At 46.8% G+C, this 70,843-nt stretch overlaps 1 protein-coding gene across 6 annotated transcripts; it reads left to right on the top strand.

The window, feature by feature from the left end:
* The first annotated feature begins 25,312 nt into the window (after positions 1-25,312).
* On the top strand, positions 25,313-62,181 carry Smox (spermine oxidase). Of its 6 annotated transcripts, none has more exons than XM_046433460.2 (8): positions 25,313-25,482; positions 48,939-49,172; positions 52,854-53,080; positions 57,511-57,684; positions 57,833-58,592; positions 59,302-59,462; positions 61,151-61,240; positions 61,693-62,181. In XM_046433460.2, exons 2-8 carry the CDS (start codon positions 48,965-48,967, stop codon positions 61,828-61,830), a joined length of 1,758 nt encoding a protein of 585 aa, XP_046289416.1. In that variant the 5' UTR covers positions 25,313-25,482; positions 48,939-48,964; the 3' UTR covers positions 61,831-62,181. The 6 variants fall into 6 exon arrangements, with proteins under 6 accessions (XP_046289416.1, XP_046289420.1, XP_046289419.1 ...); XM_046433461.2 differs by lacking the exon at positions 25,313-25,482 and adding an exon at positions 31,375-31,548; XM_046433462.2 differs by lacking the exon at positions 25,313-25,482 and adding an exon at positions 46,144-46,163.
* The last annotated feature ends 8,662 nt before the right edge of the window (positions 62,182-70,843 follow it).

Raw genomic sequence — 70,843 nt, 5'->3', positions numbered from 1 at the left:
CTCTAGATAAATCTCTTTCTTTGGTGTTGGGAATTGAACCTGGGGCCTCTCGAGTGCTCCACCTTTGAGCTACATCCCCTCTATAAATAAATCTTGACTAATGGGTTTCATTTCTTGATGGCCCTGTTTTAATATATTTTTGGTATATAACTATTTTAAAGAGAAGGGAAGAGGAAGGTCCGTGGGAATACATCTAATCAAGCCAATTGCTAAACATCAAAGATTTAATTTAATATTCCTGGCTCTGAGAGTCCATGCCCACTATGGATATTTAGGGCAGTGTGTGCTACGAGAACAGGGAATTTAGCCAGGCAATGGTTCTGATGGTTAAGGTGAGGCATAGATGATTTTCCATTTTTTGCCTAAGATTTTAAGGGATACCTTGTTTGAATTTATTGGATTAAGACATTTTAGCATCAATTACAGTTACTTCAGAATCTATGTTGTAGAGGTACAAAAACCAATCCATACTATTTAAATTTATTTTTAGTTGTTGATGGACCTTTATTTCATTTATTTGTTTTTATATGTGGTGCTGAGAATCAAATCCAGTGCCTCACACATGCTAGGCAAGTGCTCTACCACTGAGTCATAGATAGCCCCAGCCCTTAATCCACACTCTTTAATATTTTTGTTGTAGAAATTCTTTCAGCAAGATTTGGATTTCCACTTGGATCATCCCCAATTGTGGATCTCTGTCTTTTGTTTTCTTCTCCTATGCCCAGGTATTTGGGAGCGGTGTGTGTGTGGGGGGTGTTATTGACTATGTCCTGGGCAAGGTCCCTTTTATTTTTCACATATTTATGTTTCATTCTGCAGAAAGTCTCAAATCAATATGGTCAGGGTGAGGAGTTATGTTCACTGATAATTATCACCTTGTTAAAAGTAATAGCTCAGCCTAAGCAGGGGGCAGAGGAGCTCTGTAGTGTTGAAACCAGAGTTTTGAGATGAGAATTGTTTCTCTGCTTTTGCTAGCAGGTGGGGTCTGCAAGAGGTTGAGAAGTGCTGCAGCTCTTATTGATGTGCCATGCAGCAGACTCCAGCAGCTGACCATCAATTTATTTTTCTTTCTGGGTTCTTGTCTCCTGAATTGAAGGAATGAAATCCACAGACCAGGTTGAGTAAGTGTAAGAGTAGGATTTATTAAATAATAATAATAATAATAATAATAATAATGATAATCAGGAACAGAACTCTTTGTAGTACAAGTGGGCACCCTATAGTTTTCCCTCCCTCTGAGTGTGCTCATCTAGGGGTTTATATAGCACTTGGATCACTGCTATTGGTCCAAACTTATGCTAATTAGGCTTTGGGAAAGTACTAACACTATTGGTCAATTCTTGAGTCCCAAATTCCATTCAGGTAGGCCCCACTTCCATTTTCTCCTTGCAGGTCAGGAAGCAGGAGGTTGAGGTTGTTGGATGGTCTGTGCTCACAAGTTCTGGGCTGCAGTGCTGTGTAGGGCAGGCTTCTGCAGCAGGCGCCAGTACTGTGCTGAGCCTGGCCATTGAAGGGGGACTGTTTGGTGCGTGTTGGCTCGAATTGCCTCAGGCCCTCCACACCTGCATGGTGGGCTCCGCGGGCCACAGGCTGTGCTTGCTGTCCCTGCTCCAACCCATCATTACACGGCTCCACTGCTCCACCACTGTGCTGCGCTTCTCTGGAGGGGCCAGTGAGCTGTCTGCTTGGCTTGGCAGCTGGGAAGCGGTATCAGTGTGTTGGTAAGTTGTTATTCAGTTGGTCCCAGAGTTTTTGTTAGCCCAGTTAACAGTGATCAAAAAGGGTCATGATGCCCTCTGACCTCTGAAGAGGGGCAAGGATAAAGCATTCAGGTACTTCTCATAGAGATCTAGGCAGTGGGTTGCCATGGGTTTCTGTCCTGTAACCTTGAGGATCAGGATCTTTGCTGTGACAAGGCACAGGTGGCAACAGCATCATCTGGCACTTTGTGAGCCATCTGCTTTTAGGAGACTGGACCTCAGCATGTGGGGACTACTCTTCCTTTACCTGAATGACCACTGTGGGACTTAGGTATTGCACAGGTGTCAGGAGTTCCCCTGGATGCTCTATAGATTAGGGGCCAGCACCTGGTTGAGACACACAAGAAAGGTCAGGTGGTAAGAGTTTTTCCCTGAGCCCAGCATCCGACATAGCTTATGCTGGAATTGAAACACATGGTTCAGTGAGACATGCAGCTAGCACCAGTCTGAGATACACTTCCCAAAGGCTGCATGAAGGAAGACTCCAATCCTGTGCTTTTGTCTCTAAATTCCAATCATTGAGTGTAAGACTTACTCTTTGTTTGGAGCCTAGTGACTGGTGGCTCAAAACAAAAACATTGCTTGGAGCCAGACTCCTTGGGTAAAGAATGAACACATGATTTAGCCTCTGTGTGCTTTAGTTTTTTTATCTGTAAAATGAGGGTATATTAATTTGCTAGGGCTACCATACCAAAATACCACAAATTGGGTTGATTGAACAACAAAAATTTATTTTCTTATTATTGGGGAAAATTAAAAGTCTGACATTGAGTTGTTCACAGAACTGGGTTGTCTGAGGTCTTCCTGGCTTGTAGCTGGCCACCCTCTTCCTTTCTGCAACTTCATGTGGTCTTCCCTCTGTACATGTCTGTGTCCATATTTCCTCTTTTTAAAAATCAATTGTATTTGGAGCCACTCTAACAAACTCATTTTAACTAAATGATGTTTTCAAAGACCCTGTATCTGAAAGCAGACACATTCTGAGTTACTGGGGTTAGGACTTCAACATATGAATTCTGGGGATGGGTGGGAGATGGACACGCACCTTAGCCCCTCTTAGGAGGATGATACTGCAATTTCTTCTTTCACAGACTTATGATGAGAAATAATTAAGTCATGCAAAATGCTCATGTCAGTGATAGAAAATTTTTCTATTATTAAAGATGTAGAAGTGATATGAAAATGAGGCAGCTGTTTTATAGATTCTCAAAGCTCTGGCTTCCTCTGGAAGTCGGCTCCTTTGAGTCCTAACAGTTCTCAGATCCCACGCCCTCCAAACCCCCTTTCCCACTGCCCCCCACCCCTCAAACCTGTCCTGCCACTTGTTTCAGGCTCAAAGACCAGGGTCCTCAGGAATTCTCTTATCCCCACAGGCACCTGACTGGGTGGCCCCCTGAAAGCCTGTGGTTCTCACAGTGTAGTCACCTGGCCAGGTAATGTGGCACACCTCTATAATCCCGGTAACTTTGGAGACTGAGGCAAGAGAATCACAAGTTCAAGGTCAGTTTCAGCAGCTTAATGAGGTGCTAAGCATTTATGAGACCCTGTCTCAAAAAATAAGAAGGGCTGGGGATGGGGCTCAGTGGTTAAGCGCCCCTGGGTTCAACCCCTGGTACAAAAAAAAAGTATAGTCACCTGGAAACTTGTTAGAAAGGTGTATTCTCAGTCCCACCCCAGACCAAGGCAGAAGCACTCAACTTGCAGGTGATTCTAATGCACACTCAAATTTGGGAATGGCTGAGGAAATGAGCAGGTCCTTAGTGAAGGAATCAATTCTGCAAAACTACCACTTGGGGGCAGCATAGGCTGATTAGAAGCATCCCCTAAAGGCAAAAGACTCCCTCTGCTCTTTTGTTACCAGTCTGCAAATAGCCTAAGCCACCCCTGGGAACCTTGAACCCCATCGTGTCCCTGGTCCAGAACTCTTCAGTGTCTCCCTAAGGGCTGAGAGGCCCTGCATCTGCTGAGCGGTGTCTCCTGCCAACTGTGTTGCACACCCCCATTCTCTGTCACTTCACTGGCATCAGACTGACCTGGGTTCAAATTTCAGTGCTGCCTTTTACCGTGGGGGCAAGGTGATTTGAGCAAGACACATTATCCTGAGCCTTGGTTTCCACATCCAGAAAATGGGAGTAATTAACGATGATGAAAATTGGATATTTTGTTATAAAGAGACTTTATCTTGGAGCCTGGCGAGAGTGGGCTCCTGGTATGTTTCCCCTTGTCACTGCCAAGCTCAATTCACTGTTAAAGAGCATAGACCCACCTCCATGCCAGGTGAACCCACCCACTCATCTTGGCAGCTGCTGGAGCATGCATGACTTGCCTGGCTTCTGGCACTCACTCTGGGACCAGAGCCATACAACTCTGCAAAGGGAAGTAATAACAGTGCCCGCCTCATGGCACTGCTGGGAAGGCCTTGTTAGTGCCCTCAGATTTTACTGTTGGGGTGGCCCAGAACTTGCCATCTCTGTGACCCATCTATCAACAAAGAGTGACCATCTCAGAAATATTGGGAAGTGAATAAGGACACTGGACACTCCAGGGGGTCTGGCTTATATGGTGGCTCCCTCCTCTACTACTCCTGACCTCTGTGGGGCCCTCAGGTTGGCTCCTGCTTACCCCCTTTCAGACACCCCAGACACCTGAATTTGTATACAGGATGTAAGAAGACAATGGGTACCCAGCACCTTGACAGGGCAGCTAGTTCTTCAGAGGCTTTCAGAGTCTGAACAATCTTGGGCTGGGAACCTAGAGGCAACAGAATCCCTTAACCTGCAGCCCGCAGGACCAGAAGATCTTGTACTTTCCTAGGAGTGTGGGCAAAGGGCACACTCTGCCTTCTGTGGGTTGATTTACCCTTGATCTTCATATTTTGCAAGGGGCTGATCCTGTCCTGGATGCAGTAGGCATTCATCAATGTGATTTGATGTAAAGAACTCCAAAACACCACCCTCCCCAACCTGAATATCTGCCCTACTGGATTGCATTGCTATGTGTGCCTGAAACTTCAGAGTTAAGCATTGCCCTCTTCCAGTTGCTCTTTAAAAGTGAGCGAATTTTTGCAGTCAGGATCTACTACATAATTTGTAGAGCCCTGTGCGAAGTGAAATGCAAGGTTTCTTGTTCAATGTTAAGAATTTGAAGATAGCAACAGTGGAACATTAAACCAAGTGTGGGGGCCCCCGAGTTGCTGCACAGGTTGCACACTTACAAAGCCGGCTCTGCCTGTCCTGTTGCCTCAGCTCTTGGTGTGATTGAGTTTGTCTCTTGGGTCTTTGCACCAATGAGGAGCCTAGGAAGCTGCTCAAGAAAGACCAAGAACACAAGGACAAAATTTGCCTCTTCACTCAACTAGATCTGTGCAACCCAGAATTCTCGGTCCAGCTGACCTTTCTCACTGGGCTTCTTTTTGGAGTCTCCTGAATATTCCTCTGGGCATTCTAAGTCCCTGGAGCCATGGAAGTTTCTTGGGCTTTTTCTGCCTGACCTGCCTGACAGGCAGGCAGCCCTTCTTAATTAGCCTCTATGGCTGTGTTTGCCAGGCCTGCTCAGGTTGTACTTGGGAAGTGGGCTTGATCTCCTGGGGCCTTTTCTCTTTCCTGGACACCACCGGGCCTTTCCATCTGGGTCCCAGCTGCCCTGCGAGTGTTCCCCAGGCACTTTCTCCGTGCCCAGGGCTTTTCTTTCTACATCCGCTCTTGGATCTTCTCTGCTTGAGGAAGTGCCCCCAGAAGGCTAAGCTTTGTGGCTGCCCCAGTGGGCTCCCTACACTCTGGCTTCTGGCTGGAGAAAGCAATGGGAGCAGAGACTGAAAACTGAAGGGAGTGGGAGAGAGATGGGGCTCCCTTTCACCCACTGGGAATCGAGCGCAGAGGTGCTTTACCACCGAGCTACACCCCCAGCTATTTGTTGTTTTCAGATGGGGATCTCACTAAGTTGCTGAGGCTGGCCTCAAATTCCTGGTCCTCCTGCTTCAAGGCATCCGAGTCACTGAGATTACAGGCATAAGCCCCCACACGCAGAGAGGTGGGGCAAGATCCCTTATAGTAAACACTGCCCCTGGCTGTGTCCATGTCCCAGGTTCCAGCTTCTTGCCAGGCAGCTCTCTCCTTACAGCTTTCTCTGCCCCTGAGTTCTGACCTTTCCTGCTAACAGCTCCCTCCCCTTGGCTGCCAGACCAGGGGTTGTCACAGAATCCAGCTGCCATGGTGATTATGCAGCCGAGGCAGTGGCTCAGGGCCCCCCACTTGGCTCAATGTTCTGTCCTCCAATGCAGGGTACTCAATCACATCCCCAGGCCTTTTCATTATTATTATTTTTTTAATTTTTATAAGTTGCTCAGGGCCTTGCTAAATCGCTTAGGCTAGCCTTGAACTTGCAAATCCTCCTGCCTCGGCCTCCCAAGTTGTTGGGATTTCAGAAGTGCGCCAACACACCAGGCCACCTTCAAATTCTTAATAATTTTAAAATAGGAAACCCTGCACTGTCATCTTACAGAGCTTTACAAATTTTGTAGCAGTTCCCAACTGCAATTTGCTAACTTTTTCAAAGATTAACTGGCAGAAGGCAATGCTTTACGCTGAGGTTACCCTGAGGTTTCAGGCGCAAACATCATGAGAGTCTGACAGGGGAGAAGTTTAGGCTGCCGGTGGGGGAGATGTTTGGGGGGCCCCTTATATCCAATCCCTTTATTAAACTCTACCAGAAATATTCTGAATCTGTATCTGTTTCTTTCTGGGTCCCTGATGTAAGGATCTTTGCTCTCTGTTGAGCCCTGATCCCTAGGAATGGCCAGTTCAGGGGCCATACAGGAACTCAGGCCAGGGCCCACTCCCTGGCTCCTTGAAGAACACTCACAGGAGCACTAGCCCCTTATCCTCAGCTAATTTGTACTATGTATAAATTGTATCTTGTTTTCTCCTTTGGCTTCAGGGCCTGATAGAAGCAAGATGGTCTTATCAACCGGAGTGCTATCCCAGACAGGTTCCCTTTGACCAGGTGACTAGGTAACTAGACAAGTAAATAATTAGACAGCGAGGCAACCAGATAGACAATAAAACAACTAGGTAATCAGATAGTCAGACCTTCAGGCAGTGTTCTCTGTGGGGGGATGTCTGCTCTTTTGGGGGATTCCATTTCTACTCCCCCTTTTTCAGTAGTGATTTTCCCATGGGGAGTCTCTCTGCTCCCACCCTCTCAGCTTCCTGCTCAGGGGAGGCACCTAGGACCTAGGCCTAAGCTAGTCAGTCAATCAAGTTTAACTAAAGCTCTTCTTGGGTCTTGAGTAACCAGGATGAGGCTCTGCCTTGCTAGACCTTCATAGAGGTCTGAAGCTGGTGAGGTCTGGAGATTCTGCCACCCTTTTAAATTCAGGACAGGTGCCGAACTGGAAGAAGGTAAGGCTGAGATATAGACAGCTATTGCTTGATCCCTGATCAAGCCATTCCTGAAGCCAGTAGCCTGGAGACAGTTGTATGAAGAAATGACTTTCCTTTTTGCATAAGCCAGTTTATGTAGTGTTTATTCCTTTTAGAAGAAAGAGTCAGAACTCAGAGGAGAGCCACTGCAACTTTGTTCCAGTCGCCTGCTGTTGGATGTGAGAGGCTTCTCCCTGCTCCTAAAAGTCTTCCTGGAATGCAACCCAGAGTGGCAATCAGGATGCTGGGGCTCAAACTTTTGCTTTTAATAAGTTGGGTCTGCTTTTAATAAGTTGGGTCAATGGACACATCCTTCAGCTCACAGGGCAGTGGGCTTCTCAAGGTTAGCTGTGGAGAGACCTAGAGCCCTGCTTTGCCAATGAATGGGACTGAGTGTTCACACCATTCCCTCGGGGCATTTAGGGCAGGGACAGGGTTGCTCAAAGCTGGCTCTCAGCTCTAAGGACTTATTGCTCCAGGGAGATGAGCCAGGGCTCTCCTGCTGCCCTCTTCGTCAGCAATCCCTGTTCCCATCAGGGTCTGAGCCAGGTGCTGCAGAGGCTGAGATGTCTTCTCCACTCCTGACCTCTCCTTCCTTCTCTGTGCTCCTCCCTTCACCCCTGCCTGAAAGCAGTGTGCAGTGGGCAGCTGAGCACATGACTTTAACAAGGGTTTTATCAGGAAATTCCATCTGCACTCCTAACTCAGCCTTTAACCATTGGGAACTGCCTGTCTCAACTGCTTAGCCCTAGAGTTCTCAAAATTGGGCTCCAGAATCCTGGCAGCAGCATCACTTGGAAATTGGTTAGAAACGCACACTCTTGGGCCCTGCCCCAGACCTGCCCAATCAGAAACTCGGCCTGGGCCTACAAGCAACGTGTCTTGTAAGGGGATTTCAATTCCCATTCACATGTCAGAGCCATGGCTTGGAGCTGTTACTTAGCACAAAAGGTACCCAGAGAGGATTGCCTGGAGCTATCTACATCCCCTTTAGCAGCAGGTGTACATTTCCCCAGCTGCTGTGGAGGAGTGTTGGCTGCTTAGCTTCCAGTTGTCCCTTCTCCCTGTGCCTAATCACTATGCCCACAAATGGACAACTATCCCCCTGGGCTCCAGTCAATGACTGATGAACATGGGGGTTTATGAGGTCCAGGTGGGAAACTGGTGTGGATTACTTTCTAGAGCCTGTCTACAAATGAGGCCCATTCTAGATTTTAGTTGCTCCAATAGCCCAGAGCTGTTGTTAGTACAACAGGTGTGAATTACTGCACAACACTCTGGTGCAAAAAATAAACAGTCACTTGGCTTGGTTTTGCAAAATTAAAATAAACCTGGCCCTAAAGCTCTGCCTGCCAGGTTGGCAGATGTCTATGCTTGGTTATCCTTCTCTGTAGGCTGGTTGGAAAGTCAGTGTCTCCTACATCCAGAAGGCTGGGGAGGCCCCTGCTTTGCAGGCCCTGGTGGCCACCAGCTGTGATTGGACCATTTTCCTCTTGGTCTCAAAGAATCAGCTCCTCTGCCCTTAGCTCAGACCTTATTGGGACTCATTTCACAGGGTGCCTAGGAAATACACACACAAAAAAATTTATCAACTCTTCTCCTTCTCCTCACTGTTCTTCCTGAGGGGGGGAAGAGGGAAAAAAAATGGGTGCTTTTTGTCCCAATAGGAAAAAAAGAAAAGAAAGAAAGGCAAGACACGAATTCCTTTCCCCAATTAATTTTTTAAAAATATTTTTTAGTTGCCAATGGATTTTTAACTTTGTTTATTTTTATGTGGTGCTGAGGATTGAACCCAGGGCCTCACACATGTTAGGCAAGCACTCTATCACTGAGCCACAACCCCAATGCCCCCCTCCCCAATTAATTTTTTTTTAAAATTTTTTATTGTTGGCTGTTCAAAACATTACATATATCATATTTCACAATTTGATTCAAGTGGGTTATGAGCTCCCATTTTTACCCCATATACAGATTGCAGAATCACATCAGTTACACATCCATTGATTTACATATTGCCATACTAGTGTCTGTTGTATTCTGCTGCCTTTCCTATCCTCTACTATCCCCAATTAATTTTTTGATGGATGAGTGTAACAGAGCAAATGGCAAGTGTGTCTGTATCTGTATGTCCATGTGTATGTCTGTATGTTGGTGTTGGGGTGTGTTTGCATGTTTGTGTGTGTGCATATGAATGTGTTTGTGTGTATGTGTAGGCACATTTCACATTCATATAGAGGAATATTTGTGTGTGTGTGTGTGTGTGTGTGTATACAGGTATGTTTGTACATTGGCTTGGATTTCCTTAAAGAGAGATTGTCACCAGGCCAGAACCCCAGAGGATGCCAGTCTCTCCTTCAGTCCCAGGCCTCACAAGTGATTGACACAGTATCCACTGCTGCCCCTGTGGAGCCCTCTGGGAACACAGAGGGTGATGCCGGGCAGGACAGTGGGATGACCTGTTTGAGCTCTAGCCACCTGCCTGTGGCATTTTAGGGTTCTGGGGTTCTGTAAGAACCTGAGCAACTATGGCCCTAAACACCCGGAATAGACTGAAGGGACACCTAGTTAAATGAAAATTAAAAAGACCAGATGAAAATACAGTAAAACATTCATAAAATTAATTTTTTTCCCTGGGAGCTGTGATTTGGGTGGTCTCTATTTATGTCTTTTTGTTTATTTGCATTTTTGAAATGTACTATAATGAACAAGAAGCATGTGTGCCACGATTGAAAATGAAACCATAAGAATACTTATCAGGCCATGCACAATGGCGCACTCCTGTAATGCCAGCGGCTTGGGAGGCTGAGGCAGGAGGATCACAAGTTCAAAGCCAGCCTCAGCAATAGCAAGAATTGCACTCAGAATTGCACTAAGCAATTCAGTGAGACCCTGTCTCTAAATAAAATGTACAAAATAGGGCTGGGGATGTGGCTCAGTGGTTAAGTGTCCCTGAGTTCAATCCCCAGGACCAAAAAAAAAAAAAAAAAAACCAGAATACTTATTAGCACTCCCATATCTGGCCCTCAAGTACCTGCTTCTTCTCCTACTCTGTCAACAAAGGAAAGCTTTTACTTCTTCAACTTTCTGCTATGACAATTCCTGGCATAAGAAAAGTGGAAAGGATAGTATGGATTCCACCTGATCAACATATACCATGCCTCACCACCTAGGTTCAAAATTGGACTTTTTTTCATATTTTATGTGTATTAAAATAGATACTTTTTTCCTGAAACATTTAAAAGTAAATCTCAGATACCAAGATATTCTACCTCTAAATTACTTTCAAATACATCTTTTAAGAAAAAGGAAAGTCTCCTTATAACCACAATGGCATTTTACACCTAAGATACTTTATTTTACCTAATATCCAATTTCCACACTTGTCCTAAGAATATCTTTTGTAGCTGTCTATTTTTTGAACCAAGATCCAATCAAAGGCTATACTTGGTATTGTTTTTCGTCTCTCTGTCTTTGGTAGTAGAGATGGAACTCAGGGGCACTTTACCACTAAGCTATATCCCTAGCCCTTTTAATTTTTTATTTTGAGACAGGGTCTCACTAATTACTTCGGGCCTCAGTACATTGCTGAGGCTGGCCTTGAACTTGCAATCCTCCTGCCTCAGTCTCCCGAGTTGCTGGAATTACAGGTGTGTACCATTGTGCTTGGTTGTTGTGTCTCTTTAATCTCGTTTAGTCAGAAATATCCACATACAACCTTTTTTCCCCTGATGACTTTAACTTTGTGAAGAATCTAGGCTGTTTCTTGTGGAATGTTGTATAATCTGGATTAATCTGTTTCCTTGTGAGATTGTTTATTTGTCTTTCTCATCTCTGAATTTTCGGTAACTTAGAAATTATCTTCAAAGATTTGGTTACTCTCAAACTTTCTCCATTTTTATGTATTGATTAGATTGAACATTTTGGGTACAAATATATGGTAGGAGGCCCAGAGCATCTGGTTATTCTGTAATGAAGCCCGTGATCTCTCAGTTGAAATGTGTTTCCCTCTTTGCAACTAATAAATGGGATTTTATTTTGTCATCTTGTAAATATTTCATTTATACCAACTTTTCACCTAATGTTTTACACATCTATATATGGTTCTGGCCTGAATCAATCATTGGGGATTGAAATAATGGGGATTCTTGATTGGGTATGTAGCTCAGGAGTGGAGTATAAGGCTCTGGGTTTCATCCCCAGCACAGGAAAAAAATAAAATAAAAAATAATTATTTGGAGATGTCTTTATGGGCCTTTGGATTATTATTTTTCAGTGCAATGCAATCAGTTATAATCATTTTTAGTTTTGATGTTCAAAATACCCCAAATTTGGCCAATAGGAGTGCTCTCATGCTGGGTCACATGTATTTTTGACATGGATTGAAACCAGGGGTGCTCTACCTCTGAGCTACAACCCCAGACCCTTTTTTTTTTTTAATTTTGAGACAGGGTCTTGCTAAGTTGCCCAGGATAGCCTTCAGTTTGTGATCCTCCTGCCTCAGCCTTCTCAGGAAGTGGGATTACAGGTGTGCACCATCCTGGTCCATATCTGTATTCCTATGTTTATCTTATTTACCTTTTATTTTTACAATGGGAATACATTGCACATACCATTTGCACTTGAAATTTTTCTTACGTCCTGGAAGTCATTCCACATCATATATCATCCATATTCTTTTGTACAACTGTGTAGATGTATCAGAGATTATTCAGCCAGTACTCTGTAGACGGACATATAGGTTATTTCCCATCATTTGCTGTTACAAATAGTTCTTCAGTGAAATTCTTTGTTGTTTTGTATTTGTGGTGGGGTAACTTTAGGGTAGATTCCAAGAACTGGGGTTTCTGGGTCAAAAGCCTATGTACCTTCATCAGACAGCTCTTTTTAAACCTTAATCTGATCCTGTGATAGTGACTTCCTGTGGTCAGGATTATGACCTTAGACTCTCATCCTCCCTTATCCTGACCTTGGCTCTAAGCAGTGTTCTTTACTGAGTGAGCATTCAGAGTCAACTTTATCTATGAAGGCCATTTCCTGCATGGGGTTTCTCTGAATTGCTTCATTTGTCTAGATCTTCCGCTGATGAACGGTCTATTGCTAGCTCTACCTTTTCCATGAATGCTTCTCTGAAATTATGAAATAATGTCTTGTTCTGTTATTTAAGTCTTCATTCAGCATTTCCTGAGTAGAGTGACTCAGAGACCAAGACCCATTCAGTCCTGCTCTCTAGGAGCCCTTAGTGGGTGCTTTGGGAGGCACCAGGAGTTGGTGCTGGTAGAAGCAGAGGAGGGGCATCTCCTAGAGACTGGGGTGGTTAGGAAAAAGTATTTTAGAGCTGCAGATGATATCTGGACTGAGACCTGAAGGATGCCACGGGAGGTGCAGAGCAAGGGCAGATCACGGTTGGTGGAAGATGTCTTGGACCAGATTTTCAATGTTAAAAAAATTTCTCTTCCCACATATTCAAAAAAATTGTTTGAATAGAGTACTGAATGGAAAATAGATTGCAAAAGGACATGGGGATTATGTAGGAACTATCACAGCCTCCAGAAGCTAATTGAAGTCCAAACTTAAGTAGATGGATATGAGGATTACTAGGGAGGCACATCTACAGGGTCTGGTTATTTACTAGACATGGTTGAATGAGCTGGGGGATCCGTCAACACTTTATAAAACATCCAAGTTTTTAGTTTGATTATCTGGATTAAAACTAGTTCCTTCACTGAATCAGATAATTAAAAAAAAAAGAAATTGGATTTTACAGGTGGGTGAGGGAAATGGGTTTCCTTTTACTGAAGTTTGTTTGAAGTGCCTGGGGTTCATTCAAGTGGAGACTTGTAAGAGGGAGTTTATATGAGAGGTCAGAGGGCTCATCTAGACTGAAGATGGTAGATTTATGGTTGATTAGCATATGATGGCAAGAGAAGCCCCTTCTAGAAGAGAGTGTGGCTTGAGAGAAGTCAACCAAGCCCCCAAACTCAGAGGAACCATCACATTTATGAGTTTCCTGGAAGAAAGAGATCCAGAAGAAGCATCCAGACAGGTGAGAGGAAAGCCAGGGAGCTGGTGCTAAAGAAACTGAGAACACTTCTAAGGAAGGAGGAAACGGCCGGTGAGTCAAATGATCCCTCAGGAGGATGTACAAAGGTCCACAGAGGACGGAATCATTAAAGAACAGTTTCAGTGAAGTGATGGGGACAGAAATAAGATTCCAAGGGCTTGGGTGATAAGCAGAGCACAAGGCTTGGAGATACCCATCAGAGGTTGCTCTATAAGAAATAGGAAGGAGTTGAGAAGGAGGGATGGAAGGAGGGAGGAAGGAAGAGCCCTATGAAGTGGGTCTGCCATTTTCCAATTTTCCATTGTCCCTCAGTATCCAGCTAGGAAGGAGGAAGGCTTCGATGGGACCTAGGGGTGGAGGAGGAATGTGGCAACTGCCAAATAAACACACCATCCAGGGAAGGCAGCCAAAGCTCAGCCCAGAATATCTGAACCGGAACTCATCTTCCTTCTGCAGCAGGAAGTGGAGTTGGGAGCTGAGTTAACTGTGGAATTTCCGAGGTTGGAGGATGTTCATGGCAAAACTTTTTATTTATTTATTTTTTCATTGATGAAAAAAGAGCTGGAATTAAGTGATCCCCTCCAAGTATTCCCTCCCACAAAGGAAATGCTTAATTTAGCCTTATGTTCACAGTTTAAAAAAAAATCTCTCTGAGGTTTGAAGGTTTCTTCTGGGTTGTTTGTTACCCTCTAACATGGCAGGATGTTAAATTCAGACTCTTTGTGTCTTGATTTCAGCTGAGAGCCTCAGAGAATTAGTGGCCCCATTCTAACCTCACTACCAAGAGGAAGTCCTTGTAGACCACTGTGGGGAATGTGGAAAGAGGTTTTGAAAACCAGTTCTGGAAATCTTAGATGGCCCAACCCGCTGGTCCATAAAATTTGCTGGTGAGTCAAAAAAAGAGTTGAAAATCAAACCAGGCATGGTGTTGCACGCCTCTATCCCAGCAACTTGGGAGGCTGAGGATCGCAAGTTCGAGGCCAGCCTTAGCAACTTAGGCTCTGAGCAATTTAGTGAGACCCTGTCTGAAATTAAACTTAAAAAAGGCCCAAGGACTTAGTTTAGCAGTAAAACTCCCCTGAGTTCAATCTCCAGTATAAAAAAAAATTAGAGAAAATTTCTTTAGAGGCATTTGTGTTATGAGTCTATCATAGACTCCTGGGGTGATAGACGTCCCCCCTCACTTAGGGCAAAATGAGAGGTGCTTCCATGATACCACATACAGAAAAACTCTTATTCTGTCCCCAGGGGAGATGATCCTAAGTCCTATCAGATGCTAGCTCAAAGCCTAGGGTTTATGGATGATGTGTGACTTTTTACATGAGGGCTAGATAAACTTCTCTGTGTTCAATGGCCTATAAAAGAAGTCAAGTTATCTGGCTTGCACTACATACAAGGATTTGTAAAAATACAATGCTGGGGTGAAAATAAGATAACTACAACCAAAGCATCTCATTTGACCAATGGGAGAGTGGGAAACCTGCAGAGTGGTGGGTGGTCCACAGCTATGGTCAAGCCCATGGATGGGCAGTATTCATGAAACTCTGAGGATGGACTGAATTCTTTGGTCTCCCTCTTGGTCCTGCTCATTTCTTTGACCTGGTGGCACTGTCACTTAGAGGTTTAATTCTCCTCAATTTAAATTTGAAATGCGTGCTCTTCCTGGGTTCTGTGTAGCTTTCAGCCTGGCACAGGTTTGGAGGACCAGGATCACCTTACAGGTTGCATACAGGCTTAGAATGTCTTTAGTAACCCAGCCTCTTCAACCCCTTAAAAGGCTTCAGGGGTAATTATTCACATGGTTTGATGTTTAATCTCACCCAAAGATAATTTTTTTTAATTTTAATTTTTTTTTGCCATATGAAAACTTATAACTTTCCCTTGTTGTTCTCTATACTGCAACAGTCTCCTTTTTCAGCTTACTGATGGCTCCTTGAGGGTATATGAAGTAATTGACTTGGATGTGAAGGCAACAGCTGTATCCTCCCTCCCTCCCTCCCTTCCTCCCTTCCTTCCTTCCTTCCTTCCTTCCTTCCTTCCTTCCTTCCTTCCTTCCTTCTTTTTTGTACTAGGTATTCATCTCAGGGGTGCTTAACCACGGAGCTACATCCACAGCCATTTCCACCCTCCATTTTGAGACAGGGTCTTGCTAAATTGCTGAGGCTAGCCTCGAACTTTTGATCTTCCAGTCTCAGCACCCCCCGCCCCCACCCAGCTGCTGGGATTACAGGTGTGAGCCATTGCGCCTGCAACAGCTGGATTCTGAGCTTCAGGTGCTGACCGCACCCCTCTTATAAGTCTTGACAAGACCTTGGGGTCTCAACTTTTGCTTAGGATGTCTTTTTCAAGTCATATCTTAGAGACACCCAGGTACTTGAAATGATGGCCACTGTAGTGGACTGTTAGAAAGGTTACTGAATAATATCCCATCTCTCCCACTTTCTTTTATTTTATAGCAATAGAAGTTTTCCTGGGAGTTTAATTAATCAGCTCTGATCTTTCTTCCCAGCTTCCCCTCTGGCTAGTTGTGGCCCTATATACTGGTCAATGGGCTATTAGTGGAAGTGATGTGTACAGTTCCTTGGTTGTTTTCCTAAAAAGAGGTTGGTTTACCAGTATTCATTCTAGTTTAGCCTTCATTTCTACAATGATTTATTTCAAATTATTTTTTGAATACTATCTCTTGATTTCTAAATTTTCCTTTTCTGGTTTATATTGTTATTTCAGAGCTTACATAAATTTCCTAATGTCTTTTAGCTCATTTTGTTAGACTAGGTGATATTTTAAAGTCTGGTTTGTGGACATGGCTTTCGGGCTTGTGTTCATTGTCATTGTGATGTTATTTTCCTCTGTATTCTCTTTTTTTCCTTATAGTAACGTTGTATCATATCTGGCCTTGATTATTTGCTCTGACTTATTTCTTTGTCAAGTTAGTTTTCTTGAACTTTTAGAAGGAAACTGGCCAGATGAGGTAAATAGAGGACACTGGGGGTCCTTGCCTTATTCCAGAATTTGAAGGGTAAACATTTAATGTTTATCTACTAAGTTTTTATTTTCTGGCATTGGGAATTGAGCCCAGGGCCTTGTACATGCTAGGCAAGTACTCTATCACTGAGCTACATCCCTAACTCTTTTTATTTTATTTTGAGACAGGATCTTATTAAGTAGCCCAAGTTGGCCTTGAACTTGTGATCCTCCTGCACTAGTGTCCCAAGTAGCTGGATTACAAGTGTGGGCCACCACATGTAGTTTCAGTATTTTTTTTTTTTGTAAGGTATGGTGATTATCTTTCTCCAGGTTTAGGAAATTCCATTCTGTTTCTAGATACCTAAGAATTTTTATCATTAATAGGCATGAATTTAAACAAATTTTCTTTATTTGATTATCTCGTATATTTAAATGCTTTAAAAATGTGTATATATAGTATGTTTTAAAGGTGAACCATTTCTTGATTCTGGAGATAAATCTAATTACGGTATGATGTGTTATTGCTTTGAATACATTACTGGGTACAGTATTTTGTTTTGAATGTTATGTTTCTAATTGATGTTGGTCTGTGAATTTTCTTTCTCATTTCATTTTTGTTTGGTTTGAGGATCAAGGTTTTTCAAGCCTCATTATTGAATTGGGGCATATTATCTTCTTATTTTCTGGAATGTTTTGTATGAGATTAAAATGAACTATAACATGAGTGCTTTGAAGACACTGCTATAAAACCATCAGAACTTGTTATGCACAGTGGTGGATGCCTGTGATCCCAGCTACTTTGGATGCTGAGCTCAGGGTCAGCCTGGGGAACCTTGTGAGACCCTGTCTCAAAATGAAAAATAAAAAGGGGGCTGTGGATGTAGCCTAGCAGTAAAGCATCCTGGGTTCAATTCCCAGAATAGGAAAAACAAACAAACAAAATCCATCAGTTTTTTTTTTTTTTTTTTTTTTTGGTGGGTGGGGGAGGGAGGTACTGGGGATTGAACCCTGGGATACTGAGCTACATCCCATTTTTTAAAAAATTTAAATTTTGAGACAGGATCTTTCTAAATTGCTGAGAGTCTTGCTAAGTTGCTGAGGCTGCCCATGAACTCAGGATCCTCTTGCTTTAGCTTCCATAGTCCTGAGATTACAGGTGTGCACTATCATACCTGTCAGAACTTATTTTTTTAATGAGTAGATTTTTAAATTCCTGAATAAATTTTTCAAATGATTATACAATTATTTGGCTTTTCTGTTTCTTGAGTCATTTTTGATAGATGTATTATTCTAAAAATTTTCTTGATGAAATTATCTAGATGAATCATCTAAGTTTTAAGTTCAGTGGCAACATGTCATTCATAGTTTATAGTTGCTTATAGTTTAAATTTCTGGGTTTTTCTATCATTATGCAACCATTTCATTTTTAATATTGTTAGTTTGTGCCTTTTTTGTTTTATATTTTATGTGTATTTAATTTCTAAATCTGCCTTCTTTGGATTTATTCTATAATTGGTTCTCTCATGTCTAATATTGGCTACTTTGCTCAATAATTTTCAACTTTTTGTAATTATGATGCTTATTTCTTGCTCTTGGTTGCCGATTGCCCCATGGTTTATTATGTGGTATTTTTTTGTAAATATTATGTATGTACTGGAGAAGAATGATTTTTTTTTTTTGGCTTGGAACATTGGTCTTTTAGGTCAAGGTTACTATCCCGATTGTTCAAATCACCTATATTTCTCCCCATGCCAAATACTTGGTTATTGTTGAGTTAAATTCCCAGCACCATTTCATCCAAGGCCTCTCTCCCTTTTCCAAGCTGATAAATTTTCCTACCTACCAAGACCTGGATCAGATGAACACATGCGACCTTTCTCTCCTCCATCTCAAATTTCTACTCCTTATCCATCTGAGAGTACAAGCTGACCTCTGAGAACCTCAGGGTGTTTGCATTTTCTTATAGAAAATAATTGTAAATATTTTTTAACAGTATAATAAGCTCACCAAAAGAATAGTGACTTGGTATAATGACAAGACACTAGTAACCCTGGACATTTCGGGGCTATTTGATGACTAACCATTTAAGATTGTGGGAAAAACTACTCTGAAAGGCTACATGCTGATGATCCCAACTATAGAATATTCTGGAAAAGGCAAACCTAGAGAAAGTAAAAAGAACCAGTGGCTACACAGGGTTTGGGAGGAGGAAGAGATGAATAGCTGGAGCATAGAATACTTTCTGGGCAGTAAGACTATTATTCTGGATGATACTATAATTGTGGATATATGACATTTTACATTTGTCAGAACCCATAATGTGAACAACATCAGGATGAATTCTAATGTAGACTATGGGCTATCGTTAATAATGCATCCATATGGGCCCCAATGAGTACCACAATTAGGCAAAATATTAAAAATAAGGAAGATTAGGAGGGAGGTCAGGGGGTATATGATACTTCTCTGTACTTTTTATTCAATTTTTCTGTATAACCCAAAGCTGCTCAAAAAATATTCATTTTAAAAAAGTGATACAGAAGAGTTTAACTTTTTTTTTTTGTTGTTGTTGTTCAAGAGATTGAAGCCAGGGGCGCTTAGCCTCAGAGCGACCTCCCCAATCCTTTTATTTTTTTAATTTTGAGACAGGGTCTCATTAAGTTGCTGAGGGTGGCCTCAAACTCACAATCCTCCTGCCTCAGCCTTCAGACTATTCAGGATGTGGTTAGATCAAGATAGTGATCAAGGCTGTAGATTGAGCAGATGCCATACTGGAGTCATGAGGCTACAGAGAGTGCAGGGAAGGGAAGGTAACTGGGACCAAGATGAGCCTCCTCATTCAGAGGAGAAGTTTTCAGGGAGGCAGGAGAGAAACCAGGAGATCAACACGCCAAGAGCAGAAAGCCTCCCCAGTAGGAGGCAGTGGTCAAGTGTAGCGAAGGCTTCCAAAGGACCGAGAGGTGAGGACCACTGGATTTGACAACCTGATAGTTGCCAGAGTTCCAGCAGAGTGCTCTGGGGGTGAGACTAAACTATCTCAATTTCTTACAAGATCTCCACATGATCTTCACACAGGTGAAAAACATTGAATTAGGGGAACAGAGATCAGGACATTTGGATGATCTGCAAGTCTAGGGGAGAATGGCTGCCACTCTAGCAGAAGTTCCTAGTGCTACCAGCTCTGGGAATTCTTTCTCTCTTAATTTGTAATAGATCTACAAGCCAATCCTGGAATTTACCAAGTATGGAGTGCTATTTATAGGAACTCTAAATCTAAGAAGGGGGTATTTTGCAAAATAAATAACATTTCCAAATGTATCTATTTGTATATGTTTTGAGTCTGAATCTCAATATTGAGTTTCATAAATCTCGATCCTCACTCTTATCCACAGGAAGGCCTCTGGACTCTCCTCTCTCTCAGCAGGTCACCTCTTCCAGCGTTGTCACAAGGACCTTCTTGAGGCCTTTTTCATCTTTCCACACAGTGGGATTCTGGCTTTTAGTTCTGTTGGGAAATAGGAATGAACTAGCCATTCTATGTGTGGAGTTGTTTGCTTCTCAGCTAAAATAAAGACAAGAATGAGTCAGCCTGTTCTAACCTCTGGGATCTCCCAGTCCTCCCAGTGACTCAGAGGATGGTCTGTTAATGGATAACTGCTTCTCCCAGGAAGTTGGTAGCCCCAGCCTCCCCCTACCTGTCACCAGCCCTGATGTGCTCCCATCAACGAAGATAAGGGGAGGTAAATCAAGGAAGATCAGCTAAAAGTGGTCCAAGAAAGAGGATGGGAGTCAAAAGATTCAAGATGCTAAATTTGTTTCTCATTTGTTGGTGGCCTCAATTAGACCAACAAAGGGCTCTGTGTCCCTACATGAAAATGGAGAAATCATAAAAACTATAGAGAGATTCAGAAGGCATCCAAAAGGGTGAGGTTAATTCTCTCTGGAATAAGTCTGGATGGAGACACATTTTGGAACTTTTCTGTGCAAAAGGAAGAATGCACAGGGGGATGGTTTTATCTTTGAGGATTTTTAGGATAAGCTGTGGTCTGAGCAAGGTTTGGTGGAGGGTAGAAGAAGATGGAGAGACCTCCATGAGATAAGGGGTAGGTTCAGAATCGAGGGCTGGGGCAGGAGGTCACATGTAAGGAGGGCTGGCCAGTAGCAGGGGCTGGAGTGACCAGTGAAAGGCAGGGGAGGTTGACAAGTAGGGACATCTGGGTGGCGGTTACCTTTGGGGACATCGAGCACTTGGTGGAAACCCAGAATCCTAAGACCTTGGTTTTGGCACCTGTAAGTTGTGGGCTGTGGTTTTCTTCTGTCTACTTCATGGCTTCTCTGCCTCATTCTCTTTGTTCTTCTTTGTTCATTCCCTCCCCCTTTTCTCTCTTGCTCCTTCTCTTCTCCATCAGGAAGCAGTGAAGATAGCCCTTGCGTGGGTTGAGTGCTTCCTGTTTAGATGGTATGTGGCATCTGCTTCTGGAGCAGCCATCAGCCCATCCTGTTTACTTATTTCTGACACAGAAGGTTGTGGTCAGAAAACCCGTCCACTATGGCTCCTGCAGGGGGAAGACAGGGGCCGGGACACTGGGCATACACACTCCTGCCATGGCCAGGTCTGTCTGGCTCACCAGAGCCAAGGAGGTCCAGGGTTCTCCATGTTTCCATGTCTGGGACAGTCTTCAGGGCCAAGTTTGTCTCTTGTGGTGCTGACATCAGTGGCCCAGCATGGCTCAAGGGTCAGAAAAAATGTCCTGAGTTAAGTTGGTTCACAGTGTGCAGCTCTTTGAAGGGTGGGGGACATCTCTGAATCTAGAAAGGGTGTGCCTAGAGGGAGCATCTGGTTCAGTGCTCCTATTTTGCACTGGGGAGGAAGGCAAGGGGCTTAAGGAATCAGTACCTTTTCCACATTCTCTCTCTGCTCTGCTTCCCCTGTCTGAGCCTCTCCTTAATTCATGTGATTTGCGACATACTCCTTGTTTGGTTTTCTGTGCAATGGCTACTGTCCAGGGTTGGGCTGCAGGTGGATGAAGTTTTCTGAATTGGTGATATGGATGAGGTAGGAAGCAGGTGTGTGGGATAACAGATGCGGGTAGTGATGGACATTTAAATAGAGCCATAGGGAGACCTAAGGCAAAAAAGATGGTGTTCTGTTTTCAAAGTGTTCTTAAACTTTGAGATAAGGACCTGAACATAACAAAAAGTGTCAAATAAAAAACTGGGATATGAGCAAACCCACATAAGTAGAAAGTCTAGTTACAGGGCCACTGATGTTCTGATGAAGTTCTTGGAATTCCCTAGGCCAACTGGAGATTTCCAGGCACCTGATCTCCTGGCCTGATTGCATACCAAGAACGAAGATGAAATGCCAGATACCTCTGGTTTCTTCTAGGCAGGAGAATCTGTTCCATGCCTCTCTCCTGGTTCCCTTGGTGGGAGAGCAAAACATATACCCAAGCCTGCTGCAGTGGTTGGTATGATTTTGCAAGGAGTGTTATTTTTGAGACAGCAAAATAACAATAAATAAATAAATAAATAAATAAATAAATAAATAAATAAAAAGGGTTGGGGATGTGACTCAGTGGTAAAGTGCCCCTGGGTTCAATCCCTAGTACACCACTTCCAAACAAAAGTATTGCTGGGGGCTCCTGCTTTGTGGTAGGTTATCTGCAAAGATGGTATAAAGGATTCCTTCTATGTTTGTGTGCATATTTGTTATGGGGTGTATTGTTCTTCCCTTGAAAACATAGTGGTGTAGTAATCCCCCATACCTCAGAGTCTGATTATACTTGGAAATAGCATTTTTTACAGAGGGGATTAAGTTAAAATGAAGTCAGTAGGGTGAGCCTTAATTCAATGTGACCGGTTTCCTTATAAGAAGAGGAAACTTGAGAGCTAGAGACATGGAGAATATCATGTGAAGATGACAGCAGAGACCAGGGTAATGCTGAGGAAGACCATAGATTGCTAGAAACCCCTCAGAAGCTAGGAGAGAGGCGTGGAACAGATTCTTTTTCCTAGAAGGCACCAACCCTACAAACACCTTGATCTTGGACTTCTGCCCTCCAGAACTGTAATAAGTTTCTGTTGTTTAGGCCATCAAATCTGTGGTATGAGGTCCCTAGGAAATATGCAGCTCCACTTTTTTCTATCAATAGGTGGACTTGATTTACCCTCCTTTTGAATCTGGGCTGGGCTTGTGACTTTCTTTAGCCATAGAACATGGTCAAAATCATGACTTGGCAGATCTGGGCCTAGGTCTTAAGATGCTTGGTAGATTCCTTTGTCATCTTCCAGGAAACCAAACTGCCATGTTGTAAGGAAGTCTGAAGTCTGGGCCATCCTGCTTGAGAGGTCCTATGGAGAAAGAAGTCACTTTAATTCCAACCCCAGACAAATTTCCATCGGATGTCCCTAATCAACATCATTTATAGCATAACTGTCCAGCTGGGTCTGGTCAACCCAAAGAATTGTGAGAAATAAGTAGCAAAAGGCAACTGAAACATGCATTTCATTTATTGGCAAGTGGTTTAGCACCTCTGCCACTATTGCCACTAAAGTCAGATACCTCCATTTTCTCTCTTTCTAGACTCCTCCTGGTGGTTTCTGGGTGGTGCCTGGTTCCTTATGTCACTCACTTCCACATGCAAATTTTCGATGATGCATATCATTGGCAGGGCTTGGATGTTGCCAGCATCATCAGAAGACTGGAAAAGAGAGTTTCTGACTTGGAGTACAAGTGGGAAGAAGGATTCATGAAATGGAAAGTGCCCCAAACACAGAAGAATGTTCAAAAAGTATTGGTACCCATGAAACATAATGAAGGTCTTCAACAATAGGCAATACTTTTTGGAGGGAATTTCCTGTGTGTGCTTGGTACATAGCTCTGGGTCCATTCACCATCTAATGGTAAACAATGCCCTGAAATCTCTCTCAGTTCCAGTCCACATGGTTTAGATGGGATTGACTTTAGGATGGGTATGCCATTCAATCTGAAAGTCACAACCTCAGTGATTGGTTTGTAGATGGTACATGAACCGATCAGAGCCAACTTGGTATAATTTGGCTTTTTGCCAAGAGAAATGAGGACTTGGGCTGTGAGAATCACAGCTAATTTACAGCTATAAGGAGCAGAAATGGAGAGATGGGGAAGAGAATATCAAGTCTTGATAATTTTTGAGTCTCTGGGTCCCTGAATCAGTCATACTATTGGAATTTTCCATTATATGAGCACGTAAATTTCCTGTTTGCTTACACCAAATTAATTCGTTTCCTATCATTCACAATCCATCCAATCCATATTAATAATCTTATTTAATATAATAACTCTTTGGAATAGGTGCCATTTATTAAACTTTCAGGTGGGCTACAATGGAGGCAGAATTCAAACCCCAGAATCTAACCCTGAAAATTCACTCACCAAAGTTTATTCTGGCAGGGTATGGTGGAGCACTCCCAGCAGATTGGAAGGAGGAAGCAGGAGTATCATGAGTTCAAAGCCAGCCTCAGCAACTTAGTGAGGCCCTAAGCAACTCAGCAAGACCCCATCTCTAAAGAAAATACAAAAAAGGGCTGGGGATGTGACTCAGTGGTTAAGTGCCCCTGGGTTCAATCCCCAGTACCACAAAACAAAACAAAAAAACTCTGTTTATTCTGCTCTCCATGGTGACAGGGAAGAATTCATGGTGGAGGGGGATGTTTAACCTGACATGTAACTCCAAAGGGGTATAGGAGTTTGTGGGGAGTGGTGGGGAGAAGGAGCTTCCAGGTGAAGGGAACAGCTATAAGGAGCAGAAATGGAGAGATGGGGAAGGCCTTTCTGCTGAGAAGAAACCTCATCTGAAATTGAGTTATCCCTGATATGAAGCCTGTCCCCAAGTGGTTCCCTCTTGCAGTGGAGCATCAAACCTCATTTCTGCAGGGCCACCCTCCTGGCTTCAAGCATTCTGATCTGTACTCTGCCCTTGGGCTTGTTCCTTGGTATGTTCCCCCAAGACTAAGATGCAGTCGGGATAGGGACCCGTTTCCATCAAAGGCTTGTGTTCCTTGGATGGGTGTCTGGCAGTCCAGGGTTAAATAGGATGAAATTTTCAAACAAATGTTCCCCTCCATTAAACTAGGAAGAGTAAATCTATAGGAAAGCAGTGCTTGCAGAATCTCAAATAGAAAACAAATAATTTCAAAATAATTCTGATTTTTTAAAGGAAAAACAAGTGAGCCACATATTTATCATTTGCTTTAGCTTTTATTAAGTCGGTCTTCTAGCACTGAGTCACAGTAAAAAATACTTTTTCATTCATATATGATTTTTTTTGATGGGGGGGGGATCCTGGGGATTGAACTCAGGAATTGAACCACTGAGCTACATCTCCCCCCCCCCCCCCAACCTTTTAAAAATTTGAAACACACTCTAAGTTGCTGAGGCTGGCCTCAAACTTGTGATCCTCCTATCTCAACCTCCAGAGACGCTGGTCTTAACAGACATGCAACACCAGGCCCAGTAAAAGATACTTTCTTAAAAAGGTCGTCACTTCTGCTCACAGTCCTGGCCTGTGAAAGGACAAGCTGGGATTTGAGTGCCGGCCCACCCATCTTCGATTGTTTAGGGTTCGAGACTGATGCGTGGCAGTTTTCCAAGGCGGTGGAGGGGTGGGATGGAGGGTTGAGGTCAGAGGCGGCCCTTGGAAACTAGCCTTCTGACTCCAGTTAAGATCCCTTGCAGGGCCACAGTAGTGAAAGTAGAACCCGGAGGGAGGAGAGGCGTACCCTCATCTTCAAAGGTCGGTTCCTAATTCCTTGGGTTAACCAAGGTAGGTGTCCTGGCTCTGATGGTCGCCCCGCAGACGGCCTAGACTTTGCGTTACGCCTTGCACGAGGCTGGGCCGGCTACTTTTTCTTTGGGGATGAGTGAGTAAGTTGGAGCTATGCTTGAACCAAGGGGTGTGAGCCCAGGTGGCAGCGCGGGACGAAGTAGCGGCACCTCAATCCTTGGCTTCAGTGGCCTTCGACTTCCCCGCCTCCGGAGGGGCGGGCCGGGGGCGGAGCTCGGAGCGTCCCTGCCCGGAGGCGGAGCAGAGGGCCGGCCCGAGCGGACCGGGCGGGGTGGGCCGGGGACTCGAGGCGGAGCGGGGCCCCACACAGGCCGCGGCGGCTGGCTCGGGCCCCTACGGTCCCAGCGGCGGCTGGAGGAGGAAGCCAGACGGCTGGCGGAGGAGGGGAGGCGGAGGAGGCCGAGGCCACTAATCGAAGACTCACTTCCCCGGCTCAGCAGGGAAAGGTACCGAGCACCCGCTCCCCGGCCCGGCCCCCAATCTCCGCCTGGCGTTGGCAGGGGCTGTGGCCGCTGCGGGAGGGTGAGGGGCCCGGAGCGGCTCCCTAGGATTCTGTCGGCCCGGAGCTCCGGTGGCCAGCGGGGCGCACTGAATGAGGGCTGGGGTGCGCTGCGTCCCTGGAGGCTTGCGGAGAGCGGTGGGCGCCGCGCCCCCTGGCTCCGATGGGGGAAGGTAGTGTGGAGGAAGGTGGCGGCGATCCTGGGGCGGGGGCTTCTCGGGCCGGGCGCCGGGGGGTGGAGGGCAGGCCGGACCCGCCGGCTGCGTGCTGGACGAAAGCCCCTGGGGAGCCGGGCAGGAGCGCTCCATGGGCGCAGACAAAGCCGGGCGCGGACGCCGGGAGACTACTCGGGCTGCCTGGAGGGTGGGCGCTGGAGATAGAAGAGAAAGCTCCGCAGGGACCCGGGGAGCGGCGGGCCACCCTGGCTCCTGGCCCCGGGCAGCGTCCAGGTGGCCTCCTTGAAGGGCCCGGGCGGACTGCGGAGCAGCTTTCTTGGAAGGGCCAACTAGGGGCTCACGATCTGCGCGGGGCTTGGCAGGAGCCAGGTTCGGAAAGGGGTAGGGTGTGTTGGAGTGCTTACTTTGTCCGGGACGGGGGAGTTGAGGAAAACCACCGCCCTGAATTGAGGCGGAGGCTCTTGCAGAGCAGGTGAGGGGCCCACGGACTCCCTCGGAGCTTGCAAGAGGAGGGGTAGTGCCCGAAGTGATAAGCGCGGTGGGTGGCACGTACAGTGAGCTGTACCCACAGGTTGTTTGCAGAACCTGTTGGTCGTAGCACATTACGTTCCAGTCCGTGGGGGCAACTTGGTTGTGGTTGGGCAAACAGCAGGTGCCAGGGTTCAGAGGGACTGGGCATGAATGGAGGGACAGGTAGGCGTGCATCTGGTGCTTCTCTGAAGGTGTGTGTAGGGTAAGCCCCACATCTGCATTCCGTTTCTTCTGTCCCCTTTAAAGATTGGTATTCAGCTAGGAGCATTCAATTCCTGAATTCCAGGCCCGTGAGCCTCTGGCTCCAAGATCCTTTCGCTGTTGCCCATCCCTCAGTTACCTTCCCTCTTCAGTGTTAGAAGTGGCTTCTTTCCCCTTGGGTCATTTCTTACACTATAAGAACAGACTTTGCTCCCTCTCGCATTTTATAGTCCCCTTTTTGCCTTGATCTCCCTCTCCCTTCAGCTAGGACCCACTTCTCTTCATAGTGGAACTTCTCTGGAGAGCTGACTATACCTGCTCCTTTAGAGCATCCCTTCTGTTTTGCAGCCCACTTGACTGGGAAACTTCCCTGAAACTGCAGCTCATGCAGTCAGGGCTCTGTCTTTGCACACCCCTTCCATTCTCTGCCCACCTCTCTCCATTCTCCTCCTAGAATCAGTGTCCTTCCTTGACTACTTCTCCTGGTTTTCTTTTCCCCTTCCTGGCTGCCTCTTCCTTAGTCTTGTTTTTGACAACCCCTTCACTCATTTCTACATGCTGTAGGCTCTACATGCCCCATCTCTGTCCTCAGTCCCCTCCTTTCTCCTGACTCCCCAGCTTTGCTTTCCCCTTTGTCCCCTCTATTCACTCTCCCTTGCCCCAGTTTTCATTTTTCCTTAGGATTTTAAAAAGCAAGTATTAATTCATAAACACACAGATCTTACATGTTTTCATTCTCATGATTTTAAGTAGCTGATTTTATCTTGGGCCCCAGCCACTCTGTAGCCACCTATCTGATTTATGATGTCCTGGTTGACAAAATACTTAATGTGGATGAAACAGAACCCAGACTGCACTCCCCAGATATGATCCTCTCCAGGTCTTTTGAGTGTTGCTTAGAATCTACTCACCTTTTTACGACAAGTGGCATCAACTCCTTCCTTTCCCTTTTTCCCCCCCTGAATCCAGTCCAAGAGGAAGTCCTTTTAGTACTTTCCACAAAATCTAGATCAGTCCTGTTCTCCATGCTCTGACTCCTTGTTACCACCCCAGGTTACTGCCCTAGGCTTCCTGCCCCAGGCCAAGGCATCTTTTAAGTCTTGTCTGAATGCTATAGTAGCAGAGAGTAGCCGCTAATGGGCTAATGGGCTAATGCTTTCCCCATCTGCATGTGTCCTCTGATCTATTTTAACAAGAATAATGCTGAAAATTTTGATTATATCACCTTATTCCTCTAAAACCATTGATGGATCTCTATTGCACTTGAATAAAATCTCAAAACTTTCTCCTGGTCATTCAGACCCTTTGTGATCTGACCTTGCTGACCTCCCCAGCCTTATATTGACCACTATCTCCTTGTATGCTCCCTGACAGACATCTGAATCATATCTGTCTGTCCAACAGCCTAGGCATTTTCCTGCCCCAGGGCCTTTGCTTGCTTGTACTATCTTCTCTGCCTGAGGATTTTCCCAGTGCCCTCACTGGGCTGGCTGTGCTCCTTACTTTTCAGGTCTCATCTTAAATATAACTTCCTCAAATGCCTTCCCAGTATAGGTAGAGGGGCCCTCCTCTCCTGTAATTCATTATAGCATCTGGTTCACTTTCTTCATTATATTTATCAGAGGCCATAACTGTTACAATTGTCCTAACTTTGTTTACTTGATTTTGTCTGGCTTCTAAGACTTTGTCTGGAACTTTGACTGAATGGCCTGCTGCTCTATCTGGAGCATTGAGCACAGGGCTTGGCCTGTAACTGATGCTCAGGAAATCGGAGCCAGGTGGGAAGGATGGGACTGGGCAAAAAGAGATGGATATTGCAGTTAGCACAGGAGCCCCTTTAATCTTCAAGCGGCTTTGAGGATTTTATTTTTGTTCTTCAAAAGCAGTTGTGCAAATTGCTGCAAGAATCTGAGAGAGCCAGTGGGATGTGAAAAAGGGAAGTAGAAGTTGGGTGTAGTGACACATGCCTGTAATCCCAGCAGTTTGGGGGCTGAGGGCAGGAGGATCACAAGTTCAAAACTAGCCTCAGCAACTTAGTGAGGCCCTAAGCAATTTAGTGAGACCCTGTTTCAAAGCAAGAAATTAAAAAAGGGACCAGGGATGTGGCTCAGTGTTGAGCATTCCTAGGTTCAATCCCTGGGGGTGGGGGAGAAGTGAAGAAAGTACAGGTGGCTTGAGGTCAGACTTCTACACCTTGGGGTGTTCCAGTGTGTGGAGTCTGTGTGGGTCACTGTGGGTTGAGGGCAAATGATTTCCTTTGCTTTATTTGGTGGAAATCTGGGCTGGTTCATGAAAACAGATTTTAAGTAGCTGATTTTATCTTGGGCCCCAGCCACTCTCTGTAGCCACCTATCTGATTTTTGTCCCCTCTATTCACTCTCCCTTGCCCCAGAAGGGAGATTCTCCATTTCTGGAGAGGTGTATAGCCTGAGATTCATTTCAACCTATACCCTTGGGTGGTTGCTGGGTGGGACTATGGGGGTCTATAGACTTTTTTTTTGGTGGTCGTGCTGGGGATTGAACCCGGGGCCTTGGCATGCCAGGCAAGCACTCTACTGACTCAGCTATATCCCCAGCCCTCTCTGTAGACTCTTACCTTTCTACCCACAGCTCTCCTGTTTGCATGGATGAATCATGTGACTGGTACTCTCAGAAAGGAGGATTGAGAGCCAGGGGACCTCAGATCTGGGAAGGAGGAGAGCTCAGCCTTTAAAAGGGGAACTGGGGATAGATTGAAGTCACACCACAAGTTGAATGCTAGAACTCAGGGCTGGTGATTCGGATCCGGGGTCAGGCAGGCACACTTAGGAAAGGCCTTGAGCTGGAATAGGTAGGAACAAGGAGGGCATCCTGGGATGGAGAAATCTGGCAGAGACCAAGAGGCTAGGACGAGGCTCTGGTATGCTCACTGGGTGTCAGGCATTGTTCTAAGGACTTTGCAACATTAACTCCTTTAATCCTCTTACCAGCTCTGTAAGATCAGTCTTACTCCCGTTTTGTAGATGGGAAGACTGAGGTACAGTCATACAACTAGCAGTGATGGTGTGCGTTCTAGTTCACTCCGCTGCTTCTCTCATGCCACTCATAAATGTGCCTCCTGAGGACTTCTGAACAAACAAGGGGTTTTTCCTGACTCCCTGAGGTGCCTGGCTTGGGGAGCTGAGGAGACAGGAGAGAAGTCATATCCTCTAAGGTGGAAGGGATCCTGGAGTGAAGTAGGTGAAAAAATTTTCTGCTTCATGTCCTGCTTTTTCTTCTAGGAGGGGCTATGAACCCAGTAGTTGGGCATGATGCATACTGTGATGTCAGGGTGCTGTAGAGGTCTACTGCTTCAGGTCCAAAAACCTGTTAGAATGTCACCTCCCTGGGTATAGCATTCCTTCTTTGTTGTCTCTTAAAATGCCTGGAGAGGACAGGGAGGTCTGGTGGGGTCTCTGCAGATAGCTGGCCCATTTTGGATTCCATCTAGAATGCTGTTAGGTAGAGCTTCAGGCTTGGCCCTGGGAAACCTGGCTGGAGTCTGAGTTGGACTGAGTTGAATGTGGGAACAGAACTGGGGGAACAGAGAGATGGAAACTGGAAACAGCTGTTTGCTCCAAATTCTGAGCCTCAGAGTTTTGGGGATCTGCTCATCTGTCTGAGCATGTCTTGCCAGCTCCACAGGAAGAGAGGGTCAGTCAGTATTCTCTTCCGCATTTGGGGAAACTGAGGCACAGGGCAAACATATTATCGAAAGCTCACCAGGCCCCAGGGTTGTCAGTAGGCCCATGGAGGAGGCCTTTCCATAGCACCTAAGTCCTTGTCCACTGTGTTAAAGGGGAGGCTGTGGCAGAGCCTCAGGTGGGCAGGCTAGAGCTGAGGGCAGACTTCTGGACAGCTGGGCACTGGACCTTGTTAGTTATCATTGGCACCTGGCATCTCCTGTGTCCCAGCCTGGTATTCAGAGCCAATGAGGACAAAGGACATGGTCCCCACTCTCCAGGAAATAAAAGTGAGCTTGCCAGCTGTGATATAATGAGGTGCAGTTCAAACTAGCTTCCTGAAGGAGGTGGTGCTTTGAGAGGGTCCTAGAGTTCTGGGTGGTCGTGCTGACAAAGGAGGAATGGCATTCCCAAGGCAGAGGGGGAGCCCAGACCTGGAGTAGTGGGTTGAAGTTAGGCTGGGTCAAGCTTGACTGCCAAGCTGCTGAGTCTAGACTTGTACTAGGCCCCAGGGAACCATTGAAGGTTATAGGTTGTGATTGCCATGACTTAATTAAATGGTGGTCTATAAAAGTGCTTCTCAAAACTCAAAACACACGCGCATCAACTGCGCAGCTTGTTAAAATGCAGGTTGGTCCTGTCTGATTCAGAGGTCTGGGGTGAGGCCTGAGACTCTGCATTTCTAACAAGCGCCTGGGCAGTTCAGTGCTGCTGGTCTAGGGGCCCCGATTTGTGTAGTGAGGATTTAGACTGGAGTCCTGAGGAACCTGCGCAGTTCAGGCGGGACTTGGAACAGGTAAAGGGGACCATCTCAGTTCCTATGAACCATGTTGGGGAGGTGTAGGGAGCTGCCTGTGTGGGGATTTGGGGGTGCAGGTGAGACTGGGGGGAAGGGCAGAGAAGAACATAGTAGATGCTGGGTGAGGGGCCTCTAGAGGTGTGAGTTTCACCTGGGAACCCAGGCTTGATTTCTAGGGCTCCTGACTGGGAGGAGCTTCCAAGACCACAGCGGGTGTTTGGGGTGGCTCTGTTCCTGGGCAGAGTGACATGCAAATGACATGCGGGGCACCTTATCTCTGCCCACAGCCAAGCTGGGTGCTGCGCGTAGCCAATCTGTGGTGAGCACCCTTCCTCCAGCCAGGGTGGGGTGAAAGATTGGGGAAACAGCTGACTCTGGCCTCCAGCCCCAGCTGTACATCTCTGAAAAGCCCCTGAAGTGTCCCCAGCTGTGGACCATCATCCCTGGCATGTGCCCTGGCTGGGTGTGAATCCCGGGTGCTGCTGCTGATGGTCACTTGAGCTGCTGTTGGGGTTTTATCCCACTCTGGCTGTTCCCCCAGCGGACCTGGGCGTTGAGGGCCCTGGATGCTTCTCTCTGCTTTGCCCCTGGCTGGGCCCCTACAGGCAAGTGTCTGCTCTCCTTTGAGGCCTCAGTTTCCTTGTCTATAAACTGAGAGATGTTCAGTCCTGGGGGAAGGGAGGGATGTCACAGGGTTTGTTGGGTGGGGCACTGCATCTTCTCAGAGTGGCAGCTTAACTTATTTTAGTTTTGGTTTAATATTTAAAACTCGCATGCTAAGTAATGGAGTAGAAGAACCAACTTGCACGAATAAGCCATCCAACTTGCTTTGGGGGTCTCCTAAGGCTCCTTGTTCCTTAGGCTCTGCACTGAGATGACTGGTAGCTGAGGTTCCCCCAGACACTGGCAGGGGGAGTACATTCTCTAGGAGGAGGATAGGGAGGCCAGACATGGAGGGCAGAGGTTCTGTTATGCTAGGTAGTGCCCAGAGGGGCTGTCAGGGCAGGGGTTCACTTGCTCTCAGGCTCCCCAGGTGTCCCACCTGCCTCTTCAAAGGAGGTTAAGGCCAAGCCAGTCTTACCCGCTACCTCTGTGCCAGGCTGTCCTGACGGGGTGGATGGGTCAGCATTTCTCTGACTGTTCTGGGAAACCTCAAGGGTTCTGGGGACAAATAACAATAGAAAGTGGCAAATCTACTCCATCTGTGGGAGATTTACAATGGATTTAGGAGCATTAAAGGCTCTGACAAGTCCTGTAGAAGGAAACCATTTTGTGTTTCCCAAACTGAGTCAACCAAGGAAGTCTTTTTTTGAAGACTCCCTAATAATATCTCACTGACTCGGAAGACACCTGTTGGAAACAGCTGATATAGAAGGATGCTGCTTGTTGAGAGTCCACAAACATGGGTGATGGGCAGGTCCAGATATGCCAGGGAGGAAAGGAAGGATGGAGAGATGGCTTCCTGGGAGAGGTGGACTCAGTGACAGGCACATTTGGACAATCAGAGGAAGAAAAGGGCACTACAGAGGGAAGGGCAGGCTGGACAGTACCTGGGCCCAGAGCCAACACTGGGCTCTTGCGGTCATGGCTCTGCTTCACTGAGCAAGTGAAAAAGGGGCCTGGATGGACCTATCAGATGTCCAGGACCTGGTGGTGACTGTGCCTGGATCTTCTGGATTCTTCGAGGGTCTCCTGCTCTATACCTCTCTGCTACCTCCCCTTAACAGCAGTGTTAAGCTTCTTGCCCCGAGTTTCCCTGTGCCTCAGTTTCCCCATTTGTATCATGGGGATAATGTCACCTTCCCCCCCCTTGTAGGGTTGTGACACTCAAACACCAGCTGGCTGTTGTTACTGGTGTGATTCAAGGATGGAGGTGGTGTCTCCAGGAGGGACCTGGGGAAGAGGATCGTCATCACAGACATGTGGAGGCAAGGTATAAGAAGCAGCCGAGCAGACTAAAGCTTGGGGTGGGGTCCTGGTTAGAGCAGAGCCGTCCTTAGAGGAGAAGGAGGAGTGAAGGCAACGGCAGCCAGGACTGGCTCCCTGGAGGAGTGGCCTGCAGGGTGGGGAAGCGGAATGAGAACTCACAGGCTTGGATCTGGGAGTCTGAGGATTCTGCTGGGTATGTGTAGGATACCAGTGGCCTGCGGGCAACAGGGAGGTGACAGGGACCTGCCTTCATTTGTTAGGCCACAGGAAGCCATTAAAAGTTTTGGATGTGATCAGAGCAGTGCTTAGTGAGAAACACGGCAGGGACATGCAGTGATGGTAGCAGGGGTGCAGGACCCTCTCCCCTACCCACCCAATAATAGCGGTGCTCCTTAAAGCATGGGAGGGGACTGGTTGCTTATATGATCCTTGTCTTTAGATTCTTGATCATTTACCCAGAATGTTTAGAATCTTTCCCTGTTGCCTTCCCTGGGAAGGGTGTGGTCAGTGGAGGAGGTGGGAGGGGGGAGAGTTCCAGGGTCCCTGTCCCTACTGTCCCCCTATCCCCTGCGTCTGGTGGGGACAATCAGTGAGGCTACTCTGCCTTGCCCTTCTACGTCTGGTTTCCTTTGCAGTGTGAGGACTCTTTGTTCTGCAGCTCAGGTGAGGGGACAGGTGTGGCATTTCAAACAGTGTAGGAGGAGGAGCTGGGATGGTGCAGTGTCAGGTGCTGACAGGCTGGTGTGGGTGACTGACGCGCAACCTCCGAGAGGCCTGGGAGTGGATGCTCTGGGATTCTTCATCCAGCCCCAGCTACGCTCCCGTGTCCTCCTTTGCCCCTTGTTCTTTCTTCCTCAAATAGGCGGGGGCCCAGGGCTCTCTCCAAGTCCAGGGGTGGAGGATGAAGAACAAAGGAAAACATTTGGGTTGAAGCAGAGTTGGGTGGCCTGGCTGTCCTGCCCTGCTAGGTCAGATCCCTGAATCTTCTACCTACTTCTTAGGGGAGGGTTTTAAGGCCCTTGTGACTTGAGACCAGGAGAAGCAGCACTTGGAAATGAGTTGGAATTTATTAGAAAACAGAACAAAGAACCTAGCCACCCCCTTGTCAACTGTGTGCCAGGCCCTGGCGGATACATAGTCCCTTGCCTTCCCACGTAGCCTGGGAGGCCTGGGTGAGATGAGACACAGATGCGACACTGTCAGTAGCAGGAAATGGAATGGTGGGGGTCAAACTCAGGTTCTGGGACATCTGGCCTTATGCCCTTTCCTTACCCAACAGCTCTCTCAGTTTGTCCCAAGACGCTCACTTGGGGGTGCTGGCCCAGCTGCCTGTACTTCTGATCCTGGGAGTGGGGTGCTATTCTTTTCAGCTTCGCAAAAAACTAGACCCCAAGTCAGCTCGATTTTAGAGATGACTCAAGCAGGAGACACCCAGGACCACCAATGGGCAAACACTGTTAGGAAAGTTCTAAATGCTGCCTTTCAGTGTTACCCACACAGGGCTCTTTTACTGTCTTTAATTTGGTAAATTAATTTTAAACAACACCAGGCACAATACAAAACTTTGTGAGTTAAAGGTTTGGAGTCTAGGAAGTAACTCAAGGAGAGACAATGAACTTGACTATAACTGGATAAAAAAAAAAGTGAGGCCTGAGGCTTAGTATCTTATGGAATAGATATCGAAGTGCATTTTGTCGGATGGCAGGTTGTGGAGACTCCTGCGATCTCAGTTTCCTCCTCTTTAGCACAGGGGCACTGATGTAAGGATTAATTGAAATATTTCATGGGGAAGTACTTAGCACTATGTTTTGTAGCTCGAATGTGCTCAGTGAAGAGTAGAGATAACGATGATGGTAGAATGTTAAGAATGACTCTTTTTGACTTCAAAAGCTTGAGAGTTATTAAGTCTCTTTGAACTCAACAAAAGGACTTGAAGAATGTTTATCATCCAAACTCAGCATCAAAACTCCGTAGGTGTTTTATGGATTAAACCTCAGGCCGGGGCCCATGCGTGTACTTTCTATGAACACCTTTCTATGGACACTTTCTATGAACACCTGGTTTTTCAGACCTTCTGGCACTTGCCTGGGATGCTGTGCTTCAGGCTGGGATGTTTGTAGAGCCCTTTGGAGGCTGGTTCTGTGCACTTGTTAGGTGAGAATGGACAGGGCACCCTGAAGTCACCAGGAAGGGGCAATTTGTTGCCAGTGAGAGAAGTGACTGTCTAAAGGGAATAAAAAATCAGTCTTTTTGAATTTTCATTTGTGCTGGCAAAAGTAATGACATCACATCATTGACCCTGTTTTTGGGGAGAAAAGCAAGGGTGAAGGGCTGTGGCCCGGCACAATGTGGCTGACAAGCCTAAGCCAGCACTATGAGGCAGGGAGACTAGGCTGGCCTGCAGCCCACCTAGCTAAGCATTCGGACCAGGAGGCAGGTGGCCTCCTGGTGGCAGCCCCAGGTTTTGGCAGTGCAGCTGGGGTGAGTCACCAGGCTTTGGGATGACTCTGCCAACCCAGAGTGCCTGGCACAATGTGTTCAGTGTCAGTATGTGGGTAAGACAGGAGGGGTAAGACAGGGAAAGTACCAAGCCCAGGGCAGTCCCTGTGCCTGCCACCCTAGGAGGTAGAGTGGGGACTTAGAACTGAGCAAGGGTTGAGCCCTGCTCTACCATTCCCTCTCTCTGGGTGGCCTTCATCCTGTTGGTGAGTTTCTCGGAGCCGGTTTCCTCATCTGTACAATGGGTAGCTATACAGTGAAAATGAAATAGTGCAGTGAATGAAGAGCCCAGCCCAGGGCCTGGCACAGGAAGCACAAAATAAATAGCAGTTTGCTTTGAGGTGCATCTGGTGGCTGGAGTTTTGGGGGAAGTTTCCTTCCTTCCTTCCTTCCTTCCTTCCTTCCTTCCTTCCTTCATCATGCATGCTGCCTGTGCTCTGTGATACATTGTGCTGTGTGGAGACTACAGAGAGGTAGTATTCCTGGAAAATGGTTTATGGTGAAAGAGGATCCCTCCTCCCCCTGCAAACATTCCTTGGACCCAGCAAACCTCAGACAACTCTGCCATTGCGGCTGTGAGGTCTCTTTACAGTCAGGGAGCACAAGTCCCAGGCTGGGCCCAGTGGGGGCCCCATGGCCTAGGAGAGAAGATAGACTTGCAGGAGACACCCCCTCCCCGGAGCTGGAGTCAAGCACAGTTGGGTTTTGTGCAGAGTCACGAGGGGCCACCAAGGGGAAACTGCACCCCAGCTGAGCTGCTCCCACAAGCTTCAGTTCTTGTCAGTGGTTTTGAAAGAGTTGTGGAAAGTGCTGACTGGCTGTCCTCCTTAACCCCAGCACTGTGAGGCTGTGGCTGCTGGCAGGGAAAGGGGAGAAGCCTCAGGGCCCAGCCACCCCCTCGTCTATTAGCTCATACTTCCCAGGCGTCCAGTGCCTGATCTGCACAAAGGGTGTATCTCTGTGCTTGTGGGTGGCGCTGGGGACACTGAATCACCTAGGGACAGGTCGGATGCCTTCAGGTGATGCCTGATGCAGGGGCTGGCTTGGGGAGGGTGCATGCTGGGTCCTGTGAATGGAAGCCACCTAAAGGGATGCTTGCCCAACTCTGGTGATGGCCTTGAGGAGGGAATGGGGCTCAGGAATCAGGCCTGTGGTGCCCACCTTGCACTTGTGGGTCCTGCACCAAGGTATTTGAGCTAGTTTTTCCTTTTTTTCACATCACAGGCTTGTTGTGAAGTGCAGAGTGAGGTGGCCAGTTGACTCAGTTACAACCAGTCTTGGTTCCTCCCAGTGGTCATGACTGGGCACTCAAGTCATCCTGGCCTGCTCTGGCCCCCATATCCTGCCATTCAGTAAGTCCCTGGGAGGTCAACACAGCACTCTCACTTCCTCTGTTTCACTGTCATCTATGTGTATGAAGGTGAGGGAAGGCAGAGAGGCCTTCCCTTACCTCCTTACATAGAGTGGTTCCCTGTCCCTCCACCCTGACTTCTTTTCTTTATGGCACTTGTTACCTGGACTTGCCAGGTCCTTTAGGGATTGGCTTCTGGTTATTGCTGTATCTGAGAGCCTGATGCCTGCCCCAGAGTAGCAATTGCTAAACTGCTTTAGATGTGGGAATAATCTGTCCCCTGCAACCTGCCCCTCTCCATTCTTTCTCAAACCTTGGCTGTGCTTACCTCCAGTCTTCTCAGCACCTGCCATGCCTGTAGACCTGGGTCCTTTAAGATGGAGCTGAGACATCTCCCCACCCACATGTCCTAGGCCTACTCAGATTCCACACCCAGCAGGGCGCAGCCCAGGGAGGATGAAGTGCCCATGCTGTTTGTTGAGTGGCTGTGTGGCCTGCCTGCCTGCCTCTCCTGCTTTTTCTGGAGGGCTGAGACGCTGCCTCACTGCCTTGGGTGGGGGTGGAGGGTCTTGTGTTCTCTAGCAGGCTCAGGCAGTCCTGTCCTGTGAGAGTGCTGCTGCGCACACCTGTGTGGCAGACGTCTGGAAGCTCAGCGCGCTGTCCACGCCCCAGGGGTGGGGCTGGGGAAGGCCCTGCGCGGAGGTGGGAGATACCTCCTCCCTGTCTGGCGCTGGGACGCTGCCGCCGACTCCCAGGGCGGCTGCTGCAACTACCGAGGGAGGTCAGGTGAGTGCTGCGGCTTGGGACCTGAGGCTTTGGAGTTTCGGGGCCTTGCCAGGTGGTTTGGCCGCACTGGTCTCCTCTGTTGAGGGCTGCTCTTGTAAGTAGCGCCTGGGAGCCTTGGTGCTTGTGGCTCCCCTTCCTGGAGCTAACTCTCATCGTGGAAATCTGACTCCTTCCCCAGCCCACCTTTTTTAGATAGATAACTTTTTATACCCTCCTTGGAATTTCCCATGGCGACCCTTAGCACTGTTTATTCTACTCATGAGTTAAGAAGCCATGAGCTTTAGGGCAGCCCTGTCTCTTTAAGTCATTCCTCTGTCCTCCTAGGGGCTAGTGGAGCTCCGTGCAAGACTGAATCCTGGGGGAGACAAAAATACAAATATAGTTTTCTCTGAGGACTTGTGAGAGGAAACTTAAGACCCAGTAGAGATCAGGGCAGGTGTAATGGTAATTCCTATTTTACAGATGAGAAAAAAAGACTTTTTGAGAACACTCTGAGCTAGACCCCATCCCTGCAGCCCGATACTTCACCTGTGGGAGCACCCCCTGAGAGAGGTTGGGCCTTGGGCTGGAGTGGGCCTTGGAGGCAGAGAAAGAGGAGGAGGATGTGGATATGCTTGGTGTATGAGCAAAGGCAGGTGAGGACACCTGTCTGCCTTCAGGTGTATTACAGACATGGAGTGAAGATGTCTTTGGTAGCCAGGCAGAGGCGGCATAGAGGGAGACCTCCAGCTAAACTGTAGGCTGGGGTCACGTTTGCCACTGCTACATAACACATCCTGAATATCTCTGGGCTGTCCTACAGTCTGCATTTGGAGCCTGCTTTAGAGAAGTGGCTACATGTTAGCATCATGCAAGGCCTAAAATAATATCCATATTTAGGTCTCACCCCAAGGAGTCTGATTTAAATGATGTGGTGTAGGTATAGGTTGTTTGTAAAAATCTCCATGTGAGTCTAATGTGCTGACTGGGAAGCAGTTCCTGTCTCCTGGGCCTTATAAGCTGCTAGGCCTGGGACAGGCTCCCTGCCCACTGTACCTTAGTACTACATTTCAGAACAGAGTGGGCTGAGATCCTCAGTGGGATGGGGACTTCTGGAAAGAGAGTTGCTGACTGTTAGTTATCTATTGCCAGGTAATAAAGTAGCCAAAAATTAGTAGTTTAAAACAGTGATGAACTTTTATTATCCTCAGGGTTGTGGTTGTAGCTCCGTGGTAGAACATTTGCCTAGCATGGGCTGGATCCTGGGTTTAGTCCTTAGCAACATTCACATGTGCGTGCGTGCACACTGTGCGTACACACACACACATGACCTCATTTATATAACATTATTATTCTCCATTAATATGGGTCAAGAATTGGGAACAGTTTAGCTGGATGGTTCTGGCTCAGGGGTCTCCCAGGAGGCTGCAGTCACCATGTTGGCTAGCACTCTAGTCATCTGAAGATCTGCTTCTAGGCAGTTCACTTTTGCTTGGCAAGCTGGTTTGGCTATTGTGGGGAGAACTCAATTCCTAGCCTGTGGGCTTCTCCATAGGGTTACTGGAGGGTCTTCAGGACATGATGACTATCTTCCCCCACTGTAAGTACTCCAGGTGAGTGAGGTGGAAATTTACCTAATCTCAGAAGTCACAGTCCATCATTTCTGCAATATCCTATTAGATACAAAGGTGGGCTTGCGGGAGGAAGGGACTAAACTAGGGTATGAATACTAGGACAGAAGCATCATTGGGGCCATCTTGGAAGCTAGTGGCCACACAGGTTGTCCTAGAGTTGCACTTGCAGCTTCATAACCCTTGCCTCATGGTCCAAGTGCAGCCAGCAAGGGGGATCCTGAGCTGATCCTTCTCTACCAATGCCCCATTCCTCCTTTGCCATAGCAGTGTCCCTGTGGGGTGGGGTGGGGTGGCTCTCTGAGACCTGACAATCCTTCTGTGCAATCATCTTGCAGGAGGCTCTTGAACCTCTCTACTGGTAGATTTACCCCATCCTCACCCACATATGGTCACCTGGTCCTGTCTTCACTGGGTAACTGCCATTAGTAAATGGTAAATGCCATTAGGTTCTGTAGGATAAGGTAAGAACCATTGCTGCTCTGTGGCTGGCTCTGGGGTAAGCACTGTGCATGCATTGTCACATTCAACTCTCTACTGATGAGGAAATTGAGGCTTAGTTTTCCTGTAAAATAAGTGGTGGAGATTCAAACCATTGATATTTAAAAGCAAGTGATCAGACCCCAGGATCTGCATGGAAACCATGGTGCTATAAGGAGGGGATAGCAATTCATTTATTTTATTCAATTGGGTCATCAAGTGAAACATAAAGAAGTGTGCTTTTGTTATTGTGAGAGAGAGAGATGTCTCTTCCTGGGATTCCCCTGGGGCTTGGGCACCTCAGAACTGGTACCCTTGTCTTGAGACTGGTTTTTCCTCTCTGGGTTTCAGCTTTGTCAGAGACCTTTTTCTAGGGAAGTGAATGGCTGTGAGCACCATCTTCTCTTGGTTCTCCTCTGTCTATAGCCTGGTCTGCCATCACCAAGGGAAGTCTTGCACCAACTTAATCACCAGGGCAGTGACTGGTTCTCTGATGTCTCTATACTTGTGTGGTTGATGGTTTCCTTGAGGGGAACTCAAGAGTTGTTGTGTCAGGCCCTTCTCAGAGGGAGAAAATCCAGATGGTCTTATCCTGAGAGTTGCTTAGAAAGCTGCAGGAGACTGGAGACATAGCAGCTGGTGGATAGGATCTGGGGTCAGGGCTGTCCTTACTCAGGGTAGGGGTGAATGTCACCATTATATAGATGGGAAAATGAGACTCAGGTACTACTCTTCAAAACCACACTGGTTAGTGGTAAAGGCTGCTGTCTGGGCAATTTGATCTTTTACAGAACTAGCCAGGAGTGGTGTACTTAGCCTGTTAGACCCTGACATCGAGAGGGCATGGTACCTGCATGCCTCTGGAAGATTTGGGACTTGAAGGGACAGAGGTGTGTCCTTCTTGTGGAGAGGAGATTTCCTTCTTGGCTAGCCAGGACATGTGCACACAGACACACACGAAGGTGGGAAATCAGGGTGTGGGGTGTGAGCAGCTTGGAGTTGGAGATAGAAGCTAAGCTAGAGTGCTGAGTCAGTATTATTTGACAGGTTCATAGGAAGCATTCAGAAGAAATGGAAACCAATCCCTGAACTGATGTATTGTCTGAACATAGTTCATGCACTAATTTTTGCTAAAGGTGGGATCTATGGGAGGCGGGGTTGAGGGAACTTTGGGTAAAGCTGTTGGGGTCAGGGTATGGGAGGAAGAACTGCAGTCCCAGGCTGTATTCTGGCTCAACTCCACCTATTTGTCTCATCAAGGTCTCCAACTGAGGGGACCTTTATGTCCATCAAGAAGATCCTATCTTTTCTATGGCTTCTTCCAAAACGTTTTTCCCCTCCTCCACCCACAACTAGGCTTCTGGTTGAGTAGTCTCCTGGGCCTGTCCCTGCAGGGAGCTATACAATTACCTATTCCTCCCAGGGATGCAAGTCCTGGAACAATTAACCTGGGTTGTCTGCAGGCCTATTGTGCCTTGTGGAGCATCCTGGGAAACAGAGACCAGCCCAGGGTGCTCACCACCCACAGTGTGCCTCCTCGTCCTGCCTACTGATTCCCTGGGGGTGGAGGAGCATTTGGTTCTTGCCCCCATGCACTGAGTTAAGGGCTGCCTCTGTCCTTGCAGCACAGGCCTGCCAAGGACTCCTGGCTCCCCTATTACTCTTCTGAATAGGCTTATAAAGCCTTTTAAAGTTGTGCTTTTAGGGACTTTACATATTTAAGGAAGAGATGTGGGTAACAAAGACATTGTGCTTGGAGAGGAGTCCAGGTGCCAGGAAGAAAGATGGGGCCCTTTCCCCTTTTTTGGCCTGTGAGGGCCAAAGGACACTGCTAGTGGTTGGAGGTCTGTGGAATGAGGCACCTATGCCTTTTCTCGTTCATGAACTTGGAGTTGACTAATGGCTAACATCTCTGGTGGCCCCTCATGATCATTGCTGGGTAGGATAGTCAGGCTGAATCAGTGCTGTGGGGTTCAGACCGAGTTATTATTGGGAGGAGTCAATCGAGCTCAGATTGTAGGGTACCTGATTGATGTCTGATATTAGGGTTGGGGCCAAGGCCGAGGCTGGGTTTTGAGCTCTCATCAAGATTGGTGTTCTTATACATGAAATGGAGTTCTGGGCCCTTGGAGAGGTGACTCTGACTTCCTATACTGGCCTTTTAAGGGATCTCCCTCTCTTCCCCTCCCACTCTGAGGTGGTCTTTGCAGTTGGCCGTACTGTTTACCAGTGTTATCTCATTTAATCCTCCCAGCAGTCCTGCCAGGTAGCTGGATCTTCTGTCATTTTACAGATGGGGAAGTATGGAAGACTAAAGGAGGCTTCAGGTATCAGATGGGACTAAGTCAGGTGACCCCAGGAAGCAGGGGACAGATGCTGTGTCATTGGGGTGAGTTCAGAGGTGTTGGCCAAGTAGGGTTCAGAGAAGGACAGATAGTAGTCTAGGTGTCACTTGGAAAGCAAGGAAGATACTGAAGTGGAGCCTCAGCCCAGGTCTCCAGCCTCCTGGGCCTGTGTTCTCTCCCTTTCCCTTCCTCTTTTGGACTTAAAGACTGCCTGTGCTTTTTCCCCCAGTCTGGCTCAGTAATCCTGTCCCTTTTGCTTCCTCACTGGCCTGGATGAGGAGGCTGGGGAGGGTCTGGCTGGGAGTAGTTGGGGGGGCCCTCTCTGGGGTGAAGGGGTGGGAGGAGCCTTGCTGTAGACACAGAGCCCCTTTGTCTGCACTGCTGTGCAAAGCAGCTGGTCTGGGATTTCTGGGCATTTTTTACATTGGAAGAATAATTGCATTGTCTGGGGGGACTTGAGAATTCAAATCTGACAGACCTGACAGGCAGTCCAAAGATGTTCCCTGGGCCAGCCCTGGCTTCCGTCCTTTTCCCTCTCCCATGTTAGAAGCTTGAGAGAGAGAGGGGTCCTTCTAGGGAAGGTGAGGAGGCTGCTGCCCATAGGTACTCATTATATCTGTTGGGAGGAGAGCATGAAGTCCCCAAGGTTGGTTGGGAAGGGTGCAGGTGAGCTGATCTTTGCTGCTGAGGGTACTCTGGACAGGTCTCCCATGAGCAAATGTGGGGGTTTAGAGTGTGGGGGAAGACTTCTGGTTGGAAGGCATGTTCCATTTGGAGAGGTTCAGCTGATATAGGCCTAGACCTCAAGGGGGAGGGGGTGAAGTGACAAGTCACTTCAAGTCAATTGCCTTAGGGCCTTACCCTTCTCCTGGAAATGGATGAGGAAATTCATCCTGAGGTGGCCCTGAGAAGAGGACAGGGCTCAGGCACTTGACCTATGTGACCTATGTTCAGAGGGCCCAGGGATGGGCAGAATTCTATGTATCTTTGAGGAGGGATGTGGGTACCAGGGAGTCTGGCTCTTGTTGGCATTGTTTTTGTTGAAGTGGCCACTGTTAGGGTGAGGCTGAGGCGGGCTCCAACACTGAGGAAGAAGAGATGCCATAAACCCAGCTGGGCTGTTGGCCCTCCTGTGAGTGATCACTGGGCATGGCCATGCTTACCTGGGGGCCAGTCCAGCCTGGAGCCTGGCCCTGCTCAGTGACCATATAGGGCAACAGCCTCACTGCTGAGACTCTAGGCAGCAGGATTTCCTGAGATGCTGGTGCTCTGAGGGCTGGCTGGGGGCTGTTGTAGCGCAGAGCCCGTGTGAGAAACTCACAGTTCAAGGTGACTGCTGCTTTGGAAAACAGTAATGGAGCAGACATGGTTCCAGCAACATAGCCCCACAGTGACATACTGTGCAGTCCCAATGAGGGCACGTCTGTGCTAGGAAGACCCAAGCAACTTCTGACACATGGGAGGGAGGGTGTTTCCCCCAGGTCTTTAGGTTGGCCGTGCTGGACTGGGAGGCCTAAGACTTTGGTGGAGGTGGGAATCTGTATGTTGATATTTTGTGGGTGGGAATCAAAGCCAGAAAGGCCACTGGGGTCCAGAAAGTAGAAGGACCGACCTGCCAAGGGCTTCCCCATGGCTGGCATGAGGTGGATGCTTGATGAATTGCTGAATTCTTGGGCATACCGTGAGAAGCCTGGCCATACTTGTCTTTGTGAAGATGGGCTGGGGGATGGAGACCAGGTGCTGGTGAGGTTCAGAGAGGAGGATGGGGGCCTTGTGGGAAAGTTGGGTTTGGAAATGGCAACAATTTGGGCTGTAAGTGTGACGTGGCTTGTCCCAACTGATAAGGAGGGTCTTTCACTAAGGATGCCTCAAGCTTTGAGTCTCAGGACTGCTCAGTGCTCCATTGATGCATGGGGCAAGTGCAAGGAGATGTACCCATTTTCCCTTCAGTTCTGGGCATTTCCCGGAGCGGCTCAGCAGGGACAGGTGTTAGAGATCAGGACTAATCATCTAACCATGTCTCTAGTATTTGCATGAGGAAGCACTTGTTGCAGGGTTAATTTCTGAGTGACAGTGAAATTGGGAGAACGTGGGGTTGAGTGGAGGAGGAAGTGCCTTGGCTGCTAATGCCCACCCTGGTTTCACCTGTTCTCCTAGTCCTTATCTTTCTATGTTTGACGACTCTGCCATTGGACAGGGCTTTCTTCTCTTATCTCTTCTTCCCCTGCTGCCTTCTGTCATCCAATCTGGCTTTTGGGGTAGGTCAACTCAGGGTGATGCTGACCCTGGGCAGCAGGGGGTGGCTGTGGCCTGTGGGTTAGAGAAGTGGTGGGGAGAGGCAGTGGGGCATTTTGAATGGGGGTAGAGGGAGGTACTCCTGTCCTGGCTGGCCTGATTTCTTGAAGTGCTGGGGCTTGGTCTGCTTGGAGACATGGGAGTCCTAATGTAGGCACTGGGCAGGATGCCCCAGCCCCGCCCCCATTTTGCCATGGCAAATGCCTATTGCCCTGCTCTTCCCGCCTCCCCCTGCTTCCTCCTCCTTTCTCCTGCCCGGCTGAGCCAGCACTTTTTTCTTCTCTCCTTTATCTGCGTGAAAAGTACAGGGTGTTCTGTTTCTCCTGTGCATACAGATCAAGGAGCGGATGTTATTTATTTATTTCTTTACCCAAGGCGAGAAAAAGACAGGCAGGCACTGAGGACCATTTAAATGATTTTTCTTCCTCAATAAGGCAGTTTCTTATTAAAAAAAAAAAAATCCAAAAGGAGAAGATGATACAGACCAACAGAAAACAAGAAAACAAGTTACTCATTCCCTTCCCGTGCTGGAGACAACAGAGCACCCAAAGGTCCACTTGAGCCTTTAGCATACAGTAGGGATTCCTGGATGTCTTCTCTCTCCTTTCATTTGGACCCATGGATGATAAGGGAGGGGGACCACAAGGAACACTTATCTCCTTGCCCTCTGTGGGCAGTGTGGAGCTCCTTTGGCATTTGTGGGGCACCAGGTATAATGGGACTGGTCTAGAACAAGGCCTATGGAGGACCAGGACTATGGGGTTAGCTGTGAGGGTCAAAGGTGGCAGGTTAATTTCTGAGTGACAATAAAATTGGAAGAACATGGTCTCCAGTTACTTGTGTTACTTCCACCTGAGACTCCACCTGTGATATCTTTGTGAGTTCAAGGTTTCTGAGACCTGATGTGGGAAATGGAGATTCTTTCTGCATTCATCTTAAAGACAAGAGAGTGCCTGCCAGCATTTTCCATGACCATATCCAGAACCCATTCCAAAACCAGTCTGCTTGTAATGTAGCTTCAGAACCTGATGAATTAGTTTCTTGCATGAGCCCCTCAAAAATGCTGACAGTATTGTAGTAGTACTTAGGGCTTTATTTGACTGTCTCCACAGTGGACAAGCTGGCCATACCCTTGGGGAGGCCAGGAGGTCAGGTAACTGGCTGCCAGTTTCTCCTATCCAGGCTTCCCAAAGAAGGAGCTTACCTAGTCCCCTGGTTTTCAGGGGCAATACTCAGGAAGCCTGATGATAAATAGGATGACCAGTACCTTTAGTTTAATCGTATTACACCCTGGACCCCTTAGCAGCTTTTCAAGATGCATTCCAGTGAGGCTTGAGAACCACTTCATCCATCTTATCCACTAATAGTATACAAGAAATTACTTGCGGCGGGGGCAGGGGAGGAGGGGTGCTGGCAGGGGACCCCCCCCCAGTCCTGGGGAGCTGGGGCATGGGGGCGGTGCCGGCAGCGGCAGCGGTGCCACGTCTTCGTGGGGTGCCCAGGAAGCGGTGGCGTCATTGCAGCTGGCGCTGGGCCCTCCGCAGCATGCCGCGTGTTTACAAACCTGACGCAGCGTCAGCGCTGGCTGGCAGACATCCGGCAGCATCATCTCTGACCCTGCCTGCCCGCCAGTCCCCTGGCGCGTGCGGGCGGCCACATCCTCACCTCTAAATTTAGACGGCAGGAAGTAGAACCTGGGGGAGGGGAGGGGAGGAATGACTTGAGCTAGCTCTGACCCCATGCACTCGGGAGGAGGAGGACTTAGCATCTCAGGGATCGGAGGAGAGGGGGAATAGGGACCGAGGAAGGAGGAAGGAATGAAGAGCCCTGAGACCGCCTTTGGCCTCATCCCTTGGGAAAGCAGGGACACAGCCTCTATTGGAGCGGAGGCAGGGAGCTCCTGTTCCTGAAAGTGGAAACTGCCGGTGAGGGGTTCCGGGCCTCGGGCTCCACCTTCTGTCCCTTTAGAGAATCGGTTTTGCCCTGAGTGGGTTCATCTGAGTCTTTGGGTTTGGAGGGTGGTCAGGGTGTCCGGAATTCCGAGTCAGGAGGTGGTGGGTCATTTCCGTCCAGGCCCAAACATTCTGTGGGCAGGTGGAATAGGTGGGGCTAAGTGCAAAGAGCAGCTTAGCAGCTTGAATATATTTTGAAAAAGACTGCTTTTTGCTAAGATTGATAAGCAAGGACACAGTTCCAAGTAGAATGGAAACCTCAGTAGCCAGACCTTGGGATGTGCAGAGAAGGAAGTCAGCATGCCAGCCTTTGATCCATAGATGAGTGGATTGGAGGGCAGGGATGAATATCTGAGATAGACATAGAAACCTATAGTAAGTTACACTTTTTTTTTTGGTATGGGGGATTGAACCCAGGGATACTTAACCAGTGAGCCTCTGGTTTACGCTTTTTATTTTGAGATAGGGCCTTACTAAGTTGCTGAGGCTAGTCTCAAACTTTCAGTCTTCCTTCCTCAGCCTCCCAGGTTCTTGGGGATTACAGGCCTCCCTTACAAATCTTAAATGTACAAATCAGTGAGTCTTTATGTATATACTGTGTAATCATCACTCAGATTGAGATATGCAGGAAATTCTCTCCGGACCCTTCTTACTCATCTCCCCTCCCTTACAGTCTCTCTTCTGATCCCTGTCTTCACAGAACTTCCTGAACTTTGTGTAAATGAAGTCATACAGTATATGCTTTTTTGTCTCTTGCCACTTGCTCACTGTCATGTCTTTTAGGTACATCTATGTTGTTGCAAGTATCAGATAGTTCAGTTTTGTTTATTGCTGAAGAATATTCAATTGGGTGACTATACTACATATAGTGCACTGTATGTATCTATTCTACTGCTGATAGACCTTTGGGTTGTTTATAGTTTTCTTTTTTTTGTTATTATAAAAAATCACTAGAAACATTCTTTTTTATTACTAATAACAAAGGCTTTATTGATTAGACTTCTCTTTTATCATTGCCCTATTAGTGTTTCCTTGAATTACTACATACATTTCTGGTGCTCTTGAGCTCAAATCTGCCCCCAGGTCAGCTTGTGGAGAAACCAAATGAAAACAGAACTTAAAGAATGATAGCAGTTATTAGGTAGAAACATTATTTTTTTTTAAAAAAATTTTTGGTTGTAGTTGGACACAATACCTTTATCTTAATTATTTATTTTTTATATGGTGCTGAGGATCAAACCCAAGGCCTCACACGTGCTAGGCGAGCCCTCTACTGCTGAGCCACAATTCCAGCACTAGAAACATTCTTTAACAGATTTATTTGGTGGAATATACCCTGCTTCTCTTGGGTGTATTCTTAACAGTGGATTGCTATGCAGTAGGAAGGGTCATGCTTAACTCTTGGTTATGGGTGACAGTTTTTTATTTATACCATAGTTGCAGGCAGCTTCCTCTACCTGAATTTATTCTGATGTTAGATCCTGTACACTGTTAGATTCTGCAACTTCTGCTACTCAAACCTCAGTGAAGGAACTGGAGTAGACATTGTTTGGGTCAAAGAAAGACCAGAAACAGGATCAGGACTGAGAGTATTGTCCCAGGACACCTCCAAATCCTCTCGATCATTCTGGGAATAGAGAGGCTGTGTCTTCTGGGGCAGATTCAGACACCCTGTTGGCCTCCCAGCAACGGCTCCTCTAGTCTGGCGTCTCTGAGCAAGCTGGCTTAGTGTAACTGTCAATTTGATGTCTGGCCTCTGGTGCCACGGGTCCTCATGGTCCTCCGTTTCCTGGGCTCCTTGCTGCTTTGTGGTGACCGAGGGGCTGGGTGGCTGGGCAAAAAAAATGTACCAGAAATAGCAGAGGCTTGATGGACACCAGCCTCGTGGCACTCTCTGGGGGGAGGGTGGGACTTTGTCCTTCCCACCAAATTGCTACCTCATTGAGACTGTAAAAGACTAACAGAAAGCCTAGATGAGAATTGAAGGGGGGGGGAGAGAGAGAGAGAGAGAGAGAGAACAAGAACACGAGGGCACATGCCAGGCAAGAGTCAGGAGCAAAGCAGTGTCTATCCTTCTGTGTGCAAATATCCTGGACTTGGTGTTGAGCATCCTGTCGTCTGTGCAAGTATCCTTGGGTATGTGTGAGCATCCAGGGGTTGGTGTCAGCATTCTGGGGTTGGTGTGAGCATCCTATGGTCTATGCAAGTATCTTGAGGCCTGTGCAAATGTCCTTGGGTATGTGTATCCTGGGGTTAGTGTGTGTCTCCAGGGTTTGATGGGAGCATCCTGGGGTTAGTGTGAGCTTTCTGGGGTTGGGACATACTGGACCACAGTAGCCATGCTTGGCTGTGCTAGTTCAGGATCAACAGCCTCATGGTCAATGTCTCTTGACTTTGGCTTTTTTGGTCATCTCCTCACTGGCCACTACTTGCCTCTGCTTTGGGGCCTGTGGGTAGGAAAGAGGTACTAACAGGTTTGGGATGGAATTGATGGATGTCAGAGGCTTAGGATGGGCTCCATTTCCTGGTGGGGACTCAAATGCACCCCCCTTTTCTTTTCTTTATTCCCTTCCTTCCTCCTACATTTATTTACTTATTTCTTCTTCCCTGCATCCTTTAGAGGTAACTCTTCTTGTCCAGGTCTTCAGAGAGGGAGGAGTAGGACTCGGTCCCCTCTAGAGGACAGAGTGTGATGGGAGCCTGTGAGTGTCCCTTGGGGCAGCTGAGCTGTGACACTCCTCCTCCTAGGTTCCTAGAAGGCGAGTGCGGACGGTATGCAAAGTTGTGAATCCAGTGGCGACAGTGCGGATGACCCTCTCAGTCGTGGCCTACGGAGAAGGGGACAGCCTCGTGTGGTGGTGATCGGCGCCGGCTTGGCTGGCCTGGCTGCAGCCAAAGCACTTCTGGAGCAGGGCTTCACAGATGTCACTGTGCTTGAGGCTTCCAGCCGCATCGGAGGCCGCGTGCAGAGCGTGAAACTTGGTGAGCATTACCCCAGGCAGCACCTCCCTAGGTCACATTTTATTCTCTAACCCATGACCCTGTCTGAAATCTCATTATCTTCTTCCTTAGGATACACATTTCTTCATATAACCTGTAAATATTTTCCAGAAGCTTCCTTTGTGTCCTTCACAGAGGGGGAGAAGGTGGAGTTCTAACATACGTTCTTGGAGAATGCTGGCTTGGTAGCTAGGATTCATAGTGTTCAGGAGGAAGGGGACACCTAGAAGCAGCTTGCTTGGTGCTAGGTGGGCTAGTTTCTTCTATGTTGCAAGAAGGGGAATCTGCAACTTCCTACTAGTCATTAATTTTTGAGTATGAATTAGTGTATCATTGCTAAGAGAGCTAGTCCTAGGACAATAGAAACTTAGGTTATCAGAGGTGGAAGGGATTTTGGGCCTTCTTGTGGGTGATGTGCAGGTCTTAGGATTGTCTGTAAAGAAGGTCTATTCAGGTTTCAGATAAAGAGGACCCTAGAGAAAGCAGCCAAGTAAAAGACTTGATTTTGGGATGGGCAGATTTTACCAAGTCTCCTACAGAGTGGGGGAGATTGCTTGAAATGCAGCTGGAGGTCAGGACTTCCCAGTCATTGTGGGGATCTGACCAGTGAGAGGTTAAGTGGGTTGGGACCATGAAGATGATCCATGGCAAGCACACATGGTGGCCTGCAGTGTGTGGATGAGCCCTCTGTAGGGTTTTGTGTGTGTTTGTGTCTGTTCTACCCCAGTTGGCAAGGGCAAGAAGAGCCTGTGTGCTCACTTGCTTGGAGAGGAAGGTGGTCAGGCTTAGAACCAGCAGAGGTTAGGACACCTGGGGACCCTCTCTCTTCTTGTAGAAGAATGAGTTAAGAGTCTTTCCCTAGAGCAGTGACTAGGAAGCATATGTAAAGTTTTGTCCTTCCTCCTCTGCCACACACTGTAGTGTCTGCTGGAAGTCAGGATGAAAGTACCATCCAAAGGACTTGTAAACCTGGGACAGCCCGTGGAAGTGCTGGGACTCTTTGCTAACACCCAATTGGTTGGCTGGCTGGGAGCCTTGGGGAAAGGCAGTCTAATTACCCATCTGGATGAGATATTCAGGGTTTGATATAGAAACAGAAGACAAGGAGACAGATGGCCTAGTCATGGTAGCTGAGAGCTGAGAGCTGAGACATGACCATGCTAAATGGTCATCATTAGCTGTAACCTGTGTGAATCTTTCTCTGAATCTCAAGACCTGCACCTTACCTACAAAGGGACCCCAAATTCCCTTCCACCTCTGCTAACCAGCCTTCCTATTGCCTGGGGCAATTCACACTCATACAGGAAAATGCTGGTACAAGGTGGCACTGCAGGAGAGAAGGGCCGAGGAAGGCTGAGAGGATGACTGGGTAGGAAGTCTTGCTGTGGGGAAGGAGGCTGGGTATGCAATGGTGGTGGTAGAAGTTGAGCAGATGGAGAGAAGAAGGGACAGTATGTGTGGAACGATGAATGTGAGAAGATGGAGGTGGCCAGGATGGGGAGCACATGTTAGAGCAAGGGTGTGTATAATTGTGTCATGTGTGCAGTTCCTAGGACACTAAATGTCTGTGAAGTTGGCATAGAGATGATGTCTGATGCCCTTTGGATGCATGGATGATAGACAAGGATGACAGAGACAGAGGGGCCAGCTGGGAGGGGGCAGGCAACATCCTCTGCTGGGGGCTTGCTCTGTACAAAGCTTGGGGATAGAGGTGGAACACTGACTCTGATCCTGACCTTGAGCTTCTCACCTCTTCCTGCTTTTGATGAGTATCCTGAGGCAGGAAAGGTGCTCTGTGTCAGGGCTGCCCAGTGGGTGGTGTAACTTGTAACTCCCTGCTGTGCCCTAGGAAGGGTTCAGGTCCCTCCTCAGAGTACTGGTAGCTTTCCTCTTCCATTGTGAACTCTCAGCAGACCAGACACTTGGGGAGCCTGAAACCTAAGGCTCTAGAGGAAGGTTAGTAATAGAATGACCTTAAAGACCACTGGGTTACCTTTGCAGGCAGGGCGCCAGGCTTTCAACTACTGGTGCTCTTCAGTCTGATCACTTTTCTTGGACAAAGAGACCTATACATTCCTGCTTCTTCCAGAGACGCCAGGAAATTCTGTTTTGTTAGCTGTGGTATGAGGTTGCATTTTCTCTTGTTTTTGGCATGTACATGTGTACAGGGCTATTTTTAGTAACTGCTGATTTAATTAGAAGCAGCCAAGGAAAGGGAAGGCATAAAAAAGGAGAACATGCCTAGTTCTTAGGGTGAGGGCTAATACTGCTGTGTGTTAGAATGTATTGGATAGCTATTGCTGTATAACAAAATGCCTTCAAATGCAATGGCTTAAAGCAGCATCATTTGATTTGCTTAAATTCTGCAGGTCAGAAATGTTGGCAGGACTCAGGTAAGTGGGTCTTTTGCTGGATTTGCCTTAGCTCCCTCATATGGCCACAGTCATCTGGCAGCTTAACTGGGGTTGGTTAAGATATCTAAGATGGCCTCACCCACATGCTTGGTGGTTGGCATAGGTTTTTTGTTCCAGCATGTGTCTCTAGTAGGATAAGACTGGTCCCCCTGCACCATGGTTGTTACATTCTAGAGGGTGAGAGTAGAAGCCACGAAATCTCTTGAGGCCTTGGCTCTGAAGCCACAAATATCACTTTCACCATATTCTACTAATTAAAGCAAGACGTGAGTCCAGCCCAGATTCCAGGGGTGGGGGAAAAGGACTCCACCTCTTGATGGGAGAAATGGCAAAGTCATGTTGCCAAGGGGCATGTTTACAAGGATAGGATGGTTTTTTTGTGACCATCTTGGCAAGAAATTTACCACATATATCTTGAACCAGTGTGCAAAAACAAAACACCAAAAATGTTTCTATCCTCTTTGCATTGTTTTGACTTCTCTGGGAACTAAGTAGGGAAGGAAATGAATGTACCATGGTCCTTGAAGCATTAGAAGAGGAAACTGAGGCTCAGGCAGAGAGACAGCATGCCGAAGTCTAGACTTTGGCTGGAGGTGGAAAATAGAACCATTTCCCAGGGCTGTCCCAACTTGGACCCAGGAGTGACCCTCCAACCACCTCAAATAGATGCTCTAACCAGAGAATGTCTGCCCCCTGTGCTAAAGGATTAGAAGGCTTATTTCCCCCTGGAGATCTGGTTTAGATTTCTCTAAGGAGGAATCTTTCAAACTGGAATGTTGGCCCTCTCTCTCCTCCCCATTTGGAAGGGGCCTTTTTCTATCTGGGAGAAGGACTTAGAACCTGGGGTGATGATGGTATTGAGGAGCTGGAGTAAGGCTGGATGAGGATCTTGGTCCTTTACTTAACTTGGGTGCCCAGGTGTCCACAGTTTTCCTCTCGAGCATGGAGGCGCCAGGGAGGAGGGAGATCTGGTATCTGGTGTTATTTTGGAAAAAGGTTGGACTGGAAATGGAGAGCCTTCTAACTGTTCCCCTCCTGAATCATTCTGGGTGGCTCTTCTCTTAGCTGTAAAGTGGGTTTCACTGGGAACTTTTCCCTGAAGTCTTGTGGTTTTCAGAGGATGCTGAGCCCTTTCTTGTCCTGTTCTTGAGGTTGGGAGGATTCCCTTGGAGGAAGAAGAGGAGGCAGTGTTCAGGCCCTGTCTAAAGAAATCCCTGCCCCTCTAAGGGCCTATTGTTGTTGCCATTAGGACACGCCACCTTTGAGCTGGGAGCTACCTGGATCCATGGCTCCCAGGGGAATCCTGTCTATCATCTAGCAGAAGCCAATGGCCTCTTGGAAGAGACAACTGATGGGGAGCGCAGCGTGGGCCGCATCAGCCTCTACTCCAAGAATGGGGTGGCCTGCTACCTTACCAACCGTGGCCGCAGGATCCCCAAGGACGTGGTTGAGGAATTCAGCGATTTATACAACGAGGTGAGGGTTGGTCAGGCAACAGGGTGTGGGGAGGGTAGAAGGAGTTGGGAGACCTGCTGGGATCTTCTATGATCCTGGTTGTGTGTCTTTGCACACTGTGGGCCCTACCTTTGGAAAGGAAGGACAGTTTGAGAATAAAAAGCAAATAATGAGTGGAGAGGTACTAGGCAAGTCATAATTGATGCACATGATTAAATATTTCTTCAAAATGGCCTTGAACATCTTTTGTTAGTGTTATTAGTAGATACTTGGGTGGCAGAGTTTTCTATGATTGTTTTTGGATACTCTTAAAATTTTATTTTCTAATTATTCACAGTACATAGCAGTAGAACTGATTTTTATATATTGATTTTAACTTCCTTGCTGAATTATTATTTTGATTCTAATAATATCTAGTTACATTATGGAATACAAATTAGTATATCTACTAATATACTAATTTGTATTCCATAATGTAACTATTAATATACTAGTTTATATTCTATGAATATTTCTGAACTTTAGGAACTACATGAAAATGAGAATTTTGTCTTTTTTCTTTCTAATCCTTAGGGCAGAGTTGTCTAGTAGAACACTTTCACAGTGATGGATATATTTTAAATCTGCACTATCCAATAGGGTAGTCACTAGCCACATGTGGCTTTTGAGCACTTGAAATGAAGCTGGTATAACTGAGAAGCTAAATATTTAATTTTAAGTTGCTATAGGTGTCTAGTGATTACTGTATTGGGTGCACAGCTTCAGAATATTTTTCTTACCATATTGCACTGGTTAATATCACAGTCTAATATTAGAGGTAGCAATGGCATACATCCTTGAATTATTCAGGTTTTTTAAAAATTGTTAATGTTCTTAGTATCTTTCAGTGGTGCTGTGAACTGCACTGAACAGGCAAGGTAATGTATAGACTTTGTTTTCTGATAGCCTGTCATTTGTAATGTAATGACCCTTTTTAGTCCATCCAGGACAGCAAATGGGCCAGCAAGCACCTTTTGTGCATTTTCTAATCTCTTGCTTTGGAAGTCCCTGCTGTGTGGAGGATAGGGACACAAAGTATTTTCTCTGTAGGCACTGGCAGTATATTTTCTGTATAGTTCCTTGGTATTATGTGTTTTCACTCACTGCAGAGAGGTTGAATTATTAACGATCAGATAAGGACTAGTATTCTTCAAGGTAGACCTTCCTGGTCTACACCCTGATTCCCAGGCTCTTGGAGTGCTTCAAGCATGGATGCTTCTTGAAAATGACTTTCAGGACCATGACCTCCCCCGACCTACCACTGCCCCAGCACTGGGGTTCAAGCCCAGAGACTAGCACGTGCTAGGCATATGCTTTACCACTGAGCTGCACTCCCAAACCTTGCTCTTTTAAATGTCCTTAAAAGTAGATCATCAGCTGGGTGTGGTAGTCCTGGGGATTACGGGGATTGTACACCTATAATTTCAGCAGCTTGGGAGGCTGAGGCAGGAGGACTGCAAGTTTGAAGCCAGCCCCATCAATTTAGCAAGACCTTAAGAAACTTAGTGAGATCTTGTCTCAGAATAAAAAAATAAAAAGGGCCAGGGATGTGGCTCAGTGGTAAAGTGCCTCTGGGTTCAATAATCAGTACCAAAAAAAAAAAAAAAAAGTAGATCATCATCAACTTGTGCTGGTCCATTTGATTTTTGAAAGTCAAGGGTATGAGTTATGGAAAATAGGGTAGATAAAGTAGGTTATCAGTTTATCAATCTGGGTCATGATGCTTTGGGTCTGAAGGTTGAAGTATAACCATGAGGTTAGGATTTCCTTGATGATGATCTTGATTCAAATATCAGTTATAATATTTATTAGCTATGTAATTTTTTTTTGGGGGGGGGGGTTACTGGGGATTGAACCCAGGGGCACTTAACCACTGAGCTACATCCCCAGCCCTTTTTTGTGTTTTATTTAGAAACAGGTTCTCACTGAGTTGCTTAGGGCCTAACAAAGTTGCTGAGGCTGGCTTTGAACTCGAGATCCTCCTGCTTCAACCTCCTGAGCCGCTGGGATTACAGGTGTGTGTCACTGGGCCTGGCCTAGCTATGTAATCTTGAGCAAGTTGTTGAACCTCTCAGATCTTTACTTTCCTTATTTGTAAAAAGGACATGGTTGTACCTACTTCTTAATGTTGTAAGGATTAAATGAGATCCCAGTGAAAAGTGCTTAATAAGAATTGAGGTAGCTGGGCTTGGTGGCACATGCCTGCAATTCCAGTAGCTTGGGAGGCTAAGGCAGGAGGATCTCAAGTTCAAAGCCAGCCTCAGCAACTTAGTGAGGCCCTAAACAACTTAGTGAGAACCTGTCACAAAAAAAAAAAAAAAAAAAAAGCCAGGGATATCGTACAATGGTTAAGTGTCCCTGGGTTCAATTCCTGTATCCCTCCAAAAAAAGGTGGGGCTAGTATTAGCTACCTTTGACCTGTCCCATTTCCTGGAATCACATCAGGAAGCCATTATTTAACTTAGGGGAGGAGACTGTACCTACATGACAAACTCATGTTCAAGTTAAGGCTGTCCTCAGCAGTGGTGGACACAAAGACAGGCAACATTCCTTACTCCTCAGTTGGGTTTTGGCCTCTAGTCAGTCAACATGAGCTAAGGATGGGCTACCATGTTGCTAATCACTCAAGGAAAAACCCCAGGGAGGGTGAGGTAGTTGAGAGCCTGACGCTTTGGCAGTGGTCTGGTGTGAGGAATTTGCTGAGGACTCCATAAAGAATTTGCTGAGGACTCCAGTTAAGGCCAAACACTCAGTATCTTGTGACTGCAGAGAGGACAAACGAATAATTTAACTCATTTTCTTTTGTATAATTTATTCTTACAAGACATGTTTAATTCATGTTTCTATCTCTTGTGGAGGCCTTTCCCTTGAGTGGAATGGTGGGGGTGGAGAGTGGTGATCTCAGTAGGCTTTGCCACCTCCCTTGACTCTGTGGCTCCAGGGCCTGTCCCAGGGCTGGGGTGCAGGGCAGACATTGTTCTCCCAGATGTGTGCTGACACTGAATCTGAACTCACTCTAGGAAAGGAAGCACACCCCTAGTCAGCTCAGCTGCAGATGTGCAGCCCAGGAGCCCACATTTGCCGGTGTCCTGGGAATGACAGCAGTGGGTGGGGGATCTTGCTGTCTTCCTGCTGACAGATTTTTTAGATTAAGTCTTAGTCCTTGATGTCCCAGCCCCACCCTGTCTTTTCAGAGTCATCTCTTGAACTTTCTCTCTCCTTGTTGCTCCCTTTGGCAAGATTAATCCACATTAAGGTTTCTGAATGCATCTCCATCTCTCCCCACCTCTCTCCCTGCCGCCTCTGGCTGTGCTCTTCCCTCTGCCTGAAACACTTTGCTTTTCTTTCCCAATGCCATCCTGACTATCTCTCAACTATTTAGGGGCTGGTAGATCTCATAACACCTGGGTTCTTTTCTATCACAGCATGTTCCATAAATACAGCTGTAATGGAATATCTCTATAATTTGAGTGGTCATGGGCTGGGACCCTTTCTCTCTTGCTCACCATTACAACCTGTGTCTGGCATGAAGCCTAATAAATGTGTGTTGAATGAAGGTTGGGGCCTGCCCAGGGATGGCTTAGCTTCTTTAGGGAGGCCTGCCTAGAGTTTTGTGGAGGTTATATACCAAGCAGGCAGGGAATGAGTAGAAGGACTCTGTTCAGGGGACTGATTATCACTATTGCTGAGATGTGGGTTGGAATTCTTGCTGAAATGTGCCCACAAAATAATTTCCATTCCTTGGTGTGCTGGGGCTTCCTTGAGATGCCCTTCTGTGTTCAACCCTTCCCTCTGCATTGCCTCTTTTTTACATGCATCTGAGACCCTAATGAAGGGCGTGCTTTATGTGGATCCAGGAAGGTGCTGTTGCCACCCTTTCTCCTTTCACAAGGCAAAAGAGGCATCTCTGAGTGATCAGATCTCAGGGACCCTCTGCTCCTCTCCCTGCAACACTGGCCAGTCGACAGCTTTAGGCTGCTTTCTTGGGAAAGGGCAGAACAGAAATGCTTGGGCAGGAGGACAGGGAAAGGGTTGTGCATTTGATTCTTGGAAAAGGTGGGTGTACGTAGACCTGTGTTCCTTCGTGGGATGTGGAGCCCTACAGACCTATACAGAGCCTCTGAGGGGGTGGTTTCTTTTCCCCCAGACTGTATAGGTGCGAAATGTTTCAATTCTAAGCGAAGGCCCAGCAACAACCTTGGAATCCATGCCACCTCTCTGAGGTGAGAAGGCTGGCTGCCTAGGCCAGCCTGCCATTCCCAGTCTGCTTAGCAGGTGCTCCTTCATGCAGAGGTCAAGGGCTCAGCACATCCGGGGACCACCTGGTAGCTGTCACTTTCAAATTGGGCTCCTTTCATTTGGGGGTGGAGGTGCAATGAGGGAGTGTGAGTTTCCTGGGGTCTCTCTGGCAGGTCTATAACTTGACCCAGGAATTCTTCCGGCATGGTAAACCAGTCAACGCTGAGAGTCAAAACAGCGTGGGGGTGTTCACCCGGGAGGAGGTGCGCAATCGCATCAGGGATGACCCTGACGACCCGGAGGCCACCAAGCGCCTGAAGCTTGCCATGATCCAGCAGTACCTGAAGGTATCTTTGCTATTAAGTACATCTGTCAGAGTGAAGAAGCCTGATTCTGGGGGAGTCTGGGTCTGAGGAGGGCTGTGCTGCTCAGAGTTCTTGTTCTTTGCCCAGCCTGGCTCTGGTGTCATTGGCTTCTCTCTGGGTCCTCCCACAGGTGGAGAGCTGTGAGAGCAGCTCACACAGCATAGACGAGGTGTCCCTGAGCGCCTTTGGGGAGTGGACGGAGATCCCCGGTGCCCACCACATCATTCCCTCAGGCTTCATGCGGGTTGTAGAGCTGCTGGCTGAGGGCATCCCCTCCCACGTCATCCAGTTGGGGAAACCGGTCCGTTGCATTCACTGGGACCAGGCCTCAGCCCGCCCTCGGGGCCCTGAGATTGAGCCCCGGGTTGAGGGCGACCATAATCATGACACCGGGGAGGTTGGTCAGAGTGGAGTGGGTCCCCAGGGGGGCAGATGGGATGAGGATGAGCAGTGGCCGGTGATGGTGGAGTGCGAGGACTGCGAGGTGATCCCAGCGGACCATGTGATCGTGACGGTGTCGCTGGGCGTGCTGAAGAGGCAGTACACCAGCTTCTTCCAGCCAGGCCTGCCGGCAGAGAAGGTGGCTGCCATTCACCGCCTGGGCATCGGCACCACCGACAAGATCTTCCTTGAATTCGAGGAGCCCTTCTGGGGCCCCGAGTGCAACAGCCTGCAGTTCGTGTGGGAGGATGAGGCAGAGAGCCGCACCCTCACCTACCCGCCGGAGCTCTGGTATCGCAAGATCTGCGGCTTCGATGTCCTCTACCCGCCTGAGCGCTATGGCCACGTGCTGAGTGGCTGGATCTGCGGGGAGGAGGCCCTCGTCATGGAGAAGTGCGACGATGAGGCGGTGGCTGAGATCTGCACGGAGATGCTGCGTCAGTTCACAGGTGTGCCCTCTGCCGCCCTTTCCACCTGACCCCTTTGTCAGCCAGCTTCCCCCGAAGACCCTTGGCAGCTCTGCCCTCCCCAGACTGTGAAACCCAGATGGCTGTGGGCACCGGGAGCTACTGCAGGGCACCAGCTTGGCTCCTAAATTGCTGACACTCTCACTTCAGAGCATGAAACTCTAAATGGGTGCTGTGTTTTCTTCCCCTTCTAAGGACTGATGGCAAAAACACTGCCCATTCCTTTCCCATGGTCTTCCTAAGAGTTGGATTTGATTTTTATAATCTGATTGTTTTAGTAAAACATTTTCTACACATATTTCCAGGAGAACTTAACAGGGATCCCTGACATTAGAATGGGAAATATGATTATCTGTAATTTTTTTTTTTTTTCAGTGCTGGGGATTGAACCCCAGCCTTGTGCTAGGCTAGTACTGTACCAACTGAGCTACATTCCCAGCTCCTGTAGTTATTTTTAAGATAGGTAAACTAGGACCCTGAGAGATGGAATGTTTTGCTGGGGGGTCACCCAGAGGTGATGAGTGGGCCTCCCTCCCTCTCTCCTCCTCCACCCTCAGTGCTTTCTCCAGGCAGCCTGATATTCCTGGAGCCCTGGAGGTGGGGTGGAGTTGTTCATTCTGGAATGCCTTCTGTATGTATGCAGCTTTGTTTCTTATCCTTCCTCCTCTTGGCTCTTCTGACTCCCCAACAGGGAACTCCAACATTCCAAAACCTCGGCGTATCCTGCGCTCAGCCTGGGGCAGCAACCCCTACTTCCGAGGTTCTTATTCATACACACAGGTGGGCTCAAGCGGGGCAGATGTGGAGAAGCTGGCCAAGCCCCTGCCCTACACCGAGAGTTCTAAGACAGCGGTGAGTGGGGATGTGTTTGGTGAGAGGCCTGGGAGTGGGTGTGTGGGTATTTCGTGTGTGTCTGGTCCAGGTTGAGGAAGGGTATGAGGTAGTGTTCACTAAGGTGTGCTAAAGTCAGGCAGCAGTGGAGTGGCACTTATAATGAAAGAGAAAACAAGACAGTGTGCGCTTAACATCTGGAAGAAAAAAAAATGGAATCAAATTGAAACTTTAAATGCTTTCTTGGGATGATAAAAACTGAGCCATTTCATTCTGTTAGTTAATATGGTAGCAGTTAGCCGTATTTGGTTTAAATTAACCAGAATTTAAATTAATAAATTAAAAATTTCGTTTCTTGGGTGCATTAGTCACATTTCAAATTTAATAGCCACATGTAGCAAGGGGCTATCCTATTGGATTATGCAGCTATAGAATTTTTCAGTGTCATAGAATGTTCTATTGGATAGCACGGATTCAATGGAAATATTTTCCCACCATATTTTAGAAAATAAAATTAAGAACACGACCCACTCCAAAATTATGTCACCTGTACACTAAAAAAAAGGTAAATTTGAGAGAAATATATATTTTTGTTTCCACAAAGTGGATTTTTAGTTTTCCCAACTAAGTGTACATATAACAATAAATGTTAAAACCCCCACAGAATTAAATTTAAGACAATTCTTTGGAAAATTGGCGAAAGAAATTTCAGTCAACCAAGGTTTACACTGTGTCTGCCCTGCTGTGCTCAGAGGGAGAAAGGAAAGGGGTCTTCAGAGAGGTCCCTACCACTGCCATAGCTAACTTTGCAAAAAGTAAACCTCTTATCACCTGCCTCAGGACTAGTGCATGTAAAAAGGCAAAGTAAAACAAAAATAACTGTGGCTTAAACAAGACAACTTTACTTCCATCACACAAAAGGAAATCTGGAGGTAGGCGTCAGGACCTAGTATTATTAGTTACTGACTTTTATCTTCAGGGCCACCTTATGGTCCAAGAAGGGTGCAGAGGCTCTGGATCTTACATCTGCCTCTTAGTCTAGAAGAAGGAAAGGCAGATGGGCAAAAAAGGGAATCCCTTGGAGCTGAGACATGGATCTCTAAGCAACCATGCATTTGCATCTCATTGGCCAGCACTTTGCCATGTAACCACACCTTGATGATGGAGAAGCTGGGCCACATCATTTTTATTTGGGATGACATCTGGCCCAATTAAAAATTAGGGCTTTATAATTGAGGAGATAGAGGAGAAAGGGTGGATGTGGGAACAGGTATCTGCTACAACATCCTTCCCGCCATGATGGATTAAAAACTGCATTCGATCAGGCTCCACAGCTGATGCCTTGGCATTTGCAGTTTGAAAGGCACCAGAATAAAGTCCACACACAAGCTTGGGATGCAAGAACTTGAACTTTGCCTGGACTTTACCAAGAGAGCCTGCTTTCTCCAGGTTGATTCCTGGATATACAAAAAATTGCACTTTCCCCCAGTGTGGAGCATTTTGCTCCCACTTTTACCTTTCTTTGAATGTTCTTTGCCTCTATTCATCCAGCATCTTCTGAGAACTGGCCCAAAGGTCCTCTCCTCTGGGAAACTCTGTGGGATCCACCAGGCCTCTTTTCTGAGCCGTTGGCACCTCATCCAAACACCTACCACATCATGTATGACCGTTGTTTAGTAATTGGGTTTCATGTCTGGCTTCCCCACCAGCATGGAAGCACCACAAAGCAGCAGCCTGCTCACCTTTTATCATCCAAGTGCCCAGAACAGTCCCTGGACCTTGATAGGGGCTCCATAAAGGTTTGTTAAATCACCACCTGACTTTATCAATTGCTTATGTTCTTCCAGGTTCTAAGTGCTTTAGATCCATGATTTCACTCAGTCCTTGTAACCACCCTCAGAAGTAGGAGGTACAAACACATTGGGCCAGTGAGAAAATCAAGGCTCAGGGAGGTTAAACCCCTTGCCCTGTTTGCTACTAAGAGGCTCACAGAGCATTTGAGACTGCAGAGCCTGGACTTCTAATAGCCTCAGGTCAGAAAGAACCAAGGTCTGGATGTTTGGGGAAGAAAGAGGGGAAGGTGACCAGGTGGGATGTGTAGCTCCTCATCCTGTGGAAGCAGCAGAACCTGCATCTTAGATGCCTGCCCATTCTTCTGTGATTTGTGGTAGGGATGAGGGTTCTAGGGCATTCAAGAAGCTCTTTGGCCTCTGCTGCTCCTTCATCCTCACCTTCCCTTCCCCCTACCCAGCCCATGCAGGTGCTGTTCTCTGGTGAGGCCACTCACCGCAAGTACTACTCCACCACCCATGGTGCTCTGCTCTCTGGCCAGCGCGAGGCTGCTCGTCTCATCGAGATGTACCGAGACCTCTTCCAGCAGGGGACCTGAGGGCTATCCTCACTGCCTAGCGAGCATGTTCCTTAAAGAACAACTAACTCGTGACTGCCAGCCCCTGCCCCTTCCCCCCTTGTGCCCCTAACTTCCCCATCCTCTGTAGAATGGATTTTAATCTTTGGTAGAGCTAGATAATCTGGCTGGCCTCAGACCCAGCCCTGTAGCTGTTCCTTTTCTCCAGACCAGGTGGTGACCCTGTGGGGCCCGTTGATTTACCTCTGTGCTGGGATGCTGACTCCTGCACCTCCCCTTCTCCCTCCTTGTTATTGCAAGTGCCTTCGATACTTTGCATTTTGGGATAATAAAAGAGGCCACCCTTCCTGTGCTCCTCAGCTTCTCTCCTCAGTTCTCCTCAGCCTCTGCGTGTGTGTTTTTAATCACACCTCCTTTGAGGGGGGGTTGGTGGGGGGAACCATGGCCTGACGATGTCCCCAGAACGGTAGGTGCTTGCATTTACTGGAGGGGATGTCCCCCTCACCCTATTTGTGGCTAAACAGAGAGCTTCCTCAGGAATATAGGCCTCACCCTGCCCAGTGCTGGCTCCTTCAGGATGGGCCTAGGTCGGCTTCATGGCCCTTTGCCAGACTTCTTGGAGCTTAATTGGATAATGAACTGCATGGAGTGAGGTGAGTTCCATGTGAGGAGACCCCACTTGTGGCTCCCTGCCAGGCTCAGATGTGTTCATTGTTAATCTGTTGCTGGTCACAGGGTGGTGGATCTGGCCCTTACAGAGGTGTCTTTTGAGCCTCTGAGAATGTGGATAACATGACCATTTTTTTTTTCTTTTTTTGGTGGCAGGGAGATATCCTGAGTGTGATCCATCTGCTGTGTTCCAAGGATCTGCCACTTATGGGAGGTGGGGATAGAATTTTCTTCTCTTTTTGTTGAGTGGAACATGTCCCCGCACTTATACTCCACCCACACACCTATAGGTGCTTCTTGTGCATATGTAGACATACAGCCTCCATCCATGTACCTATACATAACATGAACCTACATACACACATGCACATACCTGAGTTTATCCACGAGAAGTGTTTATAGAATTTTTGCTAAGGATCCATACCCATCTGCTGGCATAACTTAAAAATTTATATATATATATATATATATATATATAAAAATAACATTTTTTTGAACAGAGGAATATATTCATGTGATTCAAGCCCAAAAGCCCTTTGAATTGTATATTTTTTGAGGGTGGGGGGGTACTGGGGTTTGGGCCCACGGGTGCTTAATCACTGAGACACATCCCCAGTTCTTTTAATTTTTTATTTTGAAATGGGTCTTGCTAAGTTATCTAGGACCTTGCTAAGTTGGTGAGGTGGGCCTGAACTTGTGATCCTCCTGCCTCAGCCTCCTGAGCTGCTGGTATTACAGGTATGTGTCACTGAGCCTGGTGAAACAACCCTTGTTATACCTGTCCAGAATCACCATTGCCCCTCCATATCCCCTTGCTATTATGTCAGGTGTTTCTCTTAGATATGTCAATATTAAGATACTTTTCCTTCTTTTTATACAAAAGTGCCAAAGTATTCATCCTGTCCTGCATTCTGCTTTTTTAGATTAACAGTATACACTGGACATCTTTCCACAGTAGTACTTAAACAGACAGTGTAAATTTAGACATTACTTTGGTTAAAGCAGGTCTGTCTCCTTCCTGACTTCGTGCCTTGGAGGCACCTGTCCACCTCTCACCCTCCCCAGTTCCTAGTTTTTCCCACCAACTGCAGTGGGATGGACAGAAGTAAACCCGTGGCATAAATATGGGGGAAGAAAGTAATACAGGTTCTCGGGGTCACAGGCATAGGAATTGTAAGGGACTCCATGGGGATGAGAGGGCAGGAAATGTTTCTTTGGTGACTCCATGTCAGGTATGGGTAAGAGGGAGGGAGAGAACATTCACTTGGTGCCAGTCACCCTCTGGCAGGGTGTCAGTCATAAATGATGGGCACATTGTCTCTTGATTTGTTATGGATGCCAACTTTGGCTGGAAGGGTGACTTATCCCTGAGGGTAAGTGAAGTCTCAGAGTGGTTAATAAGTGTGCCCATTGTCACTCAGGTAGGTAGTGATACTGAGTCATACACTGAGATCTGCCTGACCCCACAGTCAGGCTCATTCTATTGTATCGTACTTGATGAAGAAAAGAGATTGAAGCCACCAAAGCAATCTGAAGCCATTGCCAGAGAGGGTGGACACGGGCACAGCCTCCCTAGGAGGCTGTGCGACTGATTCTACCAGGGCTGGTCTTGTGCTTGCTAGCATTTCCCCCCCGATTTCCATCCAAGAGAAATCTGAGTGCAGATGCCTACAAAAGATGTGTACCAAAATTTTCATAGAAATGAAGTTTACAATAACTAGAAATTGGAATCATCCCAGCTGTCCACCCATAGAAAAAATGGATGAACTGTAGTGCATTCATACAATGGAATACTACTTAGCAATAGAATAAAATAAATGACTATTTGCAACAATGTGGATTATCTCAAAGACATGGTTCATTGTTGAATGGAAAAATCCAGACACAAGGCTATGTCCTGGATGATTTCTTTTATATAAAGTTTAAGAACCTGCAAAATGAGGCTATGGCATTAGCAGTGAGGAGATGGGCATAGTTAACAGGAGTTCATGCACTGGTAAAAATGCAAGTCACATACTGAATATTTATGCATATTTTTGTATTGTGTGACTTAATTTAAAAGATTAAAGTAGGGTCTAAAGACTTCCTCCCCATTCTCCCAACCCACCCAACCCAAAATGTGCTGTGTTTGTCTAGCTAATTTCTTTCTTGGCAGAGACAAAGCATTCTAAGATCCGATAAAGGGAGGAGGGACCTACTTAGGCCCATTGGCTACTCAATGATAAGGGTTGACCTTGAATTCATATAGAATGTCCCTGTTTATTTGATCCATTATTCTGTGTGTTCCCTCATCTTCTCAGTGCCTGAAGATGTTCAAGAGAGGCGGGGAGTGTTTCATAACAGAGAAAATCGAGGTTCCCAGAAGGACTTGTGTGCGGCTGAGCAAGTCCACACAGTTTAGAGAGGATGTGATCTTGTGGGAGTGGGAACAATCCTGGGAGGAAGCCAACGGGGACCCTTGAGACACACAGGAGGGGTCAGGTTGGAGGAGGGGTGGCCCTGGAGAGTCTGCCAAAGCAACCAGCCCTCTAATGTGCTGTTCCACCTCAAATAATTGCATAATGTAGGTAGCGTTTATGATTTACAGCTCGAAAAGCAGATTCCAGGCAGATGAACAAAGAGGAGCAAGAACCCTTCAGCAGCGTGGAGCAGTTAGACACCTGGAACCCAGGATGCATTCCATGTGGTGACTAAGTTCCTGAAGCAGATGTGGACAACCAAACATTGATGGACAACCAAAGGGATCTATCAAATGTGGCATGCTCAGGCCATCACTCTTGCCAGCATTGCCATATAGTTCCCATTGCCTGAAAAGGTCACCTGGAGAGAAGTTCTTTCCTGCACTGGATTCTATGTGGACTTGGTTGGTTTCTTGTGCTTTGGGTATCAGGGAATCCATAGTCACAGCATTCAGTTGTGGCTTTGGAAGCCTCAGAAATGTGCCCTCAGAAGGCTTGGGGCACTGTGTCTTCCTGACTTTGCTGCTATATGACAATGAGTTATCTTCTACTTTATGGGAACTGCCTGCAGTCTGCCCCTCCCACAAGTATAGCACTGGAACACCTCTGGTTTGAGCCACTGTTAGTCAGCTTTCTGTTGCTGGGACAAAATACCTGAGGTAATTAACTTAAGAGGAATAAAGGTTTATTTTGGCTCAGAGTTGTAGAGATTTTGGTTCATTGGTCCCCTTGCTTTTGGCTGTGGTGGCACAGTACATTATGGTGGGAGCATATGTTGGAAGACATTCGCCTCATGGTAGCCTGGAAACACAGAGAGACAGGAAGGGATTGGGGTCCCAATACCCTAATGACCTAACTTCCTTCCATTGGCTCCACCATTTAAAGGTTCCACCACATGCCAGTAGTGTCATAGGCTGGGGACCAAGCCTTCAAAGCATGGGCCTTTGGGGACATTGGAGATTTATTCTAAGGCAGTCACCTTGCAGGACCAAGTAGAATGGGCTCAAGTGTAACCCTGAGGTGCAGAGTGAGGTAAGGGGAGCTGCTGGCTCAATTCTTGAGATTTGCCTGTCTAATTAATGGTCTTCCAAACTTAATGGTAGATACGAGAGACTGGGTTTTCTTATAATGACTGGCTGGGCTGTTTGTTGAGTCTACTCCTGGCTTGTATAGGGAATCAAACCATCAACACATGAGAAGAGTGGTTGCCCTGCTAAGGTGACCAGGACATCTAACTTCATATTATGTATTTAATATAAGAAAGGAAGGACTTGGTCACTTCCCTGTTTGGATACAAAAGCCATTCTCACTTTCCATGATTCTAGAGGTGGTTGGTTGACATTGAGTTTGCAGGAATGTTCAAAACCTAGACCTCAGGAATGGAAAGTGTTGGGCATATTTTATTTCCGTAAACTCAGTATTTGTACAATTTAATCTATTGGATGGGGTGTTCCCCTCTACATTTCACTATAGATTCCACCTCTTTTTTTTTGTCTTAGATATGCTACTGTCCCCATTACCATAGCTGGAGAACGTGAGGTCACACAGTCATCTCTCCATCCCCAGCTCAAGGCCATGTGGTCACTTTATGTCTTTCTCGTTTGTGAGTGGCTTCAGTGTACTTTATGGCACCCTGGACTATTGGTTCTTCCTTTGCTTAAATTAGTTTGGTTTAGGTTTCCTTCACTTATGATCAGTCCTGACTAATTCAAATTGGTTCCAGAACTGGGGTTTTACATTTGATCTACCATTTCCCTTAGTCTGTCTCCAGTACCTTCAACTCTTTTGACCCTTGTTCTATTAAAGCCAGTTAACCTAAGCCCTGGATCAAGCCACAGCTATTCCTGGGCCACTGAAGGGGCTTCTGGAGAAAAAACACAGAGCCACACCTGCTGGCCAAAGCAAAACAAAAGGAAGCAAATGAAACAAAACATCATGGCACTGCCTACAGGATCTTCTGTGGATGTGATGTGTCCAAATCAGAACTCTTTATTCTGCTGCTTCCCAGATTTCAGCTGCCTCTGGTCTTCTCCACTTGAGAACCATTTGTGGAACCACCATGTGGCTCTTTGCAAACACCTTGAGTCATTGTTGACTCATCCTGTTTTTCTTTCATACCACATCTGATTGTTAGATTTACAATTATTGAATCTTGTTCTTTCATACCACATCTGATGGTTAGATTTACCATCACTGAATCTTGTTGGCTATCCTTACAAAACATCCTGAATCTGCTCTTCCAACTGCTTGCATGTGTGCTCTAGATAGCTGCAGTAGCCTCTTATGTGATGTCCCTTCTTCCACATCTACCTTGTTAGCCTGTGTGAGCCTTTTAAAATACCAGTTCAGCCTTGTTGTCTCCCTGGTTTCCACCAACATCCATCACACCAGGACGAAGTGATCTCCAACACCCTACCTATGTGATCTATCCCCTGCCTGTCACCTCCTGCCCCTCTCCTTCCATTGGCCCTAGCTGTTCTCCTTGTCTGGAATATTTCCCTTCGGAAATTTGCAAGGCTTCTTCCTCTCTGTCTTCAGATCTCTATTCAGACGTCACTTCTCTGGGAAGCCTGCCCTGAGCATCCTGTTTTCACAGCCTCCCCCTTCTCTGTCCTCTCCCCATGACTGTTTCCTTTTCCCTGATGTTATTTTTTTTGTGTGTGTGTATGTGTTTACCTATTCATTTGCTTATCCCTCTTCTCACTATAATATAAAATTTCATGTTACCCATTATAAGTAAGTTTGTTTCATGTTCACTGCTGCCTATGAAGTATGTCCAAAATAGTGCCTGGCATAATAGTAGGCTATCAATAAATATTTGCAAAATGAATGAACAAGGAACTGAAAATACCAAGCTAAATGGTGCCACCACAGAGACCCACCTCCAGTGCTGGTGACAGTCCTGGCTTTCCCTTGTCAGCGCTCTCCTCTCAAGCTGCTCATACTCCCCTCTCCCCACAACTTCACCCTTATCACTGTCACCAGGCAGTGTGGCCTCCTGCTTCATAGACAAAGTAGACCCCTTAGAGGTCATGTCCTCACCCAGTCAACAAGTTCTCCAGCTTCACACCTGTCCTGCGGGACCTCCCTCCTGACACAATGGGAGATGAGGCTCTGCCTCTTAAGACCAGGGTGACCCTTCACCTGTGCATTCCTTGTTCCAAATATAGAGGCCTTGCTTCTTCCACCTCACTCTCCCCATCTCTCCACTCCATCCTTCCCATCCGTATTTCTGCATGTCTGTCCCCCTGCCCTCCCTTTCTTTGCCTCCCTGGATAGTTAAGCTTCACAGCAGCATTTTCTACATTTGCTTTTTCTGCATTCTCACTGTCCTCACCCTAGCAGTTGTTGGGAGGGATTCTCATATTTCACAGAGAGACACAAAAAAAGGCCAGACTGACCCCCCCCCCCCCTTTCTCAATGGCTAAGAGGTGAGGAATAATCCAGTTCTTGGATCTCTAGAAGCAAATGCTCTATTGGGACTATAACCCACATCCTCTGGCGCCATCTGCTGGCCATATCAGAACAAAACCTTGCTGCGCTGAGAATGGGGTCTGGATTCTTTGAGCTTTTCAAAATCCAAACAAATGAACCAACACAAACAATCTTAACTATAAAAGGAGGCCTTATTATTCCCTAAAGTAATTTCTTTTGTTCGTTTGTTCATTCATTTTTTTTTGTTTGTCCATCAAATGTTAATGACTTACTTTTGTATGCCAGGTGCTGCGAGGAGAAACTTCATGTGTCTTGGTGGTGGTGGTGGGGGGTACAGTACCAAGGATTATACTTAGAGGCACTCAATCACTGAGCCACATCCCCAGCCCTATTTTGTATTTTATTTAAAGACAGGGTCTCATAGTTGCTTAGCACCTCGCCATTGCTGAGGCTGGCTTTGAACTTGCAATCCTCCTGTCTTAGCTCCTGAACTGCTGGGATTATAGGCATGTACTGTGTGTGTGTGTGTGTGTGTGTGTTTACATGAAAGATTATTTAATGACAGTGCTTTTGGAATTATATGTCTCTAAACATCACAATAGTCCTACAATACAGTTTGTTTTGGGTGGAAGGTGGGGGATTTGGTTCAGAAAGGCTTACTTAAATAACAGTTGGGAAAGAAAGTTCCTTTGTGTTTATGTGGTTTGCACTATAAGTTTGGTTTAGGGGCAGGGTGAACAGAAAGATAAATGGTTCTTAGCTACAAAACATACTCAATTGATCAAAATTGATTAAAGAACAAACCTACATTTTTAGGTGATCTTTCAAAATGAGTTCTCTGTTCTGAATTACCCATTAACTACTGGGGATTCAAACTCACTCCCTTATTATAAAAATGCATATTCATGCTGGGCACGGTGGTACATGACTGTAATCCTAGTGGCTCGGAAGGTTGAGGTAGGAGGATTGCAAGCTCAAAGCCAGCCTCAGCAACTTAGCGAGGCCCCAAGCAACTTAGCAAGACCCTAAATAAAATATAAAAAAGAACTGGGGATGTGGCTCAGTGGCTAAGTACCCCTGGATTCAATCCCTTGAATGAATGAATAAATAAATAAATATTTATAAAATGTTTATGGTTGTGGTGTTCTAGTTACAAATAGCTTCTACTTTTCTAATATAGAATTTCACTTTTGGGAAACTTTAATTATGCTTCAAGAATTAAGTTTACTAAATCAATAAATAAAATATGTGAATTTATCTTGTCCCCCAAGTGAAGCTGGACTTATGGGTTGTATACGATTCTTTTATGTTTGGACATAAGTAATAGAGGTGTAAGGAAGAAGTCTTTGGTATGAATATATACTTACTGTGTCCCAGTAAATCTGGCTTCCTTTGGGGACAAAATAAGGTCTCATTAAAAAAAACTTATTTATTGGAATAGAATGGCATATGTAACTCACAGATCATGAGTGTACAACATGTAAAATTTTGAACCTCTCATGTAACTAGAAACAGAAGTGTCCCTTGTGCCTCTCCCAGTCATTACCCCCACCAAGGGTGTGTTATCTTGTTACTGTAACAGAATACATGAGATAATAAACTTATAAAGAGAAAAGGATTATTTTTGCTTAGAGTTTTGGAGATTTCAGTCTGTGGTTGCGTAGACCCATTGCTTCTGGGCCTGTGATGAGGCAGTACGTCATGTGGTAGAGCAAACTACTCACCTCATGGCAACCAGGAAGCAAAGAGAGGGACAGGAGGGGGGTCTCAGTATCTTCTTCAAGGACATGTCCCCAATGATCTAACTTCCTCTCAATAGGTCCCACCTCCTAAAGGTTCCACCATCTCCCAATAGTGCCACATACTGGGGACCAAGCTTTTAACACATGAGCTTTTGGAGCTCTTTTAGAACCAGACTACAGCAAAGTAGTTTGAGACTTTTCACACTTTAGTTCGTGCCTATTTTTGTACTTTATGTAAACCTACATTTTTATTATAATCAAATCTCTGAGGTTCATCCCTGTTTGTGTAGCTGTCATTAGTTTATTCTCATTGTCAGATTATAGTTCACTGTATGATGTGCTAAGATTTATATATGCCCTCTGGTGATGAACACTGGATTTGTTTCAAGTTTTTGGCTATTCAAAACCATGGCTATGAAGATGCTACTCTATGTCTCCTGGTGAATGTATAAATGCATTTCTATTGGGTACTTACCTAGGAGAATTGATGGGCCATAGGGTACGAGTAGGTAGGTGTAGGTTTAGAAGTTCAGGGATAATATCTCCAGCCCCTGCATTTCACACTAGTAGGAAGCATAGGATTTCTCCCTGCTTCCCCTACAGGGGTGTTGACACTCAGTCATTATCTACCTTCATTCTCCTCTCCTTCATATGACCTTGACCTGAGAAACTCAGCTGAATCTCCTTCCAGTTGATATCACACAGCTGATGGCTGGGGATTTGCAGTCC

Source organism: Marmota monax, unplaced genomic scaffold (genome assembly GCF_021218885.2).
Source record: "Marmota monax isolate L192 unplaced genomic scaffold, Marmota_monax_Labrador192_F-V1.1 WCK01_AAM20220418_F8-fsc00014, whole genome shotgun sequence".
In the NCBI taxonomy this organism is placed as follows: domain Eukaryota; kingdom Metazoa; phylum Chordata; class Mammalia; order Rodentia; family Sciuridae; genus Marmota; species Marmota monax.
Note: the sequence above shows the minus strand (reverse complement) of the source record. Positions and strands in the feature narration are given on the sequence as shown.

Excerpts from the sequence above, each read along its gene's own strand:
- Smox (XM_046433460.2), top strand. The coding sequence starts at position 48,965 with ATGCAAAGTTGTGAATCCAGTGGCGACAGTGCGGATGACCCTCTCAGT. Across the intron at positions 49,173-52,853 it reads CGTGCAGAGCGTGAAACTTG|GACACGCCACCTTTGAGCTG; the intron begins GTGAGCATTACC and ends TGTTGCCATTAG. Across the intron at positions 57,685-57,832 it reads TGATCCAGCAGTACCTGAAG|GTGGAGAGCTGTGAGAGCAG; the intron begins GTATCTTTGCTA and ends GTCCTCCCACAG.